Source organism: Amphiura filiformis, chromosome 2 (genome assembly GCF_039555335.1).
Source record: "Amphiura filiformis chromosome 2, Afil_fr2py, whole genome shotgun sequence".
Lineage (NCBI taxonomy): Eukaryota > Metazoa > Echinodermata > Ophiuroidea > Amphilepidida > Amphiuridae > Amphiura > Amphiura filiformis.
The window spans coordinates 89,719,310-89,791,398 of NC_092629.1; the positions used below are offsets into that span (position 1 = coordinate 89,719,310).

The 72,089-nt window shown below is 36.1% G+C and overlaps 1 protein-coding gene across 1 annotated transcript; it reads right to left on the reverse strand.

Moving 5' to 3' along the window:
• Positions 1-1,707: 1,707 nt before the first annotated feature.
• Positions 1,708-32,584, reverse strand: LOC140146810 (uncharacterized). Its single transcript, XM_072168690.1, has 6 exons — positions 32,054-32,584; positions 17,200-17,400; positions 12,842-13,437; positions 6,711-6,817; positions 5,259-6,030; positions 1,708-4,790 (listed from the first exon to the last, which is right to left on the reverse strand). Exons 2-6 carry the CDS (start codon positions 17,397-17,399, stop codon positions 4,531-4,533), a joined length of 1,935 nt encoding a protein of 644 aa, XP_072024791.1. The 5' UTR covers position 17,400; positions 32,054-32,584; the 3' UTR covers positions 1,708-4,530.
• Positions 32,585-72,089: the final 39,505 nt, after the last annotated feature.

Here is a 72,089-nt window from a genome sequence, read left to right on the forward strand (position 1 = left end):
GGATATTAAGGTTATGTCTTCCATAGGGTGTGTATGGTTTACAACTGGAATTACCCAATATCACTACCCTTGGATACATTTGAAGTTAAGAAAATATATATATACTTTGCTTCTTTCTGAATTACGAACTCGGAAAAAATTACATTTCGCTTATATGAAGCGTTAACATGGTTAGATAACACAAAAAATGCAACTTGTAAAACAAATAACGATCATTAGTTCCTATCTTATACAATGAGATAAATACTATATTATATTATATATGTATATTTGTACAAAAGACAAAAAGAAAAAAAGTAACACAAACATATTTTTGAAACTCTGGAGTGTTTCGCGGCAGTGATAAGAATACTTACTTACAAAATAACAAAACAATGTTAAATTATATACCATTAGATATATAATGATAACTCAGGGTAAATAACCCAAGCTTTGATGAATTGGGCAATACCAGTTGAAATCCACTCACTCCCAATGGAAGACAGTACCTTAATCTCACACACAGGACGTGCATATTTCAAATGGGGTCACCCATGAAAACAACACTCCCTGCGTAGAAGATTAATGTCATGTCTTCATAGGGGTGGGTGGATATCAACTAGAATAGCCCATTCCATGGTCGTTTGCAAATAAAACAAAATCAAGACTTTTTAGTCGCAGGCTAGCAAGCATAACATATCAGACAAAATAATGCAGTTAAACATTATACCGTAAAAATCCGTTAATAAGCGCATATTAACGAGTTGTTCGGACGAGAACGAATTTTTAGTGTAGCTTGTTAAGGGATCTAGAATGAGCGTTTATGGCGTTTCGACAGTATTTTTTGTGGGACATGAGAGCACCTCAGACGTATCGAATGATATATTCTTAAAGTGTATGTAACAACGAGGAAAAGCCGACGATCAATTGAAAATTTTGACCTTTTATATTGAAGATATGGATTTTTTTCTCAAAAAGACCCTATTATTTTTTTTTGGTGTTTTTTGTATAAAATTCCATATCTTCAATACGAAAGGTCAATATTTTCAATTGATCGTCGGCTTTTCATCCCACCTACATACACTTTAAGTATAAATCATCAGATTTATAAAGTTTAGTTCAAGTACTGTTAAATATCAAAAATATCAATTTTTAATGATTTACCATAAAATGTGTATTACATTGCGAATTTCAAAAAATCAAAATTATTTGATACCAGAAGGACATTCTTCGTATTCAGAATGCAATTCGATATGTCTGATGTGCTCTAATGTCCCACAATAAATACTGTCCAAACGTTCATACCCCACCCCTTAAAAGAACAAAATAATGATAAAGTTTTACAAGCTACCCTAAAACTACGTTCTTGTCCGAGCAATACATAAACCGTAAGAGCTAAGGCCGTGTAAAATTAATATTTTGGTTCTCGTCCCTCCCTCCTCAATTTCTGGGATTTGTCAGATTTTTTTTTTTTTTAGATTTTTCAATTTTTTAGACTTTGGAATGATTTATGAAATCTTCATACATATAAATAAGTTTATTAGAGAACAAGCATCACTTCCAAGTCTTTTGTGGTACTCTAGGGGTTTATCCTCAGAATCTCACATTTGAAAAAAAAAAAAAAAAAGGGCCTCATCGTTTCCTCGAGCACTGTTGTAGAAGACCAAAACTACTGACAATGCTAATTTTACATTGAAAAAAAAAAAAAAAAAAAAAAAAAACCTCCCTCCCTCATCAATTCATGAAAATCCTCTGGACGAGAACCAAAACATTAATTTTATACGGCCTAACATTGCAATAGGCTTATACCTAATGTTGCGAATACGAGTATTTTCGGATTTTCCTCCTCAGAACTTCGCCCCGAAAAAAAAAACATGTTGCCAACATGTAGCTACTGAGTTGTAAGTACAATTTTTGTGGCCTGCAGTCTGATGTGGACACAACAATTCCTGATATAATAAAGACAAGGATCAACAGTGTTGACCTTCATGAAGTTTATGTTTATATTCCAAAGAAAACAAGAAAATGCAAATAACCCAAAGAACGATCCAAAAGTTGAACGTTTTAAATGCCCATAAACAGTATGGGAATGTTAATAAAACATGTTAACCATTTTGGAAAAATTTTAGAGCAATAGAATCATACATTTCATAATTGTAAACTATTGAAAAAGATGGGTACATTATTTAAACTACTAAATTAATGGTAAGTCATGATTTGGTCAATTAATTTGAAGTCCTTGATTGCTGTTTTTAAGACAATGCAAATTCTATGTTAAATTGTCAACACGTAATATTTTGTACAGCTTTCGCTAGCTCAAATACACACATCGGAGCGCTTTCGCCACATCAACTATCATTTCAGTGGGTCTTGATACCATAAAACATAAACGGGCTAACAACCTTTCAGTCCCATTCCCGTATCAAGTTTCGCTGATACTGCTAGTCTTTCTGTCGAAAGCGCGTCATGAACATATTATTTTGAAGTAGCGAAAGATACATCAACATACTTCCACTATTTAAAGATACCCGCAAAGTTATATATAAATATAATTATTATAATCCATTTCCTGACCACATACACATGATAATTCCTTCAGAGAATTATGATGAATGGATTTTATGTCTTATAATCTTTTCAAAAACAAGGAAAAGGCGTGCGCAGATTTTTTGTGCAGATGGTAATCATGATAATGCTTTTCACGACACTGGCAGTTAAACGGCAGGTACTGAGAGACATCCAATATATCCGGGCAAAATCTTAAAAGAACTATACGTAAAACTTCGTGAACCAGTCGGTCCGGGCGGACACATACTTGGTTTCTGTTGGGATCATGTTCAAATATAATGCTAAAGCCAAGCTGAAAGGCATAAATCAAAGTCCACGTGTCCCGCATTAGTGTTCTGCTAACATCCGACTTTTCCATCTAAACATACAAAATATGTCAATTTAGCCAATAGCGTATTTGACTTTTTCATATTTTTTGTTTGCATGTATAATATCCCCCAAGATCTTATCAACAAATCTCCGGTTTAAATACTGTGATCATCATGATGAAGAACTTCAATTAGGCCAAGTTTATCTGGGCCCAATACACCATAGACCACAGTGGCCTCATCCCAATGGCATAGTCCAATAACATTAACTAAACAATCATAGTGCAAAATGAGTTGCAGAGTATGAGTTTTTTGTACCCAAATGTTCAAAGGTCATTCAATGAATGTACAAATGTATTGCAGTTAAAGAACTGTGCACTAATAGATGAGAAGGTTTCCTGGGAATATTGGCACAATATTGTTGATTTATATATTGGTACAATATTATAGCCATGGTCAATATAAAATTAAAACCCTTTTTTAAAATCCTCGTACACATTCTACATACAGTACATGCCGATTTAACAAACCACTTTAATATAAATTTACATACAATATAAAAATAAATGCTAAAAATAGTTTCATCTGCCTTTCTTTTTAGTCTTTTTTTTCAACTTTTTTGGTTGTAAAATGAAAACATCCTTATAGATGTAAATCAACAAAATGCCCATCTTTAAATTATCAATACTTTGAAACATGCCTTCAAAACCTGCTGTTTGTGAAAAAAAAAATTGGCCTGTTCTATTTAAAAACCGCGCCTCACTGTAGATTTTGGAATTCCCAACAAAATCAACAGTAACGTATTGGGGAATGTAATAGTGGTGTGGACCCTGAAAAGATTTTCACAGCCATTTTGGCCAGGGGGACCACCTTATTTTTAACACTGGTCAAATTCTTCTTCACAATGAGTTATTATGTAAAAAATCATACTTCAACAACAAACGACTGTAACAGTGAATGAATACAAGGAATACAAGTGCCTTAATAGCACCTTAAACCACTTCTATCTAGAAACGTCTCTACAACTTATTGAGCATTTTGTTCCAAGACGTGTATTACCCGCCCGCTTGCCTCTCCGACTACAGCGAGTCCTAAACGGGGTCCTGAAACGTCAGAAACTCGAACAGTCGCACAGTTCACTGTGACCAAACTGTAAGAATAATAGGCATTGTGCCCTTTATTTTAAGTGTAGGCAGTCCTACCGGCACAACTGTGTAGGCTTCCAACGGCTGGCAAATCATCGCTATATATATATCGCCGCCGCTTCTTCTTCTTGATCTTTGTAGCTAATAAAATTCCTAAAATGCGACTTATAACTGACGTATATCACCTCATCCATGTCAGTGTGATGTCCTATCAGCAAATGATGGTCCAGTTCTGATCCTACCATACTGCGTGGCCAAACAGACGCCATCTTGTCGGCCATCTTGTCGACGTACGCTACCAAAGTAACACCCAGGAGGTTATGAGCTCAGCTTTTTCATTATATAAATATGTTAAAGAATAATGTACATCTGCTAAAGTTGCTCAATGCCTCCGGGCTTCGTTATATCTTCTTCTCGTGTGTTCACTTTAGGCTGGACTGCTTGCTCAACGTGATCTTTTAAACCAATATTCCCGCCAAAAACGAAGAACACTGTCTTCATGAGTATCCAACGCAAACGCGTTACAAAATTTACAACGTGATTTGTCTACATAGTTTGGCTCTCCTGTGTTCTTTTGAGAGATATTTAAGCCCCTCTCTAATTTTGAATACATTAGTGTCCATACAGTGCCGCGTGTTTTTATGTACACAATGCCTGAAACGTACCAGACTTTCACAAGGGTCCTCATCTCCCTGAGCTAACGATGTGATAAAGGCCTGATTACACGGCCAGATCATGGACACTGAACAGTTCGATCTTGAGCGGTTTTTTGACTTCTGCACTTGAGTTTCTGAAACAGCAAAGAATACAAACATACGTAATGAGAAAAATTATCATTTGGATTCATATCAAAGCAACATTTTGACTTCATTATACATAAATTAATTGGTATTTATGGAGCACCAGAAACATAAAATATCGGGGATTACTCAAATCAGTGGGACTAATATAATATTTTGATCACTTTGACATCAATGCCTTCTTCTATAACAGCGCTCACATCCATCACTAACTGTAGGCTCTAGAGATAGTCCTGCAGTAAAACATGTAAAAAGGACTCAGTGAGGGAAGCTAGTTCACAATCCTTCCCTCTGACATGATACTTATACCCCTGGATCGAGCCGAAGAAACTCCAGAAAAAAATTCATTCCATACTAATGGTCCCGGTCTTTCAGGTCGTCAACCACAACTCTGGCGAAAGTACCTGATTGTTCAACAAACGTCAAAAAAAGTAACAATTTTATAACAATATACTTACTTTTTGTCGTCGTCGATCTAACTTGTCTTATGTGCAGCGATTGTAAGTGTTCTGAACTCTGGGTTCGTGAGGTGTGATGATGACGATGATGATGCTTCGGCGTCGTATTTCGCCATGACGACGTTACAGTTTGTGTATCTGATTTTGACTGTTCTCTTTCGTCATCATATTGTGGTAACTGTGACAACTCTTCTACCAAAGGGGTCGTGACCTCCGTATCATACAAATTAACATTGGGATCATGTGACCCAGTCCTATCTCTTGTTCTGGTACTGTCTCTATTTGCATTATGTACATTTGTCCTGTCATGATTTGATTTGACAACTTTAGAGTCTTGAACAAATGCACTAGGTGATGAGCTGCCTGTACCAGCTTCATCGTCCGCCAACATGAGATCACCGAACATCTCAAATTGTTGTCCATATCTGAAATCATCCATATTTATTTCTTCTTCCTTGTTACCACTACCATACATAGATAACAACGGTTCAGCAATGATATCAACAAATTGTGGTGGCGGCCTCTCCTCCTCCTCCTGCTGTCGATGATGACCTCTTCCAGGAACCTGCTGTTGCTGATGATTAGTGCCGCCATTGCTGTTCACATAAGAGTCTAATTTTGCCAACATCAGATCAGGATACCGTACAGATGACAGGTGTAGGTCTGGACATGCGCCTTCATCACGGAGTCCACTTGCAATGGATAAAATCTTCTCGGTGAAATCCTCTGCCTGACAAAGTTGACTCTCCCGGGCGAGACAATCAATATAGACCTGGATAAATGCAACAAAAACCATTTTATTATCACAAGACCACCTTGAAAGAAGTAGGGACTTGATTCAAACATCCAATGTACAAAATATAAATCACATGTGAGCTGCATGCATTTCTGTTATAAGAGCTGAGCCGGTCACATCTCCGATCATGACACAGACCTGAGAACAATTAATGATACTGTCACCCTACAGAAAAGAATCTACCCGAAAGAAAGACTTTCGCCTTAATGACAAATATTATTAGCCGTTCACGTTGCTTGAACACGGGTTTATAATGCACTTATCAATAACACTTACAGCTAACCGCGCTGAGAGCTTAGGCGAAAGCAATCATGTTCGGTAAATTATTTTCGGTTGCGCTGCAGTACGATTAGCTCAAACATGTTAAAGGCAATTTATGTGGAGGTTATAATGCGTAGCAGCCAAATACCAAGGCTAGCAGCAGACAAAAGTTTTATTTCACTGTAAGAGTTATCGCCTTTCTTTCTTCTTGTTCTTGCTATGTATTTTTCTTTCTTTAAATGAATTAAGGCCCAGCGTATTTTTCGTACGCTCTCCTATGCTCACATTTGCGTTCATGAGTCGGATGTGTGGATTTCCACGGACTCGACCGCGTATCCTTTAGTACCAACTGGGTAAACATATATATTTCAGATGAATATATTTTGGAATCGTACCTGAAAGCTATTGCATATATTTGACTGGGATGGGTCCTCTCTCGCTTCTTGTGTTGAATTTATGAACTGAGAATCGCATACCTCCATCAACTGTTGTGTACACTCTCCTATACGGATAAAAAAAAACGAAACAAAATTAGAACATCGAAAAACGTCGGCATTAAGGGCTAGTTCACCCACTTTTGCACAGTATTTTTGTGGGACCTGAGAGCACATCAGACTAGGATCTGCGATCAGACACACCAAAATGCATTCTGAATACGAGGAATGTTTTTAGCTGGGATGAAGAGCCGACCATCATATGAAATTTTGACCTTTCTTATTGAAGACCTTAAAATTTTAGGACTTTTGGGAAATACAACTGTATAATAATAACAGCAGCAAAGCCAATCCTTTACACTAACACTGTTCAGGAAAACATTAATAATAATTAATAAATGATACCATATCATAATGTATAGATATCGTGTACAATGTATTAGTATTACAATAAGAAGGTTGCTGTATTATATTAAATAATTTTGTTGACAATGTGACCCTGGCATGTACATAAACCAAAGTCTAAAATGGTCTATTTTTGAACAACATGATCCAGTGGCGTAACGTGAGTCATCCGATGGGAAGGGGGGGGGGCAAACGACCAGGAAAGGGGGCATAAGCATTTACAATTCTGAAATTTTGGAATTAAAAACAAATTGAAACTTGTCGTCTGCAGTCAACACCCGCGTACCAGCAACATGCCTTACAATTATTTAAATTCGCCAGTCGTTTAATATCGTCTTTTTTGCCAATGGACTATTCCAGCAGCTGAAATCCATACATCCCCTATATGAAAGACATGACACAGCTACAGGTAACCCCATTTGAAATTCACATCCCCTGTGTGGGAGATTAAGATCATATCTTCCACAGGGGATGTGTGGATTTCAACTGGAATAATTCAATATGGCCGAGCACTTGTACAATTCTGAATATTGTTGAAATGTGGCAATTTCGAGTCTTCGCGCTCAAAATCGACACCTTCCGACACAAAGCGGTTTGTAATAGGCATGTAGTATCACACAATTATACTGACAATGATGATGATTCAAAAAGGGTCAAAGACTACTAAGATAAAAACTTCCGAGGTATGATTCCGGTAGGAAGAAATCGATTGACTATCATGATAGTGACGTCATGGCTGTACTACTTCGCGCCAATATCACTTAAATGCAGACGGCAGTTTAAAAACTTCAAAAGTATGGAAATTTCAAAAGTTTGATTTTTTTTAATTTGATGTCCGTATTTGGCATTCAAATAAGTACAAACACGCCTAGTATTGGGCTAGTTTCTCGTGGAATTGTCGTACTAGCTTTACAAATTAGTAAGCCTTTATGTGCAGTATCGTGTTGAGTCGCGGCCAAATTATTCGTATTAGCCAACACAATTATTGCTAGTATAATAATGGATGGTATCATTCTAATAATCTGAAAGCAGGTGGCATGAAAATATCAAATTTATTTTTCAATTTATTATACCAGTGTTTTGTTTAATCGACGTGTGCATTTTGCAAAATGACGCTTATGCGCCGATATAGTGCAGTCTGCTTAGACAAAAAGTTCCTAAAAGTAAATAACATTCAAAACTTGTTTTTAATTAAGCAGATAGTTTGCAAATGAATGTAGTTCACCTAAACTGCTTAACCCTCTCCACGCTGGTGTCGACTGCAGACGACAAGTTTCAATTTTTTTAAATTCAAAAATATCAGAATTGTACATTTTCATGTCCATATTTGGAATCACCATGAAAATTGCATTAAAATGAGTACAAACAAGCCTAGTATTGGTTCAGTGGTTCTTGTGATAGCTCTTGATATTTTGGGAAAATATCTCAAAACTTGCATTTTTTTGTATTGACGCCTATGGCTAGCATGCAGAGCATTAAAACTGGTCAAACAGTATATATAAAAGCAGATTGTATTCAAAAGCTTGGATCTCTGCTCATTTAGGAAAGGAAATTGCAAATAAAGATATTCAGCCTATCCCGTAAAAAATTTAGAAAAGCAGGTTCAAAATCTTGCTCAAATTACCCCAAACAGATTATTTATCCACTCAAAACCTAGGATCTCTGCTCAAACTATGGAAAATTGCAAATGAAGATATTCAGCTTGCCCGTCTGCTTTAAGGTTAGCAACTATTTTAAACTGTTGCAATTTGGTATTTCACAGCATCTTGTGAATGGTAGTGAGCTTTGGCAAAAATTGCATTGATCATTTAATAGCAAGTGTGTAGAAGAATTCAAATATCACCGATATACTTTTGTAGGTCTGTGGTTCTTGAGTTATGTTGTAAAGAGGGCTGAAACAACAACACTTTTGTAAAACGTACATAACTAATTCACAACAATAAATCAAAGAAGTTTTCAAAGCAAATGATTTGTAGAATGAACTTTAGCAAAACATCAAATTGTTATTTTTCAATAATATATAGAGTTAGATAATGAAAATCGATTTTTGTTGTTGCTGCTTCGACCAACAATACCGCGTCTACCTTTAAATTAAAAGGTCAAAAGCAAAGAAATTCAAAAGATGGTAGCCAATTATATTTATCCACCTGCAACTGGGCTTTTCCCGTTGAAATCCCTACACCCCTGTCGAAGCCATGACCTTAATCTCCCATACAGGGAGTGTGAATTTCAAATGGGGTTACCTGAATGGGTGACTCCATTTGAAATTTACACCTCCTGTGTAGGAGATTAAGATTGGTGTCTTCCATATTGGGGGTGTATGGATATCAACTGGAACAGCCCAATATCAAACTTGTTAACCAGTTTACTTCCGAAACAACAAAAAATAACAAACAAAACTTGTATATAGTTGAAAAGTTGAACACGTTGTGTTACCATAGAATCGTTAACAAAAAACAGAAAGATAACAATGTTTCGAGCAATTTCTATACTAAAATATTATATCCGGACAACAACTTGTTTACAACTTTTCTGTTTGTCAATTTGGTGGAGCTGCTATTCATACGATCAACTGTGATTTATGAGCAGTTTATGAAAGTACGACGAAGATCATTAAGTTTAAATCACCTATAAGATGATAAAATAGACACCAATTCATCAAATCCTTTGAATCAGGATGTCAATGTGCGCAGAGCGTAACTTGGATTTTGGTGGCTTAACGAGAAACTCTTGTTATAAAGTACAATAATATAACCATAAAATCATATTTACAATTCACTGAAAACAAAAACTCGTATTATGTAAGCTGAACTAAGCTTTTGTTTAGTAGGACCACTAGTTTCCCCTGGTAAACTAGTTTTTAATGTCGGACTAAACGTCCATCTAGTATGCTAGGCTAGTACAGCATGCAGTGAGGGAAATTGTTAGTACGGACATGCCGAACTATGCCAAATTATGGTACTTTACTAATAAGTGAAAATTAGTTGCACCGCAAAAGTTGGTCCAACTAACTTTTCTGGCTTTACGAATTGGTAGAACGAATCATGGTTGTGGACCGTACCAAGGGTTGTACTAAAGTTGAATTTACCGCCCTTTTGATCACATGTCATGACTCTTATGACAAATTAAGCTAGTAGAGCTAGTCTCTACTAGCTTATAGACGACATTTCACACATGCAGCTGTAGACATAGCACATCTAGCGTCTTGAGATGGACATTTTAGCCCCGATTCTAGCCCGTTAGAAATGGTCGAAGAAATGGAAAGGTATGTTTTATTGACATTTTTCCCAAGCTTGTTTTTGAATAACTTACAAACCGTTAGAATTTGAAATGAGATTGTAAATCGGAACACAAATGTCATGATCATGGACCGTGGGTTTGTGCATGCATGGTTGAGGCTGCCATGGCTGCCGAATTCGTGGAAACCTTCATCATGCCATGTGTAGTAGAAAACAGGGCTCAAAAAACGGGGCCAAATCTGTTTTTCAAATTCTAACCATGCTAAAACGGTTTGTAAGTTATTAAAAAATACAAGGTTGGGAAAAAAGGTCAATACAACGTAAGTTTCCATATCTTCGACCACTTCTACCGGGCTAGAATTGGGCTAGTTCCACAGACTAGTTCAGTCAGCTGAACTAGTCGAACATTAGTACAGAATGCCCTATTAAAAAAAAAATAGTCGTACTTGACATCGTTTTTGATAGTAGAGCCCATTAGTAGAACACCCCAATATATTAGTAGAGTCCCTAGTAAGCATTAGTAGGTCTAGTTGAACTAATTTATTATATTAGTAGGTCAAGGTTGAACTAGTATTTTGATAGTTAAGTCCCTAGTGTATCCTGACCTACTAACATATAGTTTAGTCCAGTCCAACCGTATTAGTTACAGGTTAGTCGTACTTGACATTGTTTTAACTAACTTTTCCTTAGTTAGTCACCCCAAGTTTCGTTTTCAGTGAAGATATTCAAATGTACCTTTACGCACGCACCTCAAGAACTTTCTGTACAAAAGTTGTGTACTTCGATTTGTTCAGAACATGATCATGATGATATAGAAGTCTTATACTAGTATCTAAGAATGGCTGAATTAAGTTTGAGATCAATTTTGTACTTGGTGCTTTCCGAGAGTTACATTGCTCACAGCCACAAGCATATTGTTTTGCTAGAGCCCCCCCCATTGGATCCAAAGATGACCTTCATGATCTTCGATCATCACAAGCTTTGTTAGAGTCCCTAGTAATCCCTAGTATGATAGAATGGGTCCACCTTCATCAGTCTTATTCATCAGTTTCAACTCTAATGATTCAAGTAAATCAACCTTTCTGATGACTAAATTTTGTAGAACACCCTTTTGGCTTGTTTGTCATTTATGTGCTGAATTTAAAGGCTGATTGGATTTGGCCACGATAAGAGTTTCCTATAAAACATTCTAGAGTCATATAACAGACTTTGACACAACTTAGACCTTTTAGCCCTTTCAGTTCAGTACCAGAATTTGCTACAAACATCGATAATTATTGACCCTGGCTGATATTACACTGCAAGCCATAATGATCTAACTTCCAGTGACAAAGTTCATACAACTCTAGTTAAACAACCATTGCCGAAAATTTGACCTCAAGTTGATGAGAACAAGTTTGGTACCCAATATATTGAAATGTCTATTCTACGAATGTACACGCCTATTCCAGGGTCTATGTGTAATTAACCCCATGAGAACTACCTGCCGATTGGCTAAAAAGAAGTTTTCATTATCAATTGGACCAATCAGCAACATTGTTAGAATAATTTCACCACAAAAAATGTGGGTGAATTATTTGCAAAGCGCCATTCTAATTGGTTATTAAAATGAAGATATCATGTAATTGACCAATCAAAGGCAATGTTAGATCGGCAGGTAGTGCTCAGTGGGTTAAAGAGCTGTGTCGTAACAGATGGGATGTTTGAGCTGAAATCCTGGTGATATCCAGGTGTTCCGTGTTTACTCTTTAAGAAAAAACGTCCTTTTCGATATTTAGATTGATAAGGGTGCTATCAGCAAACAGTAATGTCAATACCGATCTTTACCACACGTGTGACGGATCCAAATCATCATGATAATTAATTTACACGTTTTTGAAATAATTAATAGTTATTACAAATAAACCACATTACAGAATTTTAATGTATACTAATTCAAAGAGATATACAATCAATACTTATCATTATGACAGTACATATTTTTTTCCACCACTGAAGTTACACCCACCGTAACACTTTCGCTAAATACACTAACGGTAGCAGCAGGCTTCATGCTGGGCTTGTAGCCTAATGCGATGTTGAGTAAGGCTGTAGTATTACGACTGGAGCATGAAAACTGCTGGTAATATTAGTACATTTGACGAACGTGTTACAGGCAGTGTAACTGAAGTATAGTGATCGCGCGTTAGTTGGAAATTTTTATCGCTGTGTGTACTCAACAATGCTCAAATAATGCAAGAAGTATTGTATGTCGAGAAGAGAAACGAATTATATTGTGAGAAAGCGAAAACCCGAAGAAAAGGTGTGCAGCAGGTTGGATCTTTACCACTTGCGCTATAACGTACCACAACAATCAACATGATCAATATGAATAAATGCCAGATTGTACAGGGAAGCAGGTAAAGATCCAAGGTATTGCACCTATGAACGTCCATAACTAATACTTACTGGTGTTCTTAGGCTCACGTCTCAGCTGTTCAAAAGGCATAGTCTCCGGTTGGTGGACATCCTGTTGTCTCATAATCTCAGCCATGGTAATAAATCCATCGTTATTGCGATCATATAATAGGAATACATGCTGAACACCAATATCGTCCATATCGGGAATTCCTGCTAATCGGAACTCTTCCTCGCTGACACTTCCATCACCATTCAGATCGATACGTTGAAACTGAATGGGTCGAAATGTTGGAAAAGCTGGCTCAGGTCCCAGCTGATCAAAAGGCATATTATCCGGCTGAAAGATACCCCGTTGTCTAAAAAACTCAGCCCTGGTAATAAATCCATCGTTATTGCGATCAAATGATAGGAACATATGTTGAACACCAACGTCGTCCATGTCGGGAATTGCTAATCGGTATTCCTCCTCTGTGACAATCCCATCACCATTATGATCTATATTTTGGAACTTCTGCTCTTCTTGCTCTTCCCGAGTGAGCACGGAATCAGGGGGTTCAGGTATGATGGCGTTTTCATCCACTGATGAAGAAAAATAATCTGACTCGAAGTCATTATCTGCGGAGCCTCCCTGGTTTCTTCGATTTCTGAAAAGAAGCAGAAACAATAGGTATATCGTAAACTTAGGTCACAGAAAGTTAAACAACACTGAAAACGAAACTTGGGGTGACTAACTAAGGAAAAGTTAGTTAAAACAATGTCAAGTACGACTAACCTGTAACTAATACGGCTGGACTGGACTAAACTATATGTTAGTAGGTCAGGATACACTAGGGACTTAACTATCAAAATACTAGTTCAACCTTGACCTACTAATATAATAAATTAGTTCAACTAGACCTACTAGAGCTTACTAGGGACTCTACTAATATATTGGGGTGTTCTACTAATGGGCTCTACTATCAAAAACGATGTCAAGTACGACTATTTTTTTTAATAGGGCATTCTGTACTAATGTTCGACTAGTTCAGCTGACTGAACTAGTCTGTGGAACTAGCCCAATTCTAGCCCGGTAGAAGTGGTCGAAGATATGGAAACTTACGTTTTATTGACCTTTTTTCCCAACCTTGTATTTTTTTAATAACTTACAAACCGTTTTAGCATGGTTAGAATTTGAAAAACAGATTTGGTCCTGTTTTTTGAGCCCTGTTTTTTACTACACACGGCATGATGAAGGTTTCCACGAATTCGGCAGCCATGGCAGCCTCAACCATGCATGCACAAACCCACGGTCCATGATCATGACATTTGTGTTCCGATTTACAATCTCATTTCAAATTCTAACGGTTTGTAAGTTATTCAAAAACAAGCTTGGGAAATATGTCAATAAAACATACCTTTCCATTTCTTCGACCATTTCTAACGGGCTAGAATCGGGGCTAAAATGTCCATCTCAAGATGCTAGATGTGCTATGTCTACAGCTGCATGTGTGAAATGTCGTCTATAAGCTAGTAGAGACTAGCTCTACTAGCTTAATTTGTCATAAGAGCCATGTCATGTGATCAAAAGGGCGGTAAATTCAACTTTAGTACAACCCTTGGTACGGTCCACAACCATGATTCGTTCTACCAATTCGTAAAGCCAGAAAAGTTAGTTGGACCAACTTTTGCGGTGCAACTAATTTTCACTTATTAGTAAAGTACCATAATTTGGCATAGTTCGGCATGTCCGTACTAACAATTTCCCTCACTGCATGCTGTACTAGCCAAGCATACTAGATGGACGTTTAGTCCGACATTAAAAACTAGTTTACCAGGGGAAACTAGTGGTCCTACTAAACAAAAGCTTAGTTCAGCTTACATAATACGAGTTTTTGTTTTCAGTGAACGGTTAGTCGGTAGTTATCGATAATGAGTTACTGATACATGTATATCGATAGTCAATGTTGCCGACATATCGATGGACTTTAATACGATACTCGCAGGAGTGCATTCTTTATATTGTATGCAACTGAGCTAGCTAAGCTTGATATGTGCGAAGATGTACAGCTGCCGATGGAGAAAGGAATACTACTGACTGTTAATGTTGGAATCATTTTAAGAGTCAGTGGCGACATAGAGGGAATTGGGGAATGAATTTAAGGGTGGGAGGCAAAAAGTGAAAATGTTCGTAATTTGGGGGGTTACTGGGGGAAACTGGGGTAAGAGTTCCGACTGGGAGGCTATTTTCCCCTGATTTGCCCGCATGACCCCGGTGGCGCCGCCATTGAGAAGAATTCCAATTAGATCAACGAGAAATGACAGCAGCAGGCCTAAGTCTTGTTTTTAGCCCAAACAAAATGTGATATTTCTATTTTGTAAGTTTTCTAAAATTTCTGAAGATGTGTCTATTTGCGAGACACTGTCACAAGCTTGCTAAGACGCCATTTTTAAACGATAGTGCAGCAATGCAGCGATGTTTTTGATTGACTTATTACTGACAATTGTCATTTTCAAGTTGTTTCATGCTCCCGCGAGTTCGATTATTGTCCGTGTAAACAAGCAAGAACTTCGTGGACAAACTTTTATTACGAGGTTAGAATGGTTTTATATACACTTTTAAAAATGGTCGCTTAAATTTTACCACAGCATTGTTTACAATGTAGGTCTATAATACTACCAACTGTTGTTTTAAACAAATTGCACGACTTTTTTTTTAATTTAAAAAATGTTGAGTAAATTTTACTCAAGTTTTGCAATTTTGAGTATTTTGTTCATAGTATTTTTGCTATGATCATGGTAAGTTTTTTTCTTCTCCACAAACTTTATATTGAAAACCTACTTCATATTTGCAATACTAAATTTTGTTGTGAGCATTGATACGTGTGCATAATTTTGTTGTTCTGCCAGGTCCTTCCGTTCCTGCAAATATAATTATTTTATCTTTAATTTGTACAGCTTGTAGCCCTACATGTCAATGCACTTTTCACTGCTTTGTTTAAATTGATTTTAGGAAACTGACACGAAGTAAAAGAACTGGAAAACTGTACAATTTTATAATCTGACCACGTCGCTGCATATGCTATGAACCTAGCAACTTTTCTTCTTTTTTCTTTTTTCATTTTTCTCTACAAAATGTTCACAAATATGATTTTCGATCATTTATAGCTTTCTGATTCAGCAAATCATCACAGTTATGCCCATATGTGCATTTCCTGGGGGCACTCAACACCAATGTATTATAAACCACCTTCTCAGCTGAGACCGGCTTTCCCTTTCAAGGGAATTTTCGTTAAAACAACCTAGCAGTGTCTCGTAAAGGAATTTGGTTTTTAATTCGGCCAACTTTTATCAAGTATGATCCATTATTAAACCCTACATTTGTTGTGCTGAAAGTCAGGAAATTATATTTTACTAGGAAAATGAAAATTGTGTTTATTTTGACTGTAGAATCGTGTATATCAATCGGTTATCAATGTAATACACACGTTTATTGATAATAATGCGTATATCTTTGGAGCTGATGGGCCATCTGCGTGGCTCACATCACAGTTCATTTAAAAGGCACATCACATTTTCGGCAAAATGATCCCGAATGGACTGAGAATACGTCAATTATTCACAGTCATATGCTGGATTCCAATTCAACCTGCACATATATATGGTGTGCGCATTGGCGGTGACGTATTCTCAGTTTCGTTTGTTGCAAAGTCTTTCGGGTAAGTTACCAAAAAGATGGATACGAGTGTGGATCGCTGTGGCAGCGAAAGTTCCAAAACGGAAGTATAGATGAGATAAAGTTTGTACTATGGTCAATAAAAGGAGTGATAACGAGGTTCGTATCTTGTCATTGATGTCATACAACGATATTAAAAGGTATAATATATCTACTATCCTCTGATTCATGACGATGCGTGAGATTTTACTCATTTTCCAGCTTTTTGCGTGAGCTTTACTACCTTGGCGTGAGATTATACTACCTTGGCGTGAGAAAGTGACCCAATGCGTGAGACTCACGGCCAATGCGTAAGTTGACAGCCCTGACCTGTATAATACATCATGACTTATTTTACTGTATATTTACACGGAACCTCAGCATTCTAGAGGTTAATGTCTACTCATGATCACTCGGTTTTGCCGTGTTCTTCCCTTCTTTCGTAATTCTCACTCTATCCATTTATTTGTTTTTGGTTTTTTTTCATTTCATTTCTTTTCATTCATTCGTTCATTCTTTCTGACCTTTTCTTTTTTCTTTCTTTTTCTTTCCTTCTTTCTTTCTTTTTTCTTTGTCTTTATCTTTCTTTCTTTCTTTCTTCATTTCTTTCTTTCGACCTTTCGTTCGACCTTCTTTCGATCTTTTTTTCGACCTTTCTTTCTTTTCAAATTTTCAAATAGAAATTGATTCATGTTATTATTCAACAAATTCTCACCTTACTCTTCTGCTATTCGAGAGGTCAGCAAGCTGGGATAACCTCTGACCTTGTGACCTCTTTCCCCAATAGCCGTCTTCATTTCTAACATCGCCAATCTTTTTCATCCAGTTCCCATTGGTCAGTTTGGTACAGCCTACCGTCAGCGCCACAAGGAGCGAGACCAGTAGCGAAGTTACTATCCACGAGATATGGGTCATTCTGAAAGAAAGAAAAAGGTCAAAGGTCAAAGGTAAGAAAGTTGTATTTAAAGGTGTGTGACCCGACTGACAGACCCGTCCACCATTTTTATCCTCATCAAAATATAGATTTTAGTGTCAAGTGAACGCTCACATTTTTCATAAACCCAATTGAAATTTTAGGCCTGGAATGTATTACATTTTACGTGATGGTATAGTTTTGTGGTTAGCGCCCCATATTGTTGGTCGAAGCCTGAGGTCGAAGCAACCAAAAAATCGATTTACATTATCTAAATCAATATATTAATAACACTTTGATGTTTTGCAAAAGTTCATATTCTACAAATCATATACTTTGAAAACTTGCTTGATTTATTGTTGTGAATGAGTTATGTACGTTTTACAAAAGTGTTGTTGTTTCAGCCCTCTTTACAATATAACTTAAGACCCACAGGACCTACAAAAGTATCTGTGATATTTGAATTCTTCTACACACTCTATGAAATGATCAATGCAATTTTTGCCAAAGCTCACTACCGGGTACCATTCGCAAGATGCTGTGAACTACTAAATCACAACAGTTTAAAATAGTTGCTAACCTTAAAGTTCTATATTATGCTAATGTTTTACATATCAAACATGTCAAAGGAGAATTTTGTGATTCAAGCATCCTCTTTATGACATTTTTCAGTAGATAGGATGTTGATTCCGATTTCGCGTTTGCGACGTGCAGTGCATGATTGTGTGCATTAGACTGAGCTCCTAAGCCAATGTGTTGTAATTTCGTTCTGTTAACCATGAACGTAATACAAGGTTGATGATATTTTTGCCAAGCGAATGAATCTGCAAGAATTTTTTTGCACATAAACATTATGTATAGCCAAAGCGTTTCTGTGGTATCTCAACTTTTTAAAAGAAAAGTGGGGGATGATGCTGTGGATCACGAAATGCCTCTTTAATTGCCTCAAAGTCACCCATGGTGGCGGCGTCATGGGAACATTTATAAGGAAACATAATTTCCTTAATTTTGGGGGTTTTGTTTTCAATATTTTGAGCAAAAAACTGTTAAACCATGGGCAATCCCACCCCACCCCAAAAAAAAATCACCACTAACCCATCATGAGCCCCCCCCCCCTCCTCCTCCCACACCCATGATGATTACATCCTCCCGCGGTATGGGACGTCGGACGGGTCGATATATTTAATATACCACCGGCTTGTCGAAGAATAATGTGTTGTTGTTGGTTTGTTTTATAATTATCATGATTATTCCCTTGTAAACGGTATAAACATAATTCCCCTATCTTAGGTAGATAGCAGCACACTGCTACTAACTACAAAAGACAACATTTTTAACATAATCAATACTGTAATTTAATAAGTTTGCACAATTTTCAAATAAGAAATGGTGCAGCATAGAATTTCATATATCTCTGGATGCAGTAAAAGATGACGCAATAACTTTATAATTATAGCCTACACTGGTGAATAATATAATTATGAATTATTGCTCAATTAATTTGTGGATGATTTACACCGATATTTAACCAGTGATAGGCCTAACTGACCACATTACACGTACATTACAATAAATGCGGTCTTCTAAAAGATAAGACTGAAAAATATTCCATACCAAGTTATACCGTACCACGTCATGCACGTCAATAGTTGACAATGAACACACTCACTCGCTGACATCTATACCTATGCATCTACTGAAGACAATGCAAAGGAATTTGATCCACTACACAAGACCACCTGTAGAATTAAGCTACGCGTGCCTATGTGTGTATTATGATGTAATATACTCGCATTGGCGCTCTTTTGAAATTGCACTATAGTACTAAAGTCTAAAGTTCCTTTGTAAAAGAGGTACTGCTTTACAAATCATACAAATACTACTACATGCATAGACCTATATTTTGGCCCACGTGCAAATCTGAAATAATAATACGAGTTCCATTTCTAATGCAAAATTGCATAAGACCTACCTGACGCGTAGCTTAAACATTCCCAAGCTTGAAACGTAAGTCCAATTTTATCTAAGTACTATCCCAAAGATAATTAGAGGTGATTTTCAGGTAAATTCTGCCGCTCATCTGTATAAATATCCTCCCAGTTTTCCGTAAAACTGAATAGTATAAAGACACTGTTACAGGTTTTGGCGCAGTTGTGTGCATGTACAACACCCCTGAGTTTAGTTAGGTTATAGTGTAGAGTCAGCTGTCAATCTTACGCATGTCAACAGGACAATCTCGATTAAAATACAAAGTTCACTTTTATGTTAACAGTTGGCAGTGGACCAAATTTTAAAATAATATTATCTTCGGTGATGAGAGTAATTAAGCTTTGTTTTGTTTTATATAATAAAGTCACCTAAGGTCAGTCATGCCACGCCCCTTAGAGTTTTGATTATATTTGGAATCAAAAACGTCACAATTTTTGATACAGACATAAGATAAAAGGGTTTTAGAGGTCGCATGATAATATTTTTGTTTTATCATGTTTATTGTTGCTTTTATGTGAGCATGGTATTTCGGAATGCAAAAGATAGTCAATGCTGATACAATAACAAACCCGGGAAACAAACAAAAACAAAAGGAAAAATTCGAATTATTTGATATCTTAAATAGTTAACATAGTTGAGCAAACAAAAACAGAGTGAAAAATTCAAATTATTTGATATCTTAACCAGTTGAAAGACTACTGAACCCTATAGATGCCCCTGGGACTTTTATTTTGTTTTTAGGCGGCAGAGAAATTATTTAAGTTCCAAATAAAAATTGCAAAACTATATGCCTCTAGGCCTACTCGTATAGGAGACTTAAATTCATGATGGGGATGTTAACCGTTTGATCATTAATTGGGCCTGTAAAAGCATGATTAAAATACTTGACCGGTGACTTAAAAACAAAAATTATAATTTCTAAAAGCCCAATCTATATAGGGGTGTTGACTGGCGTTGCATTGTCTGTATTATAATGGGCAGATTCTAAATGAAAATCACGGGTCTACGGTCTATAAGCACATTCTTATCAGTAGTAGAACTTGAAAAGACCCTTAATTTGAGGAAGGTCGACTGCACGCTGAAGTGTTCTCATCCTGCGAAGAATAACTAAAAGAATTGGATTCGGAAGTTTCCTCTCACGAATCCAGACAGATTCAAGAGTCTATCACAGCCAGCCCCTGTCAGATTTCTCTACCGCAAATCGCCCACACTCTATTCACCACAGTAGCCTAGCTGGATTTGTTTTGAAAATCATTATTGTTAAATTAAGACTTACTATAGAACATGATAAGAACTCTCAGACCCCTGGTGGAAAATGCGTTAGTTACCCTCCCACACACAGCAGTGATCCACGCTGTCCTTTCATGCGTATTGGTAACTGACAGCCGTCAACGGCATTGACATTACTTTATTTGTATTGTTTAAAATGTGTAGTTCAAATAAATTTAGAAAACAAAGTTTTAAATTTCTGGAATGCTCTTAAAACTGTGCTGACTACTGATATATTAGAAACTGCTGAATAAATGGTAGTCGTGTTTTGTAATTATTAATACATTTTCATGTACTTTTAAAAATAGAGTCATATTAATACTAATTATTTTACTTAATGTAACGCCGTTATTACAAAGTCAACGTAACCGCACACAGAGGATTAAAGAGACAATTTCTAGAAAAAAAGAAAAATAATATCGCTTAATTTTTTCACGTCTGTTCTACCACCCACAGAGCACATGCATAGCATGATTGATTCATCAAAACCAACGTTAAAGTTTCCTTTGTTTTTATTATTTTGAATTTATATAATTTCTATTGACTAAAAGTTTAAATAAAGGTCAGTAAACATATAAATAATAGTATATAGTTCCGTGTGTGCATGACTTGCGTTTTCACCATATTGCGAATATAAAATCTTCTGTATAAAAGTGTACTCCAAAATTCCAAGGAAATTGTATCATGTGATTATCGGTGTGTGCTATCTTCAGTAGACGAACATGCAGTCGCGCGCCATAGACTTGCTGTATAATCCTTGCAAGTTGAAAGTACTCCCCGACTTGCGACATGCGTCACATTATATAAGTATGCAGAGTTTGGTCATAGTTTTTTTTAATATAATATACTAAAGGCTATACTGTATTGTCTAGAATAAATGCGAAATTATATAATACCTCAAATAGAATATCATCAACATTTTAAAATGTTCCAAAATTTGAACTTAATTCGTGTACACAAAAAATGATCATCATGTACAAATTGTTAATTCATTGAAATAGATTTTTCCATGAAATTACTAAATCATCTGTGTACTCTATGCGTATTTGTATTTACATTTAATTATCACCATACCACGGACATGATGGATTTCAACTTAACCATTTTCAATTGCTATATTGAACAAATCAGCATCGAATGTGTTCAGCTCATAACAATATTTCTATTAACACGCATGCATGTATGTGGGCGAGTGTCAACTTGGCATGATTAGGATGGTTTAAACAAGAATATCAATCAAATAAAAACTTGATTTTATCATTTAATAAGAAGATCATTAAATAATCAAACAAGGCAAAAACGAAAGAGACATTTCGAAACGTGGCTCTCGCGTGCGAGTCGCGTTCAGTTCGCTCGCAAAGTTTCAAAGTTCACATCGAATCTCGTGATTCCAATATTTTCCCCTGTCTATACCGTATTCTTGATTGGTGTACTTGTGTACGATTATAAAATGAACCGCTTTCTGGTTATCAAAAAAGCGTGGGCAGCCATTGCACACTTTGTATATTAATTAACCCCTTCCACGCGAGTGTCCACTGCAGACAACAAGCTTCAACTTTTTTAATTAAAAATTTCAGAATTGTACATTTTCAGGACCATTTGGAATCAGCATGAAAAATGCATTAAAATGAGTACAAACAAGTCTAGTATTGGTTTAGTGGTTCTTAAGATAGCTCTTGATATTTTGAGAAAATAGGCCTACATCAAAACTTGGACTTCATTATGGAAACCCAGAGCATTAAAACAATTAACACACGCTATCATTTTGTCCATCTGTTTAATCAAATTTAACAGTGATTGCAGTGATTGATAAAATATATATTTAAGGGCACGCTCATAACATGTCATAGATATCTCTATTTTTGATCGAGTGGGCTGCAGCTTTAATTGTCCAATGTCCACCAATATATGAATGATGAGTTCCCGCCTTTTTTACTAATGGAAAATAAATAAGTGTTAGTTTTATGACAACTTGATTGCAAATACTTATATTAATGACGCAATAGTTAGCTATAATCAACAATATGACGTGATTACATTTTCTATGACGTAATAGCTATAATCATTTTGTTTTAAAAATGGAAAGTTAATTTCTTTTCCAATGCCTTTTAGGCTCCTCAGTCCTCATCATCAAATGGGTCAATCAATCATTCATCTGAAGCTGTTTCTCGGTGAAATGACGTTTCGTTTATTTTATTTCATTGCTTAATTGTGAAAACCTTTCAACTGTTTCATCCATTCACAACTTTACACAACAGATGATGTAAATAGGATGAATCCAAGAGACCATTAACCCGAATGTCTTTAACGAGTGGGGCCCATTATGTATCATCAAAAAAACTACGTCACCAGGGTTTCAAATGCAAAGGCTCTCGGGATGTATCGAAATGGTCTAGCAGAATGGTCGACTGCAGATCCGTCGAATAATGCTTTTTCAATGGGAAATGAACTTTGCTGCTTGGATGATGTCACGATGAGGTTAGCATTTATTCCGTATTGAAAAGCGTGTTCCGACAGATCTGCACTCGACCGGCCTCCTAGCTCTTATTGAGTAAAAACGAGAAGAGACATCATGGACGAGGGTGGATATTAAGGAATTAAGAAAGAATTAATGTGAAAAAGAGAACAAAATTAAGACAAAGGAATTTTTTTGGAATTTTAAGAAAAGAAAGTTCGATCAAGTGTCACAATTATGTTAATTGATTATTCATCTCGTATCTTGATATTTTCCGAACGGTTTTTTTTCCGATATAACCATAATCAATCAATCTCCCGTGAGCATAAGCACTCTCAATTACGCCCAAAAATTTCGAGTGGACCAAGTGAAGTGTGTGTTCCAGGATCTGTGGTGACTTAACTTCCGACTTGTCATGTCGTCTAAAAGTTGTGTGCACACCCCTAAACCAGTAGTCATGTGTGATAAAAAAAATATTTTTTAATTTTCATAATTCTTAATTTCAAGCTAATATTTTACAACTTTAACCATGTTAACAGAACTTTGTCTTGCGCAAGATTAAGATAGATTTGAAACATACTGGGGCTTTATATATTAATTATGTAAGTCTTATGTAGAATTGTATATAGATCATACCCTAAGGTCATATACTTTTTGAGTGGTATAATTCTGATATCTTGTGGCCTGTTGAGTGGAATAAGTGGTCATGGGCTGATATAATTTAGAGGAGGGGTAACCACAACACAGGGGCGTTTAGCTAGCCATCGGCGTGATCGGTATACCGTGGGCATGGTCATGTTGGTGGGCGTGGGATAATGATGAAGTTTCTCCTTTCCACCGCTCTTTCTTTCCTCCACTGATCACTTTCCACGCATATAGGCCTACCATCTTGTCTGTCTAGTCTGTATATATATTTTTTTTCTTCAAAATTACGCCTTTCCCTCTTTAAGCCTGTGCACTAAATTATCATTTTCCTTCACAATTTCAAGCCCAAAAACGCGACAAATCTTCGAGGGAAAAAAAAGTTGCTAAAAGGGTATCTTATTTTGCTTGCGCGAGTGAAGGCGCGCGAAGTCTTTACCGAAGCCTTTGGCAAGCCAAGACTTTGAGCAGAATAGGCACGGTTTATCCATCTTATGGGTGGTCTCTGTTTGGGTCTCCTTTCTAGGTTGTTTCAGCCGACTCGAACCGACTCTTTCCTTTGAAATCGACTTTATCCATACTTTATCCATTTTCCATAACCCGGCGTCCTTTTTGTGGACTCAATCTTTTATGCAACGATGTTTGTTGGATTTTAATTATGGAGTTGCATTAAAGTTTTTGCTCGATAAAAAGAGCAAGAAACAACTACAAAAATAATTGGGCAAATCTCTACTTTTGAAATAACACGCTCAAAACTTCTCTGCACAGCTGTATATATACCGTGATGATTTCGAATCGTCTATATAGCGCATTTTTAAAATAAAATCATGCACTGATATGTAATGAAATTTCTCCATCCCAATTTCTTAGAATTTGAGTGAAAGTAAAGCAAAACTGTGCAAAATTCGTCTGTCCGGCGCGGCGTCAGCTTAAAATCAACAAAATAACAAAATAATCTGAGATTTAATATCGCTGCCGTGTCTTGGTAAGGAGTGGTTCGTTCTAATCCATGTACTCGATACATTTGTGTGGTTTACGCCAAGTGTTGAAATCTGACAGTGTGGTCCAAATTTCCAAAATCATGGTTAAAATTCGCAGAAAGGGCACTCGAGGTTTTATATTTTTTGTCCAAATTGTTGGCTATGATGTTGATTCTGTTCCGTCCCAGCCAAATCAACAATGATGCATTATCGTTTGGGCTTCATTTTGCGAATTTTGATTTTAAATGTTAATGAGTTGAAAATCACGATTGGAAATTTGTAGCAAAGTTTGTGACCGGATTGTTTGCGATGAAATATTATGAGTCAAATTCAATTGTCCGAATTATAGGCATATACAAAGCTTATAAACGTGCTATATAAGAATAAGACATAAAAATCTCTGATCGGTCAATTGTCATTTTTATACGTCCTGCCACTTGCACTTGCCAGTTCGTGACAGTTTGTGTGTGTGTGTGTTTACACCGCCCATGTAGTACTCCAGTAATGACTTTGTTTAATGCGATGAAATATATAGAGTGCAAATGCATAAACATAATTTTATACTAAAAATCCTATGTAGATGTGATCAAACTTAAAAGTTGCAGGCCCTATAAGTATTTGACCATGCTGCATGTAAAAGGGTGTTTACTTCAGAAAGTGCAAAAGACTTGTTAAAAATAAGAAAGAAAATGGACAGAAAAAAATAGGATTTTTTCAGTGTCATTGCTGACAATACTAATAAACTCTGTCATGTAAAGTAATTCTTTATTCTTGATGTGTGTACTATAGTTCTTCAGTCCATTGGAACAAGGCATTGTATGGAAGAATAACGCTAACTCTATGTACATGAAGGTCAAGTTCAAGCGTCAAATTTGTCTTTTTTACAAAATAAATTTTAAACTCTTTAATTGGTATGATAATATTTGAAATCTAAGTAACAAATACATTCAACTACGTACACACATGGTCAGTGGTTCTTGTGACTGACCTCACTTTTTTTTTTTAAAGTTTCACAAAAAAAGTTACGGACTTGAATAAAGCCAAGCATGAAACGTGTACGTGTAAAGCGATCTCACTGACTTGGCGTGGAAACTGGATATAAGCAGCGTGCGAGACTATTTTAAAACTCTTTATACCTAACACACGCGTATTGTTTATTATTACTAAACAACGTCAATGCTAAAGGATGTGTATGAAATTCTAAACTAAAAAGCCACTGAACTGTGAAGCTTACAGTGAATGAAATCGGAAATAAACAGAGAAAAGGAGAAGAATATTCACACGATACGATAGGTCACCGTATATAATATAAATCATCATGCGGTCGACTTTTTTTCAAAACTTACTATACCTAAATATAACTGAATACGCATGTTCGTATTCGTGCATTTGTCACATAAATGTCAAATTATTTTAATCATGCAACTACAAAATTTAAACAATTCTTAATTTTAAACATTTTTGGAACTTTTACGATGCGTGCGTCGTCTGCAATTCAACGTTCTATCATAAAAGGTTAACTGAATAGAATAGAACACAGCAGACGACAGTCAATAAGCGCGGGATTTGATTTCCAACAATAGCAAGATCACTTTTCTTTCCGGTTTCAAATTGGTTGACGACACAAATGCCCGCCTACCCAATTGTTAATGAGCCCGCCCAACCAATTAGGGATTGTTAATCAGAAGTCAGCCTTTCATATCTACCAAAATGGTTAGTAAATAGGTATCTTAATGTCGCCGTAAGACTGGATAAATCGGGGGACCTGAATTAAAGTTTATACTCGCTAATCAATTAGAGATTCTAATTATTAAATATGGGGTTATTACGGGGCTTTCTACACAATATAGGCTACCGTACCTTGTATAATGATATATCGATATTTTGCGCCCGGGATTTCGCGCAACCGCGTTACAAAGTATAGGCTATGCCTAACCAGTTTTAAGCTAAATTTATACTCCGTCCATGAAACGATGCAGCGATTTGGTTATAGCCAATGGTGTATAGCACTTTTTGATGCGTCAGAATGTCTTGTTGGTCAAATACAAATCGCTTGTCGCTCAGTGATGGAGTATAAACTCAGCTTTAAGAATAATTTTTATTAATGGAGATCCGTAATATGGTAAAACGACACTAGCAACAAACAACCGTGGGCATAAGGACATTATAAAGCAGCATGCACATTGAACTTAGGAGCCATTGGCCAACATGCACAGTGGTGAATGCACATTTAACATGATTATCTATTCCAACCTAGGGTGGGCATGGTGGGTGTAAGGTTATACAGATAGCATAAAACCGTCTCTCTCAGAGAACCCAAGATTCTGCCTGATGTTTTTGATTATCCCACTCAGTTTTAAGGCGTGGTAAACAGTTCCCATCCCCACCCACCAATCCTACTCAAAGGCATACAAACTTTGCAAGACTGATTGGGCTATACCAGTTGAAATCTATACACCCCCTATGGAAGATATAGCCTTAAATTATCTCCCACACAGGGGAGTAGATTTCAAATGAAGTCACCTATTCAGGCTTCATCATCGACGAAACCGTGGTTATTTTATTGTGTGGAAAAACAGAATCTATTTTTAGGTCGTAACATGCTGGTACAAATCGACATCAACTCAAGCATGCACGAATTTGAACTTCCTTCTTTAACAAGATTTTACCACTTTATCGATAATCTAGTAATAGATTTTTAGGCCTCGTATCAATTTGAGGCGTGGCGGTTTGCCAATGTTTAGGCAAATCCATATAGGCCTAGAAGCCCACAAACCTGTAACTTTATTAGGTGTCATATGTGATGCTAGAAACGGAAATGAATTTGTCGATTTTTTGTTATTTTATTTGAGAAGATAATCGCAATAAAATGTCAATGCATTATCATGCAACCAACTTGTAATGGGCACTACTGCCTATCTTACAGTGCCCCTGATTGGTTAATGACATGATATAATCATCTGAGTAACCATGGTAACCAAAATGGTATCAAAATAGAGCTTTTAGAGATCTTGGTATTTTTAAGCTTTATCCCCTTCAGCCCTAGCCCTACTGACAATTCTTACCACATCTCTGATTGGCTCATAGACATGATAGAGGCCAATAATTCGGCAAATAGTGCACATGGGGTTAATATAAATGCTCTGCGTGTATGGAGTCTGTGGCTAGCCATAAGCTTCAACATAAAAAGTCCAAGTTTTGAGATATTTTCTCAAAATATCAAGAGTTATCTTAAGAACCACTGAACCAACACTAGGCTTGTTTGTATTCATTTTAATGCATTTTTCATGCTGAGTACAAATATGGTCGTGGCAATGTTCAACTCTGATATTTTTGATTTTTTTTAAAACAAAATTTTGATAATAAAAAAAGTCTGTAGTCGACACCCAAGTGAAGAGTGATATTAATAACTTAACATCTATATTTTGACATAAAAATTAATAATCGTAAAATCTGAATGGCGAGATCAGAATAAAACTTACTCGGCGGAAATTACTTTGTCGATTTTGGCTTTTATCATTGAAGGGGAAAAAATAAAGTTTAGTGGTCAAAATATTTCCCCTTAAAATCAATAAGAATTTTGTGTTAATAATGTGTCTGTACTATGCTCAGAGTTCACGACCCACTATAGTGAAAGAAACGGAAGCCAAATAAGGTATTGTCTTTACAAACCAACGGAGTTTTTAACTATAGTTTCAGAACGCGGCTATGACAACTGTGAGTTTAGCTCTTTTTAAATATAGTAAATGAGATTTCGATGATTACATGGTTGACTTAAACATTATTGTATACATTTTGATATATATACATGTATAAGATTTCCTTTATGTTTCACATAATTATTACCATCATAGCTAAAAATAGAATTCCGATGCTTTGCCTTAAGGGCCCACCTTATGTGGTTTTAATGATAGTCAGTTGAGGTGTTTGGTTGGGGTTTTTTATGCCAAAATATGAAACTTGCAGCAGCATTTTGTCAGAGCGTGCTTATTTATTTTTTTACTTAATTGCTTGTTGATGTTGTTGTTTTTGGGTTTTTTTGTGGTTTTTAACTAGTATGTGAATATTTTAAGAACCTCACTTCGTAAATATCACTTCGTATTATTTTGTATCTTATATTTTTCCATATTTAAGATTTGTTGAAAGATGTTTTGGCTGTTTGACCTTTTTGACCTAAAAATTAAAATTTTCTAAAACAATTAGAATTTTTAAGATTGTAATTTGAACACCTTCAGTTTTCTATCATTAATGATCGATGATTTATAACTGCTGTTTAAAATTTAATATTTGCTTGAAAAAATCTGTTTTTCTGCGCGATTTTATGAACACACGCGGGTGACCACAGACATACGTAATTTTTATTGGCCTAATTTACTAATCACATACCGTACATCATTAATGTGAGTAGCGATTGGTACCGGTAAGTGTTACTCACGCGCAATAATGCTAAAGATAATCTCCGTTTATTTAAGTTATCTGAATCTTTGATTTCTATTAGACCATCTCCATCATATACTTTATCGCAAATGTATTTATTCAGATCAAAATCAAATAATATTATCTCTTCTGTTTCCTCTATTTCGGAAATGATACTCGAGAGAAGCAAATTATACTCTTGATATCGATGAAGAATTATTCTACGGCTGACTAATCAATGGTAAAGGTTGTAATAAAGTTTTATGTATAGAAGATATCAGAAGAGGAACTGCTTGAAATTTGCCGCCAGCTTTAGGACTATGAAACACTCAACGAAGATTATACTGGCTACTGATGGCGATGGAAAGATCTTCCCAAATTGTCTCAAAATCTAAAATGTTGCAATAAATATAAATATCACACCACATCTGAAGTGTTTCTTCTTTTCGTTTATTGTATGTAGTTTCTTCACATTGTACTAATTCCCTCTCTAAACTTTCATTCCATATCGGTCCACGAAGATTCAACCATTCTAATCATTCCAATCGGTTCCACAGGACCCTCTCTCCATTTTACATTATTTCTAAGTTCCAATTTACAAGCTCGTACCAATTCGATTGCTAGCGACCTCTACGACTTCGAACCATGATTCTAGTTTATAGCATGATGGTTAGCTACCCCGTACTCCAAATCACTTTTACAAAAGATTAGTGCATGCTTACGTATAGATTTCTGTAAACAATTTCAAAATTATGAAGTACAGTAGAATCTTGCTTGTATGGTAAACTTCAACCACAGGCAACATGAATACCATAACACTGTTATAGTATCACCCATAGAGGATCAACAGGTACATAAAACGCACACATAACGACCCTGTAACGGTGAAAGTATGAGAGTGCTGTGGTACAAGTTAAACATACGATTGCAGTTAGCCATACTCGTCGAAGTTTATTATACTTGTTTGATGTCAACTGATCTTCGGTTACTCTATATCAATTGTGTCTTTTGACCAATTTCATTAGAAAAGAGAAACTGTACTAAATGGCTTCCTTTTTTCTCCTTTTTGATATGTTTGAGGAAGCGATAATTACAACAAAAACATTCATGTTCTAATTTTGTGTATAGGTCAACTTATTTCCTGGTCTATAAAAAAAATTGTTTTCTCTGTTGGGAAATGTCAGTATCAACCCTTCGATTAACAAAAACTTTAGATCCGGATTTAAAAACTTCCAATCTGTTCAAATATCGTGGCATTTATTCCAATGACTTTTAAACCATAATCATGACAGTGTCTATTGGATATCCGCAAAGCAGGATAACCGTTTTAAATGTCTATGCGAAACGAAGATGTGGGGATGCAAAATGCAATAATGAGTACAAACATTGGTTGGTTTAGTGGCTTTTGAAAAAGATACTATTTTGAGCGTTTGGTAGATTTTTGCACGTCAAAGCCTATTTAAGAGTCCTCCAAATCACATCCAATATCACCGATTATTACTGAGGAGTATACTGAACAAGACAACCGGCTTGTGTCCTGGTCTTGTTTGTTTGTTTTTGGGTGTGTGTTTTTTTTGGGGGGTATTATTATTTTTTTTTTTTTTTCATTTTTTAGCTTATAATCATTACCGAATCCGGTTTGTTCTTTATATTCTTTGAATTTCTTTATATTCTTGGTATCTATGGCATATCTGATCTCCAAGTTTTTATATGCATGGTAAACCACCACAAGCAATCCTTTTTATATGCCCAACCATATGCACGTCATCTATGCCGCAAAATGGGAAAATATGGAGCATATTTTGCTTTCGGCATTTTGCTATATAATCATGACAATGCGCAGAATCAGTGTTGGTCACTGCACTGACTACACTGACTGCCACAAAACTCAGAGTATATTATGAGTATGACGCTGCACTATTATCTTTTAAAACAATATTTTCACAATTAACAGTAAATTATAATAATCGTCCAACAATGAAGTTGTCTGATTAGTCATTTAAGTGATTAGCGTAATATTAAAAAAAGAAATAAGAAAATGTATGATATTGAGTCATTTTTATTCAACTTTATGACATGGAAATATAGTAAACATGGCTTACACTTCTTCGAACTTTTCAACTTTTTGTATAAAGTTGAAAGATACGTTTGATGTTTAGAAACTTACAAGTTTTGTTTTGGGAATTGGGAGTTGTTTTAGCATTTCTATGTTAGCTTATGGTTTACAGGGCAAATATTATTGAATGACAAAATCACGTTATAAACTAAAGTTAACGACCTCTTAGAAGTTTCTACCTCTCCCAGGTAGAGTACAATTTCATATCTAAAAAGTTTCATCTGAACCCATTAATATTCATTGAAGCTGATACCGATGATCTTCATCTTTCTTGACCAGTGTAAATGATATAATATCGTGTTGAACTCCTATTCTTCCACCAACTTAAATTCTCTTACATTCTTCCTAAACATGTATAATTAGTTTGATTTAAAAGGCATGTACGGTATTGAGGTAGATTTGTTTCAAAAACGAACACTTTGAAAGAAAGAAAGAAAGAAAGAATTCTTCCACCAACTTAAATTCTTCCTAAACATGTATATTAGTTTGATTTAAAAGGCATACGATATTATGAGGTAGATTTGTTTCAAAAACGAACACTTTGAAAGAAAGAAAGAAAGAAAGAAAGAAAGAAAGAAAGAAAGAAAGAAAGAAAGAAAGAAAGAAAGAAAGAAAGAAAGAAAGAAAGAAAGAAAGAAAGAAAGAAAGAAAGAAAGAAAGAAAGAAAGAAAGAAAGAAAGAAAGAAAGAAAGAAAGAAAGAAAGAAAGAAAGAAAGAAAGAAAGAAAGAAAGAAAGAAAGAAAGAAAGAAAGAAAGAAAGAAAGAAAGAAAAAAATAACGATATCTCACCTGGAAGTATGTCTTCAGTTAAACTTCTGCAAAATTGGTCAACCCAATTATTATGTATGGTTAATTAATATCCAAATGCGAAACTGCAAACAGTTAATATATAGAAGTGTCGTGCAATTAATACAATTCCATGCAATCGATATATCTCAATTAACAGAAATGATATTCTCTCAGTTGGTATATAGCTATAGGTCTATAATTACATCCATGATCCACTTGGATGAAAGTTTATCTCGGTGAAGACCAGTAATAATTAATATCCACCGTGTGTGTTAGTTCCACCGTATAAATCCAAAATGAATTGCGACTAGCAAAAATTTCTCCTTAAGTAGTACTAGTATAGTAAAAACGATGTCACTGATAAGTAAAAATCACCTCACTTTGAAGAGTTAGAAAAAAAAAATTCCACAATCACAAGTTATATATATCCAGGATTTAGGTCCTTCTCACAATAAAGTACATGTTGAACTCTCTCTCGCTGGTTGGTCGTAAGTTAGATGACTAAGATGAAAAACATGACCGTTCGCTATGCGTAGTGAAATAGTTCTGGGAAAATAGCCAGTCACCGATTACTACAGTGACGAGCAAATCGTAGAAACGAAACGCCCCGCCTACTCGAAGCAAGCAAGGTGAGTTTGCCAAACAGCGCAGAGCACTGGTCCTGAAATATTACATGCTATCTACCTACGATGACAGTTGACTCAGTGGTTTTACCATGGGTGTATATTAAACTCTGCGCTCTCATGTATTCATATGGATTCATTGATTGATACCTGTTGGTGGTTTTTTACTACACTATATACGACAATTTTAGTTCCATCAATATTTTTTCTACGCTGGGCTGTTTTCATTCATCAATAATAATCATAAACTTACATTGTAAGCTATGTTTGTGTTGTACTATTTTATTGCTGTAGCTATACACGCCTATGTGGGTAGATATATCATTTCAAATGCGCTCCAATTATTTTATTAAATGCCAATGTCATCATGGTAAACTTTTCAAGTAGAATATGCAGTTTTAGACATTTGTTCTCACCCCGGCAAAAAGAGGAAAAAACGCTACAACAATATTTTTAAAATGTTGTGAAAATGTCATTGTGTTTGATGGGAACTGTGTCATAAATCACAGATGGATACACAGGTAAAGAAAATATAAAACAATTTATTATGAAAAGATCTATTTAACTTCACATCAAGAGCAACAAAATATTGAATCACTGTATACATGCAGTGCGAATTTAGTTCATGTTTATACAAAATTTCCTTTCAAGTGAAAACTTCGACGTTTTTCCCCTGTTAAATATAGCCATGTTGGGTATTACAGTTCCGTTTTCATTATCATTTTACTGTCATCTTTATAAAACTCTGTACCGTACAACATCATTTCTCAACTAACCCTTTCGGAGCCAACATAATTCAGTTGCCACAATATGTGCACCAGACACATTACATCGGAAGTATTAAAGTTAAGGGGGAACACTCTCATCACCGGGACTTTAAATCACCCTGAAAAGTCAATGAAGCCGAGAGCCCGTTATTTAAACATACGAAAAGTTGATCGATATATTTAACACCCAGAGTCGCCTTGTGTACTTGAAAACTCGAATTATAGATGAGTGGCCAAATCAGGAACATAATCTGAATATGTCCAATGACAAACCGTGATTGGGCTATCTATTTGAAATCCATTCACCCCTATGGAAGACATGACCTTAACCATCCACACAGGGAGTGTGATTTTCAAATGGGGTTACCTGAATGGGTGAAATCCACACCTGTGTTGGAGATTAAGGTCATGGGGGTGTATGAATTTCAAGTGGAGTAGCCCGTGTGGTGCATAATAATGTGAAACAACCATGAGCATACGTGAATGTGTGACTCCATTTGAAATTCACACTCCCTGAGTGGGATATTAAGGTCATGTCTTCCATAGAGTGTAGGCCCTATAGATTTCAACTGGAATATAGGTTATTTGAAGTGCTTTCACTGCAATTTCTCTCTCTCAAAATAATAATGATAATAATAATAATAATATTATAACACGTTCATAATTGGCAGTGTTACAGTTTTGTAACGCCAATATGCATTTATGGAATGACATTTGCATTTGTAACAACTTATATAATGTTTGTACTCATTTTAACATGTTTAATGCATTTTCCATGCTGATTTCAAATATGTTTGTTTTCGTTTTGTTTTTGTGTTTTTATTATTGAGGAATCACTGAAAATTCCTTTCAAGTCCTGCCACCATTTTTATATACTTTTTGACATCAAGTGGGTTGCAATTTAAGCGCGACTCTGACTTCCCGTTTTTATTCAAATTACCGCCAATTAATTTCAGTGCTTCAATGAATATGACCGTGATTTGTTGTCTCATTGTATAGTACTATCTGTGTGATCTTGATTTGCTGCCAAATTCGTATAATAATAGTCATTTATTTATTGTGTAAAAATTGTATAAAAAAGAAGAGCGAAGGTTTTTGTGTATGGGTGGTATTTTAGCAATGATATATATACCTTTTTAAGGGTATACGATGTATTGTTGGTCGAAGCAGCAAAAAAAAGTAGTTCACAGCATCTTGCGAATGGTAGTGAGCTTTAGCAAAAAATGCATTGCTCAATTAATAGCGAGCGTTTTGAAAAATTCAAATATCACATATATACTTTGTAGGTCCTGTGGTTCTTGAGTTATGTTGTAAAGAGGGCTGACACAACAACACTTTTGTAAAACGTACATAACTCATTAACAACAATAAATTAAATCAAAGTATATGATTTGTAGAATGAACTTTTGCAAAACACCAAAGTGTTATTTTTCAATAATATATTGATTCAGATAATGAAAATCGATTTCTTCGGCTGCTTCGACCAACAATACCTCGTATAACCTTAATAATAATTCAAATGGTATCAATATGATCATTGTATTTTAGTTTCTAGTTATATTTTGGTCAAATTAGGCTATTCCGTTTAAAGTCCAGTCCACACTACCCCTGTGGAAGTTTAGAAATATCTTCCACAGGGGGAAGTACGACTTTCAAATGGATGGTAAACATTTGAATCTCCTACACCCTGTGAGAATGATTCATACATTTTGTAGGAGGGTGAGTTTCAAAAAGATTTGGTTAATGTGCTAATTCCATTTGAAATTCATACTCCCCCTGTGGAAGATATTTCCAAAATCTTCCACAGGGGGAGTGTGGATTCTAAATGGAATAACCCATATTTGTATATGAACTAGTGGCAGCTTTTTATATTTTTATTTTGCCACAGAAAATAAATTTCTGTAGATTTATAGAATTTATATAGAATTGAACCTGTAAAATGAAAACTGCAAAACGCTGACTAAAACAGTCCCAGACCATGTCACCCAATGATCCCCTACTCTTTTTCATCACCAATAATCTCTCAATTTTTTTCATTTTGAATAGATTCTTATTAAGTATCCCCTGTAATAGATTTTATTTTTAATATTTAGTTTTGACTCGAGAGAGTAATATACATGTTGATATCTAAAAGCTAATTTCCACTGTTCCGGTAAATATCAAGATTTTTTTATTCCAAGACCTGCACTGCAAAAAAAAGTGTTCTGAATTAGAACACTAAAAATTGTAACACTTATTGAACATATAAAAGTGTACTGATTGTGAACACCAAGTGTTCCAGACTTTAACACAACAGTATAATTTAGAACACGTGTGTTCACCTTTTGAACACTTGATGTTAACATATTGTCGTCATTTTGTGAACATGGTGTGTTCATGTTTTGAACACCTAATGTTAAAACTTTGAACACAAAGTGTTCCAAATCCTAACACATTTACATGTTCAATGCCATGTAACACTTTAAGAACACATTTACATGTTCAAAATCAAATGTGTTCAGCTTTAGAACACTTGTGTTCTAATCATTTAGAACACTTGTGTTCTAATCTTTGAACACTGAGTTGTGTTCACAAATGTCATACACTTAGTGTTCAAGTCTGGAACATATGACACTTAGGCCTACATATGTTCAATAAGTGTTACAAAAAGGGATGCAATACGCCTACACAAAGCAAAGTACAATGGGTCAATGTATAAATGTACACCTTTATCCGAAATTTAATTGTAACAACAGACTCAGTAGTAAATTACAGCAAACCTAGGGCTAGGCCTATGCATGTTTGACTAGTGCAACATCGCAATTACATCTATTCCATCAGGCATGCCATGGCATGAAATCGACCCGCATACTGACCAGTTGTAAGACACACTCGTCAGAGGTTTAGGCCTACAGTATAATTCACATTAGGCCTATATCAAATTGCAGATTTGCACACTGTCTGACCATGTGACTATTGCATGGTCATGATTGATAAGCTTACTGCGCATTCATTAAAATGCACTAAAACCACGCAATACAAAAACGATGAATTTACATTTTTAGTCTCGTTGTTCTATGATATGTGGAGAACACGTTCGATATATTTGTTTTTAAATAAAATGGTATTTTGTGGGTAAAATCTCACCTCCAAATCCCCGTCCAAATCGCGGTTTCTCACCCGATGACATCGTCTGTTCTATTATACGGTGCAACGACGCATGCGTGGCCCAGCACGTGGTAAATATAGCCTACATACATACAGTGTTCAAAACGAACACATTACATGTTCATTCAGTGTAAAAGTTGTGAACACCTTTATGGGCGTGCACCCAGAGTTATTTGGAGTGTACGGTATAGGCCTAAATTTCAATATTCGACGTAAGCCTACCCCTATAATAGGCCTATTTTCAGGTATTTTCTATAAACCGCAAAATGTTCAATGTTCTTTCATTCCGTGCAAGCTGCAGGCCTGTGTAAAATAAGATGAGAACAACTGATGATCTCCATAAATAATAGAACCAATTATAAAATGGTTTTACAATCAGGCGAGCATTTTATGCTATGCCTATTAATAGTGTTGTGAAAATTGTAGATTAAACATACAGTGTTCATTTTATGAACATTTAGTGAATGATCAAACACTATGTGTTTAAAAGTTTCCTCTGACGTTATGTTACGAACACTAAGCATTACAAAATTGAATGCAGTATGTCAAATAGGCCTATATGTCGAATTTGAACAGGTGGTGTTCTAATGCTGAACATTTCAAACACTATGTGTTAAAAGTTTCCTCTGACATTATGTTACGAACACTAAGCATTCTGAAATTGAATACAGTATGTCAACATTTGAACAGGTGGTGTTCTAATGCTGAACACTTCAAACACTATGTGTTTAAAAGTTTCCTCTGACGTTATGTTACGAACACTAAGCATTATGGTTACGAACACCAAGCATTATGAAATTGAATACAGTGTGTCAAATTTTGCACAGGTGGTGTTCTAATGTTGAACACTTTTTTGAAGTGTGTTCTTTGTTTTTAAAAAAAAAAAAAAAAGACCTTAAACGCTTTGATGCCTTAAGTATATGAATGAAGTGGATCTTCAATTTATGTTTATCGTGTTTCTAAGGCCGCCATATTATACTTCATTAAGGTTAAACGATGTCCTTCATAAGAAAAATTGAAATAATTACAAAACGAAATATAACACTTTTAGTTACATGCATAATATTAATAGTAAGTATAAAAGCGTCGGCGGGGGCATTGTGTTAAGTAAAAACGTCCTTACATAAACCCTTTAATTTGATAGAATAGACTAGACGCAGTAGTTCCTGGGTGTAACTACTTCCACATTAGACATATCATTGCAGTGTAAATGACTAAGGTCTTCCTTGCTAACGGCAATTTGCTGATATAGCCTAAACCATCCAGTATGTTCAGCGACAGGATCATGCGCTAAAAGTAGGACTTTAGGTCATTGAAAGTTAAAATGTTATATTTTGCTCAAAATGTGCGATATATGGATTTCCTGAATTACACGGTGTGCTGTGTACGTGCACTCTTGCCATACTTGCATGCACCGGCAGCATACCGTATTCAGCTAGGTACACATATACGAGTCTAAGCTCATACTCATTACCCCCACCCTATGCGCCGCACCCCAGCACAACCAAACCCCCGCCCCCACCCCACACCCACACCCATTACCCACCCACCCTATACATTTGTATTGAATGACATTTCTGACTGAATAAAACACCCACACCCCCACACCCCCCTTCCCTTAAATACACACATCCTCATAGGTATACCCCCACTCCTACTCCAGTCCACACCCTTTTGACAGTCCAGAGGTCAGAGGTTTTATGTAATAATAGACTGAAGAAAGTGTTTCTGGATTTTAAGAAATTATGATCGGTATTCTTTTGTACAGTAAAAAGAGGTTCTCCCAAGTGGTTGACGCCTTAACATGTTTTTAATACAACTTTTTATAAACAAATGCAACATATTTGACAGATTTCTAAGCTACCTGAAATGTCCTGAGATGAGAGTATTTCTGTAATGATAACATTTCAAAACGTTATAATGAGCTAATGTAACTGGTCATTCTCTCTCAATATTTCTACCACTATTGCTTTCGGCTGAGATCTTGGTAATCCACATTGGATTACTGGATTCATAGGATTTGTTTTCTTCTCAGCGGGTAAGGTAATTGCAGATACATTTTCATTGTACAAATCTACCAGAACTTGACCTAGACATTTCTGAGATTATATTAGAAATGTCCTTCTCTGTGTCATGTTTAAAACTGGAAATATTAAAAGCAGAACTTTTTGTCTCAGACTACGAACTTCGCAGACACCTCGGAAAAGTGCTGTTACCTTCGCTTCAAATTTGACTTTGTCATTGTGCAGGTTTAGTGTCCAAGACTAATTCGAACCGTCAGCAGGCATTTTTCACTACATTAAATAGGAAATTGACTTCAGCTTTACACGTAACAAGTACTTCTCCCGCCCGAAGGGAAAGGGTGCGTCTTTCTGCGAGTTCGCCCACACCTATCACCCTTATTCAAATCTCGCGAGAATTTATAGCCTTTAGCAAATGGATGACAACTACACGCAGACGACACGGGTTTCAAATTTTTACCAAAAATGGTGAAAAGTCACCACAATTGGTACTTTCCTCTGAAATTCGTAGAAATGATATAGAAAATGTGAACATAATATTGGCATTTGAAAGCAATAGTCTGTGGGATAATTTGTACGTCAGCGCAAATGCCTTATATCCGTATGCACTTTTTAAAGTGGTGCAAAAAATGGCAAAATAAATCATATAAAAAATATATACATGCAGATCCGCCGTGATGAGTTTGTACATATACCTGTCTTTTCTGCAGGTTGCCGACACCAACTTCGCCTCGGTTCGCAGAAGCCAGAAGCCCGGCCAGAAGCCAGTGCAGTTTACATGGAGGAGGATTCTGCCTCGTCCGCTCAAAACTCATGACTATATGGTGTTGTTTGATTGCACAAAGATTCTAGTATGTAAAACATTATAATGACAAATCAAATAAGAGTATTAGGGCCTATTTTAAAACCCATATGCATATCGCCTGCTTTACAAAGTTAAACGAAAATATTATGGCGCGCAAATTTGGCGCGAGAAAGTAATCATAGTAATGAAGATGCTATTATTAAAGATAGCTTTTATAGGTTAAAATGCAATCCAAACCCTTTTTACATTGTTATTTCATATTTTCTAAAATCCCTAACATGAACACCCGCGTAAAAAGGGTTAATATCTGCAAAGTTTTGCCCCGCAGAAGTATCAGGTCTTAAATATGTAACGCAAGCACGTGGATATGTTGGCCGATAATCGGTACAACCCTACGGTGGTTTAAATGAGGTAGAACAAAATGCAATCCCAGAACTCATTAGGTGAGGTTAACATGAAGTCTATGTTTTTAAACCATGTTTAAACACTATTTGGAAGTTTAAGTTCTTATTGTTTTGAATCCGGATACTTGATACCATTATTTCGATCTGTATTTTACGCGTATAAAATAGTGTTTAGCATTTAAACACTTTTCTAAACACATTCTTGCCTTCACAATTACAATGTGTTTAAATACTAAACATGTTTATAGAGTATTGATGGATAATGTTTCGCCATTATTCATGCGTTGATGTTTAGGAGTTTGATACCTAAATGTCTAGCTTCTAAATAAGTGAAGGCAATAATGTATTCACTGGCTAAACACAGTTGGGAGTATGCAGTTCGTTACATTAACCCGAATCCAACAGGGAAGTGCCACTTCCCTGCCTGAATTTATAGAGCGAATTGCCAAAAGTTGTGTTCAGTGCATTTCTGTCATTGTCACAATATTCGCAATCATTTCGCAGTTTTTTACTCATGTAGTGCGTCTGCGCAAACACAGAATACAGATTACTGATTGGCTGATCAAAAGGTCATCAATATCGATAAACTGGTTTCGCACCGCGGGTTTCGCACTGGCAAGAAGTTTATAAACGCATTGTCTTACCCCCGGGGTCTTACCCATCCATGTAATATTTCAACAGCAAAGTATTGTGGGTAAACATTAGAGTGGCACTGGTCATTTACCCTTACAATGCACTTTTTGAGGCCAAATAGTGATTGAAAGATTTTGATCATTTCACTTTAGAAACTGTATCATAATTTCAATCCCTTATTAATTACAAGAATACCTATCTAATACCCCAAAATACCTGTATTGTTTACCGCCGTGATTTTGGCCCAGAACGGAAACGCGCATAACCATGATAGGCTAACCATAATCCTCAATCAAGTGTCTATAACTTGGCTTTGGATCTCCGCTTTGGAAGTTGATACATTTAAGTACAGGGTGTCCCTGAAAGAACTACTAAGTATACCGGCGGTAATTTTCATATTACGATAATTTAATACCCGAACCAAACACGACCAAATAATATCTGCGCGAGAAGAACCGCGCATCAATACATATAGCAGATTTTGACCAGGTTAACAAGAAATTAGATTGGAAACATGCACAGGTAAATAAGTCAGAGAATAAAACTCACATTTCTGCCTGTGCAGGGACTTGAACTCAACACCACCTTCGGACAATGCGTCCGAGAGTATCGGATGCACTATCCGATGGTCTGGGGCTTAAGTCCAGGCAGGTATGTTCCAAGTTTTTTCTTTGGCTTAAGGGATCCAAAATGAAGCGTTTATTGCGTTTCGACAGTATTTTTGTAGGACATGAGAGCACCTCAGACCTATCGAATTGCATTCTGAATACGAAGCATGTCTTTCTGATATCAAATAATTTTCATTTTTTAAAATCACAATATAATACAAATTTTATGACAAATTATAAAATTTGATATTTTTCAAATTTTTGATATATAACAGTCCTCGAAGTAAATTATATAAATCTAATGATATATTTTAAAGTGTATGTAGCAGGGAGGAAAAAGCCGACGGTCAATTGAAAATTTTGACCTTTCATATTGAAGATATGGATTTTTTCCCAAAAAGACCTAATTTTTTTGGTGTTTTGGGAAAAAAATCCATATCTTCAATACGAAAGGTCAACATTTTCAATTGATCGTCGGCTTTTCATCCCACCTACATACACTTTAAGTATAAATCATCAGATTTATAAAGTTTACTTCAAGTACTGTTAAATATCAAAAATATCAATTTTTAATGATTTGCCATAAAATGTGTATTAAATTGCGAATTTCAAAAAATCAAAATTATTTGATATCAGAATGACATTCTTCATATTCAGAATGCAATTCAATATGTCTGATGTGCTCTAATGTCCCAAAATAAATACTGTCCAAACGTTCATACCCCAGCCCTTAATTTGATGTAGTTTGTATTATTTGAGAGTTTCTAGCGTACAGTATAAGTATCTTCCCGTGTATACAATCATGTTAATATGTTATTCAATTGTATAAGTTTTTATATACTTTTGAGTTTTGAAAATTGATCGTTTCGTTCTTGAAACATAAGAATTTTACGAAAATACATATTGATCAATCTGTTCCATCACGGATTCAAAAATAATCACGGATCATAAGGCATGTTGTCCAATATAGAGTAAGAAATGGTATAATTTCTGCTTGACTCATTGAAATTGATTAAAACATTAAGCATTTTTCAACTTAATTATTATAATTCAAAATTCAAAGAGTATAATAGCTGTTTTATTTTTCAACAACATTTCCGTGTTCATTTATTTAATTGTATTTCCAAGCCTTTTCAAGTAACATTGGCATATGAATTCCGTTCGTTTTCAGAAAGCAAACTTGGAAATCCAGATATTTTCTTATTAAAAAGTTATCCTCTATTTAATAGTAGGGTGGTGTGCTCTTTTCTAGGATAGCCCATTAAACTCTATACTCAAAAATGAAAGTTTCCGCCGCGGTATAAGTCTTACCGGGACGCCTTGTATTCGTTTCACCACGATCATCTGCATCAAAAGCCTATCAAAGGTCAGTGCTTCGATATTTCATGGAAAGTTAATCATTGATATCTTTTAAGTGTTCTAGTTGTTGTGGTTAATCGGGGAAATTAACGGGTGTATAAAAGAATGCAAATTATTACATATTAAAAGTCACTTGTTTTGTAAAACAACCTGTATTGTTTTTGTGTGTAAGTTATTAAATTTTGTAATGAATTTAATTTGAATTTGATTCGGTACGGTGAACTTAATGAAATAAGTGTCCAGTATGTGACATGTCAAAAGTTTAACTACGGCCATATGTATTTTGATTGAAATTGGTGTAACTTAGCTATTATTGTCATCATGTCATGAAAAGTATCATAATTAATATAAAATCTTAATTGTTGTGGTTAAGAAGAGTTGAAACGTACAACAAATATGTCACAATGATATTGGCTTCTCGCGATAAGATTCACATCAAATTCTATAATTAAAGACCGAATTAAAAAGACTAGTTTGCGTCTGACGTCATGGCAAAGGCGCCGCGCCGTGATTGGTTTCTGACCTGCGCAGTATGGCATTTTTGGTCTGGTTGACAGGACGTCATACGCAAACTAGTCTTTTTTAATTCGGTCTTCAATTATAATGTTGTTATTCTTTATACTCAAAATGATGAAATAATATTATTAAGAAGGAAAGGTTTCTGTCCATTTTAAGCCAAAATAACAAGGTAAAATGAAAGAAACGCCGGGGATTAATGGATACGATATTCTATCAGAATTGTTCTGTTGACATGACAAACATTACAAACATGTCAAAAAATCAAGTTCGAAAAACAAAACAAAAATAAAACCACCAATTTCATATTATAAGATCGTACATTTAATATGGCTTTCACACTAGAATTACGAAGGGGGTTATGGTTGTACCACCCCTCCCCCCAAGATTTTTTATCTATCACAAAAAACGCACACGTTTACGCCCAAACGACCTAAACTAATCGTAGATCCATCGATCCTTTATGCTCATAAAAGTTTTACCCCAGGACCTTACCCGGGGGTAGGACCGGCAGTCAAAGATGACCATGGGTGGGGGGGGGGGGTGAAGCCCACCATTGGTTTTTACAGTTAAATCAATGATTTTCTTTTCCTCCTGTGAAATTATTCCAAAAGCTATACTTTTTACTTTTAGATTGAGGGAAAAAATCGGTGAAAATCGCATTTTTGTAGAATTTTTAGCCGAAAATCATAGCCAGAATTTCCCAAATTTGCATGGGCGCCATCACATTATGACGTCATAGAGGTATTATGCGGGGCATGTTTGTACTTATTTTGGAATCACTGGATAGAGCGTTCAAAGGTCCAGGGAAAATGACATGATTAATTAGGTGTCGCTGGAGCCGAAATGGAATACCAACTTCTATTTTACAGGGCGGGGGCTTCTGCGTCCAAGTTCGAATCCCGGCGGGCCTCCGGGTTCTCTCTGTTTGATGGTATACGGCACGTGCCACGGTTTGAGATGCATTTTCGGGAAATTTGGTATAGGGATGCTCTTTATGTCCACGCTCCCAAATTTAAATTGGGTGTATTTGGACAACGTCTCTCTCTAAAACGCCAACTTTTGACAAATTGGGTGTTTGTTTTTGTCCAGCTATAAATATATATTAAGATAGGAATGGGTCATGCATAATACTTGGGTAGGCATATAAAGAGAATCAAAATTCCCGAGTCCGCGTGTACATCCCCGTACAAAACTTTTGAAGAACCCTATACAATAATAAGCCTATCCCGGTTCTAATTTTGTCAACGATGCACACAACCAATAAATATGCAAGTACCTTTCTAAATACGGAAATGAAACGATATTGACAGTAAGATTTAAAACTTAATATTTTCATTATGATGATCATGATATTCTGCATGTATAGTGTTTGCATAAATTTTCTTCAATATTAATTTCTCGGTTGTTCTTATGACTCTTATCGCCTAAAGATATCATAAGATGAGTGGTCATTATTATTCAAGTCAGATTAGGGATCTTCCCATAATGCAATGCTGCAGAAGTGTTATACGCATGTGCAACAGTATTGATAAGTACTCTCTAAATTCCTAAGATTTAAAAATAAGTCTAAGAGACTTGTTAGAATGACAAAACCTTTCAGAGACTTAAAATTCAAATCTTTATTAGAGTAAAATTTAAATCCATTAGATTTGAATTTTAAGTCTTTTCAAGGTTTTGTCCTTCTAATAAGTCCCTGGAATTTAGAGAGTAGGAAGCGTTATGTTCAACACATAATTCCTCACGAGATGTTAAATAAAATTATTGTAAATAACCCGAATAAAAAAGTTCATGACACTTGGTTGTTTTTAACACCAAATGGGTAAACTCTTAATATTGTTTTCAGAATACGATCGTACAAAAATTATAAAAACTTTAAAAAAAGTAAATATAGTCAAAATACAATTCTTGATAGAGCAAAATTGAAAGCGTTGAAGTTTAAAGAAGTGCGATGCGATGCACGCCGCTGATGTCACCTCTATCTTTCTTGGGAAGAGGAACGATGTGGAGACGCAATTAAGGTTACACAAAGAAACGTATAAAAGACGTATAAAGTTGTTCTCTAAAACAGAGTTTTCTCTGCCCCCCCCCCCCACCCGGCAACCCCATATCATGGTTGCCCCCTCCCTATCCCTGCAACATAGGATGATTCACGGTGCCACGGTTTCATAGGTTCGTGGTCATTGTCCATGTAGATTGATACTAATGATAGGCCTACACCAAGTACGCTTGAGTTCATTTTTTTCTGCATGGCTGTTTCTATTATTAACTTACTCCCCTCTGGAATCAAGCCTTGAAAAATCCATTGTATAACCTTCAGCATGGTGCAAGTTTTCATCTAACGGTGTCATCATAAAAACTGAGAAACTTCGTAAAGACCCGACGTATAAAAGAGACACCTTTTATTTTAAAGTGCCTTTTTATTTTTTTAATATCTGCATTCATTTTGCAAAGCATTGTTGGATTAAAGCGACTAGTTTTATCCCCTTATTTACATTGTCAATAAAAATCCAAGATGGCGTCCGATAAGGCACCTGCAGATCGGAAATGATGCGCGTGTAATGCAGCATCCAAACAAACAACATGATTTCAAGGGTCACCGTAAGGTCACAGGTTTCAAAACTTCAACCAAGCTTACAAAATTGGCGTAAAATTACATCATTTATAGCGGTGGTTTCTCATTTGCGAAATGTGGCACAGTAAGGACCATGAATGAAAAATGTAGAACATATTTCCTATTTTTAGTTGCTCGCAAACAACCATCAAAGAAATAATGTTCAGATCGTTGATCACAGGTTCAAAACGTAATCCAAGCCTACAAAAGTGGCGTAAAATAACATAACAATGGGGTGCGGTTTTTAATTTGCGAAATGTGGCATGTAGGCCTAAATAGTAAAAAAATAACATAATTATTTCCTAGTTTTACACGTTTGCAACTATAACCGCCGAAAAATATGCTCATATCGCTGGTCACACGCTCAAAACCGGGTTACAAATCTTAACCCCCCCCCCTCAGCACTACCTGCCGATCTAACATTGCCTCTGATTGGTTAATTACATGATATTTTCACTTTAATCACCAATCAGAATGGAGCTTTGCAAATAATTCACCCCAATTTTTTCTGATGAAATTATTCTAACAATGTTGCTGATTGGGCCAATTGATTATGAAAACTTCATTTTGGCCAATCGGCAGGTAGTTCTCATGGGGTTAATTCAAGCTTTTTGGATGGACGTAAAATGACAAATATAGCAAAGCGGTGGTTTCTCGTTTGCGAAATGTGGCTTTGTGTGGCCTATGAATTAAAATGTAGAACATTTCATATTTTTTACACTTTTGCAAAATATGATGCACCATTACTGCTAAAGAAATATGCTCAAATCGCTGATTACAGGTTCGAAACGCCATTCAATCAAAAATTGATGCAAAATGACATAAAATGTATAACATTAACAAGAGATGGTTTCTCATTCAGTGGCGTAGCGCCATAGGGGGCCGTGGGCACGTGGCACTAGATCTGAATTTTTAGAAAATCACATACTGAAAATTGCCGAAAAATGGCTTGTGCCCCCGCCTCCCGTCAGACCCGATGTGTTCCCCCCATCATGGTCGGTGCCTTCCCCATGTGCGTATATTGAGGGGGCTTTGGGGCGCCAGCCCCCGGCAGGCGGCATAGGACACGCAACACGGACGTACGAGGCTGGCGAAGATACAGGGCTGACAGCCCCATTCACAATACACGGTTAGCGATTAAAATGGACAATTAACATACTTGCAGTGGGGTACTTTGCAGAACCCCAACGGTTTTAGAGTAAGATAATTTTGCTTTGACACCACATAACAAATTTAGAATTGTTTGTGAAGATTTCATGATTATGTGTTAATCCAATGGCGACGTCAAAAATAGCGATATCGCATCCACCATCATCTGGCCCCCGGTAAAAGTATTATAGGGCAGCAAAAACGGAAGGGCGACAGAAGAAGAAAGAGCGGCAAAAAGGATTATTAAAGAAAAAGGGCGGAAAATTGTTTTTAAAAAATGTTATTATTTTTTGCACTTCACGTTTTCAAACCATCGAAAAATATATCGGGCCAACCTTTTCAGCCCCAGGTATATGAGCAGCCTGAGCACTGCTCCCCCCACCCCCAATCCACAATTCTCATTCGCGGAAATATGTGGCATGTAATTATATTGCTTTAATAGTAAGTAAAACATATTTCCTATAGTTTTATTCGTTCTCGCAAATACGACACATAAAACTAAAATTATGCTCACCTCGGCCAAGTCCACTACCAACCAAGCTTCTTACAAAAGTAGCGGAGCAGGACAAAAGTAACCGATAAATTTTGACAAAATAGTAAAGCATTCCATTATATTTGTGCAAATTAAAATCATAATCAGGTATCATAAACATGATAAATATTATGTTCAGGTCATGGGGTCCAATCTTTTCATCTTTACGGAAGCTTACAAAATTGCCGTGAAGTCACTGGTTCTTCGTTATGCTTAATATAACAAATATTCTGTCGCGAAAACAAGAAATGAAACATATTTATTTATTTTTGATTTGCATTGTATACCATATAACTATCTGATTATAACATCTCGGTCATGATCACGGTGACTGTCAATCAAGCATTCAAGCTCACATAGTTAGCATACTTAGCCACAACCTGAACAAATAAGCACATGAGATTTCGGATGTGAACCCCAGCAAACATAAAACGTTTTGAAAATGTTTTAAGCAGGTTATATTTTGGGTTTTAATTTTAGTAAAAATATGTGCCAAAAATCTGAATTTCGATGATTTTTAGGTCGATCCTTCATGTAATTATTTCGTGTAATCTAATCCTAACCCTAAGCCTAAGCCTAATCGTAATCCTACCCCTAATCCTAACCCTAATCCTAACCCTAATCCTAACCCTAAACTAACCCTAACCTTAACCCTAACCCTAATTTCGTGTACAATTACATGAAGGAATAATCGATGGGCAAATCACAGAATACCTAACATGTCTACGCCTTGGAGAAACGCCTCACCCATTTTTGAGCAACAGCCATGACCATGATAAAGACACAAAAATTAACATATACTTCTGATATAAAATACAGCTTTAGCAAACAGGTACGCCGCAGAATCAAATTTATTCACCGCTCGGTTCTTATTTACCGCTCAAATTTTACACTCCGTGATCAATAACAGAGTCACAAATTTCGGACAATTTCATTTCAAAAGCCCCAATTTCAAGCTCTCATTCATACGCAGCGGAAATGGTCGCAATTATCACCGACTATACAACAGAGCGCAATTCTTTTAATAAAATGTGGGACCTTTAGAAATTATTTTAAGCAAAAAGTTATCGCTTTACTATTAAAGATCGGGATCTGTGGTGTGGTGGATTAAATTGTTAAATAGTGGTTGACTTACATGAAAACAATATGCTATTAAATCACAATCTTTTATTCTTAAATGAATTTGGTGTAATCAAAGTGTCCATCCACCGAATTTGGCCGGCATTATCAAGGGCTTTGGCCGTTCGATAACATGGATAAGGTAAAAGTCTAAAATTCCATGCCTGTATTCAGGCACAGGCCAGAGTGACCATGCGCTAAGAGCCACAACATGCTCATCTATAAAGGCACAGTTCGCTAACCCCAATACAAAATTATACATTCGTATGATTCGTTGCATGACCTTTAAAAATATGAGTACAAAAACTCATGCTCTGCAGCTTGAGGTCAAATTTTGCACTATGATTGTTTAATTGAAGTTATTGTACTATGGCATTGGGATGAGGAGAAGAGGAAATAAGATGCTACTAGAAAGTTTGTATTATAACAAGAACTGTCTTTAAAAAGACAACACCACATAAAATAGTATTATGTCTTCATCCGTCAAGTACATACCGTCTATAAAGAACTGTTGGGAAACTGCTGACAATCTCTGAAAAACTCACGATCAGAAGGTTTGCAGGTCACTGTGCAAGGAGCAAAGAGGAAGGGGTATCAATGGTGCCCATGCGGCACACACCGACATCGCCTGGCTAATAATTATTTGGTGCAGCAGAGACATTAAAATGAATACACGGGATCGATACACGTGAATTGCTATGCACGATTTTGATATCAGACGAAAATCTTCGGATACTGGGTCAGAAAATGATGAATAGGCCTATCTCCCGTAAATGAATTTTTTTCTCAAGAAACCAGATGTGGTCTCATACACTTGAAAATACGTGTTGAACAGATATTATAGTCGTTAGCGTGCGCTTTGAAAATTGGCCGTGCGCTTTGAACTCAAAATTTGACCAAAACTCTCAATTTTATATTGCGTTGGTCCTGTATGGACTACAGCGCGCAGCAGGCTATAGCGGCACTCACTCAAGTGGAGAGAGTATACCCATTGAATGTCGCGTATACAAGCTTGCTCACACAGCGAGAAATCAATTACCCCGTCTATTTTAGTAGCCTTAGTCAGTTCACTTCGCTAATAATATGCATCTCATAAGGTCCGAATAAAATGGCCATGGGTGGCTGTGGATTCAACCTACCATGGCGATTTCTACTATGAAGATATCGGGGCGATGTCACTGTGCGGCATCCCAAACACAGGAAACGAGCAAGATGCCCATAAGGATTGCGCCAATATGAGCTAATATGTTGGAAGACGATACAAGACTAACAGGGCATGACATCAAAAATTGAACGCTGGATAAAGCAGTTTGGACATGTTGGCATGGTTGAAGAGCCATAAGGTATATTGCTGATAGCGATCGATAGGCAAACGTGATGCATGCTGGGATGGAAAAGGGCTCAAAATCGCGATCTCGGATGACGAATTTGATAGCTTTTGAACCCTTTTCATTCCCAGCATGCATCACGTTTGCCCATCGATCTCGATCGGCAGTACCCCTTATTACGGGAGTCTGATTAAAAGATTCGACATTTAAGCAATAAGGCTAGCTTCAGACTCCGTATTGTACGTACAATATTGTATGTACAATACTTTTCGTGACGTCAAAAAGTATTACACGTGCAATAAATATACGTGCCACGACGAGTTGAATCAGATTAAATAACGCGCTATAACCCTGACGGTTCATTGTTTGCTAAATCCAAGCATGAGAAATTTCTACTGCTGCTGATGAAAAATCCTAGAGTGCGTTTGGAGGTTCTTTCTGCACTTCACCAGTAGCCTAATAAATTCATAAAACAATACAAATCAAATAAAGATTTAGGGCAAATGTTTTTACTCACTGCTCATCTGATCCACTTTCCCAGGAAACTAAATACCGATACTCCTTAGTTTTTCCCTGACTTTCCAGACATAATTATGAGTAAACATCAAATTTAATGTTTACAAAACAATCAAATATATATACATTCTTTTGCATTTTGTACATAAATATTGATATCAATAATGTAGGCCTACAAAATTAAAAAAAGGGGGCCTAAGAGTATGTCTATTTTTAATCATATACTAATTCCGCCATGCCCAAACATATCTTATTATGAAATCGTGTAATGGAAGTGGAACCCAAATTCCAATCAAAAATAAAAACAAATTTGTTATCAAATACACTAGGCCTATACATTGTATTATAGGAATTTAATAGATTCATTTTAATTAATAAATAGATTAACACGGGTAATGGACAAGGAATATTTGGCAATACCGGATTTACCAGAGAGCCGGTGGATAAAGAAATTAATTAAAATTAAAACAAATTAAATGAGAAAATGAAAGCAAGGACATTTGGCGAAGTATTGTTTTAGAATTCGAAGGAGTCCTAAATGTTATCCTGGCCCCAGGACACTGATTAATGTAAATTCGACCCATAGTTATTTTATCTACTTTTGCCAGCATTCAACCTGTTCAATGTGATTTATGCCTATTTTAATAAAATTCCGAAATCTGACGTATCAACGTTGTATCGTGCACAAATTATGATTCGAGACTATTTCATTTGACACGGTTGTATGGATTTCAGAAGATCGGTCCTATAATAGATATCGATTAGAGAATTACAGCAAGAGGCTTTGAGGATGCCGTAATCCTCTTGACCATCAACCAATCAGAGAGACATATTTCAGAATTATGTTCGTATATTTGAAACTCTTTCAACTCTGAAATATATATTTCAAGTAATCTCGTTTCACATTAACACGTTTATGGATGTATTGGGATGATCATAAGTAGGTCTATAACATACACCCATACACCATCATAACATGCCTCAACGATATCAACATGTAAAAAGCTGTTGCAAATTCATAACACAACGTGTTATAATGTATAATGTTATATGCCAAAACTTTAAAAACAATGAAAATATCAGTATCAATCAAATCAAAACCAGAATAAATACATAGGCCTACAAATAATACTTAAGAAACTGACTAAATCAATATATGACTAAATGTCAGTATAAATAATGAATCGCTAAATCAATTAATCAATCAGTAATCAATCAATCAATCAATAAATAAATAAATAAACAAATAAATAAATAAACAAATAGGCCTAAATAAATAAATCTATAAATAAATACATAAATAAGAACTGAATGTGCCATTTATATTATTATTACAATTTTAATATTATTAATATCGTTAGTATTAATAGGCCTTTTAATATTAAGTACAGTTGAATACAAAAAGACATGAAAAGATGTTCATCATTCCGTGCACGAACACTCACTAAATTTACCACTCTTAGAAATTTGGCAACTACGTATCAATTAAGCAACCAATGATTGTAGCACAATATATATTTTCCCGGTACATACTATTTATTGCACGTGTAATACTTTTTGACGTCACGAAAAGTATTGTACATACAATATTGTACGTACAATATGGAGTCTGAAGCGCGCTTAAGGGAGGAACTAATGAACCTAAAGTCTTAATCTCATGGGAGAAGATTAACGGAAATAAGTTTAGAGAATCGCTTCGCTATGGATTCAAGTCACTCATATTTTGCGTGAAGAGAATAGCATGATCGGAATGAGAAGAAGAAAATACCACTATTAATTTTTATAGTACATGGCGCTGTGTGTTTGGGGTGTTAATTTGCTGTACATTTTAATTGAACCAATGTTTTTGGCATCCTTACACTTCAAATAATAAAACTAGAATTATGATTGGGAAGCATATAGGGCATAGAAGAAAATGGAACCAATTCTAGTTTTATCATGTGAGGTGTAAGGATGCCAAAAAAAATTTGGTTCCGCTGATGTAGCAAGATAAAATGCTATTCCATATATCACTACACAGTACAATACACTATTATCAGTTTAAGGGAGGTGGAGGTCCCTTATACCTACGGTTTAAGTTAAGGGAATCCATCACAAAAGGATTCACTCATATCCTATAAATGTATATTAAACCACACGCAGTATGACGAAACGTACATAGCGACATCGTGATCATTCATATACAGGTGTATAATCTGTCTATCATATTTTGTTGCCCGGGGTGAATAGTTCACTTGGTCACATCGCGTTTTCCATCCTATTCTTTGGCGTTAATGAATCGGAACTCCGTGTTTGGATTCAGCGGTTTTACGGCACGCTACATGCCTGCTTTTGTTTCTCGTGTATCCATATTTCCCATACTACACGGTGTACACCACCTTACGCCATACATAAATTCGCCTAGCCCCGTTTCCCTAAATGAAATTTAAATAAAGTACTCTGTCTTCTAAATCAGGTCACTTGTACCGCAATTCGCCAGCGAAGTTGGTACATAATTCCTTGGTAACTGGGTCACGTACATGCCATATACTTTGTGTTGCGATCATTTCGATCGTGGTGCAGAACTCAAAACCGTGATCCAGTTGACATAGTGATAATCGGATTATACACGTAACACTTCGCTGGCGAATTGTGTGCAGATCCGTCGGAACACGCTCCCTAACCCTAACCCTAGCGCTAACTAACCTCATCGTGACAAAGTTCATTTCCCATTGAAAAAGCGTTATCCGACGGATCTGCAGTCGACCATTCTGATACATTAAATATTCATATTGGTTCAGTTTTACACAAAAATATGTCATTGAAAACCCTCCCACTCGGGATGTTTCAAAAAGGTGATCGAGCTTCCTTAGCCTGTGCAGTAAATTAGCATTAAATAAATTTGATTCTAAAAACACTTTTAGAAACATTTCATTATGGCGTATACTGCTGTGTTCCCATCCTTGCCCCGCTGCAATATTGTAAAGAAGTTGAGTATACATTATTAGTAGTGTTCTACCTGTGTAAACTTGACCATGCAAGTAAACTTTTGTTTCATTTTTGTGATTTTTAAAAGAACAAATAAAAGTCAAATACATGCTCATTGTTGTCTTTTGTTTTCTATGTATCAGAATTTCCCATGCATGCATTTCATTTATATGCCGAAGAACTTGGCTTAAAATCAAGTATTTCAGTCTCAATATGATGTCATATGTGATTCTTATGGAGGTGAGTCCAGTAATTCAAATAATACATGCACATGCAGAGATATTTTTTCTTGTCAAAAATCTCACAAAATTGTCTATAAATGGACCCTTTTGAGGGTTAAAGCTATTCTTTTCATCAAGCTCCAAGCCTGCAGTACTGGTTATCACGAAGACGTATATTTTCGATGAATGTCAGAAGAAATTTGGTTGTTTAATATTTGCAGTTAACATGATAAAAGCTATAAGAAAATTCTCTCTACCGTCTATGATATAATACTCCTCTCCATTGCTGCAAGTGAGCTCGCATCAATTCCAAACAGGTTGGCGGAGACACACGCCCATGACGGCGGGTGAAATTGCGCTGACAGAGGCACGGACAAGTGGGAATAGTAGGTCTTGAACCTAAAGTGGAACCTAAAAGTGACCTCATGAAAAAGTACTGAATACCTCTAAGTGTACTTTTGTTCGTTTGTTTATCTGTTTGTTTCTCACCTGATTATTTGTAATGCGTTGGAGCCAAGTTATCATGGTTTATATAGCAAAGACAGGGACCTATCGAAAACTTTAATCAAAAACTATAGTCATAGTTGTTATCCAATTTAATTAAAGCACTTAACACAAATGACCATATGGGTATGCTCCCCGGAAAGACCCCCTTTTTTGGATTTCGAACCTCCGAAAGACCCCCTATATTTGACCAAAAATAGAGCTTCGAAAGACCCTTGATTTTGATAATTTCAGCTCTAAAGGACCCCCAAATTGCTCATTCCTCATATTTCTGGTTTTGTCAGGCGATTTTCAACCAAAAAGCCAAGAAAGACCCTTGATTTTGACTATTCGCAGCTCCAAAATTCCCTAGTTTACTTGTTCACAGCCCGGTTCGCAGCTCCAAAAGACCCCCTTTTACCGGTACGCCGTCAGCTCCCAAAAACCCACCACCTCAAAATTCCGGGGGAACATACCCACCAAGAATTTTTGATGTGCCCCCCCCCCGGGGTCAGACTAGTCCACACTTATCCTGTGTTACCATTTCGCCTCGATCGCTCCGGTCCTTGGGTCCTGATTATGGGGACCAGGCTCAAACAAAATGATCAAGTCAAGTTAAAGAGCCTTTTATAAGAATGCTGGCTTACATGTTATATGGACAAAAATAAGAAACCGATTTGAAGAAAAGGAACAAGGAAAAGAAAGTCACTCCCAACAATTATACCGTCAGTTTTTGGGTCGAGAGAAAAGAAATGCTTAATCCAAATCAACTGCCACCGAGGCTTGCTATATATAATAGACCTTTGGGCAATGATCGTGTATATTTGGGGTGATGTATGCCACAATTTTGCCGGCTCATTTATAAATGATATTAATTACCCATATGGAACCAACTTTCTTAGAAACACAAGTTAATGAAAACAGTACCTGGCAATGACTCTGTAATATTTTTGCATCAAGTTTCAAAGTTACGCCTATCTTCTTAAAATCTTGACCAAGATGACATAGCACAATACAATATTGGACAGTGTCGGTATCAGTCAAATGCTGCAGGCACATTTGAAGTCACTTTAAGGACACATGGTTAACGTAAGCTCTATGCACTTTTCTTCGTTTTGCTTTGCAAATCAAACAGTGTTTCTCAGAATTTTAATTTAATATAATTATCGTAAAATAGGAAACGTTGAACTGGAAACTCGGAAAAATTTACTCAAATATCTCCCTCATGGTTTATGAATAACTATACATTAGGAAATGAATTTGGAGAAAATCTTTTGACAATAAGATACTATGCTGAGCCATCAGCCTAGGTGGCTCACGCTCCAGTAATTTCAGATGATTGAGCTCAGTAATACATCAAAGAATGTCTTCCAATTCATGAAAACAAATAGATAATCAGCTTATCGGATTAAAAGCTTAGAGGAACGGTCTTGCTGCTCAGCGAGTGTTTGTAATTATCAGAAGGTTTTCTCCAAATTCATTCTCTAATGATGTCACAATGTGACAATTCAGTAAGTGATACATTGACACCAAAAATTGAGTTAGCTTGAAATTCTCCGGCCCGGACAAGGAACTTACTGCTAATTGTCTAAACTTGTGCGAAACTCGGGGAGCTGATCCTGGCTGCGAAGGATAATTGTGGAATGTCTACAGTGTGCGCTTCTTAGCAGCGGGCTTAGCACAAAGTCCCTGTGTTGATGACGTGTGCCGTAGTGCCGGGCCGTAGTGGTTAGACTATGCCATAGTCGATTTTTGATAAATAAAAATGTTATTAATCATGATGAACGCATTCAATTGAACTCGAAATTATACTGATATTTATTACATCAAAATACTAGTATAAAATGGTTATGAAAAAGTTTATATAATTATATTTGTGACAGTAAAAGTAAAGTATACGTAGGCTTATATTATTGAATGCAACATATCATAATGGCATAAATGGCACTTCAATACTGAACAATTCTGATTTTAGAATCTGCCAGTTTATTAATCGCGAAATTCCAGGTTGGGAAGCTAACAAACAGATGGAGTAGGGTGACTGAAAAGAACAGATGTCATGGATGTGAAAATCTATCAATTGTGCACACATTAATTAAATCAGAGCTTAAATACAATATCCAGAGTATGCACAATGGGCAAGTGGACTACGGGGTAGTCTATATTAGGAAATGAATTTGGATAAAATCTTTTGACAATAAGATACTATGCTGAGCCATCAGCCTAGGTGGCTCACGCTCCAGTAATTTCAGATGATTGAGCTCAGTAATACATCAAAGAATGTCTTCCAATTCATGAAAACAAATAGATAATCAGCTTATCGGATTAAAAGCTTAGAGGGAAGGTCTTGCTGCTCAGCGAGTGTTTGTAATTATCAGAAGGTTTTCTCCAAATTCATTCTCTAATGATGTGACAATGTGACAATTCAGTAAGTGATACATTGACACCAAAAATTGAGTTCCCGGCCCGGACAAGGAACTTACTGCTAATTGTTTAAACGTGTGCGAAACTCGGGGAGCTGATCCTGGCTGCGAAATATAATTGTGGACTGTCTAGGATGTGCGCTTCTTAGGAGCAAGTCCATGTGTTGATTAATGGAATGATGTGGGCCGTACGCGACAACCAGTAAAGTGTGCTGAGGATTGTGGATCAACGTCTAGGCGTTGTGCCTGTGCGTATATATAGCGCACTATAAACCACCATATGGAAAGGTTTCTATACAAAAACGATTCCCTTTATAAACCATCATGCGCACAGTTTGCACCTCGATACACATGAGCACACATTTCCGTCCAAGAGCTCTCAAGCAAGCGGTGAATTGTCTCCGAACAGTCTTTGATTACACTACACTGTTGAGTGCATAAGAGCTATGGAGCATCTAGCTGAAAATGGACCTCTTTTATTGTTTTTTGTCGAAACCTCAAGTGTTCCCTTCGTCCAATCAGATTATTTTTTATATCAAACGAAAGCTAACACTTCCCCAAACACTTTTCGTCACTAGGTCAACAGATAACGCAATTCAATTAGCAAGGCGAATGTGGAAATCTGTTGAAAACTACCTATATCCAAGGTATCCAAATTGACCAAAATGTAGGTTTTAAAAGTCAAAACTTCAAGTGATCCTTATAATATTTTTCAAATTTAATATCATTAAATTCATAGCACACTTATATTGTCCATATACTATCGTCACTAGAATGAGCAATGGCAAATTCTCTTTAAATTGCAAATCTTGTGCAAAAAGTTACTATTTTCGCCTGTTCTGTCATACGGTTGGAAATTCAATGAACTATAACTTTGCTAAAGAGCGCTTACAAATTGATATGTGCGATTTTTTCTTTTCTTTTCAATGAACCAATTTCCACATCATCTTCTTATACGAATTGTGACTTGTACCCCACCAACCACTTAACAATTGAGACTAAATTGTTTGTCCAAACTTACAATAAAGTAAATGGTAAAAAATAGTAAACATCCGTCTATTTCTCCCGGCGTTCACCGCACCCTTAACAACAAGTAACCGCACCTTCAAATGGATACAGTATCTGCCATTTTTCAACAAGTTTCCAATCCGCGGTTTATCTCGATCTCATCAGCTTTGGGGTTTGATCGTTTACATGTATAAGCCTCATGAAAAGTACATCTAGAGGTACCCAGTACTTTTTCATGAGGTCAGTTTTAGGTTCCGCTCAAGTTCAAGACCTGCTATTCCCCCTTGTCCATGTGTCTGTCGGCACAACTTAACCTGCCGTCATGGGCGTGTGTCTTCGTCAACCTGGAGGCTGTATGGGATCAAATGCAGATGAGGATTCGTCCAGCTATTCCAGTTGACATTCATCCACCCCCTACCCTACGAAAGACACTAGTCTTATTCTTAATCTTCAGGGGTATTCAATTTTGTGGAGTCACCCGTTCAGGTATACCCCATTTGTAATTCACATTCCCTGCGTGGAAGATTAAGATAACGACTTCCATAGGGGTTATGTATTTCAACTGGAAAAGCTCAGGATCTTCGACATGCTCATCTGTCAGGACACAGTTCTTTAACCCCCACATATTTGTACATTCACAGAATGAACTTTGAATATGTTGGGTACAAAAACTCATCCTCTAATCATTTGAGGTAATTTTGAGTTACATAATTGTTGAATGGAGGGAGGGAGGGAGCACGTTGTGCAATTGGTAATGAGCTCATAGTTGATCTTGAGAGTATTCTCTGCGAAGTGAGTGAGGTTGCATTTTTATGATTTGTAAGGTTCTTCTCCCAAAATATTCTCAGCACTACATACAGACTCGTCTTGAAAGGTTTCTCATACGGTTATACTCTGAACAAGAAATGTCTTTTAAAAAGACAATGCAGTGATAAAAGTAAAATTGTTGCACTTTCATTTTACATACTGGCAAGGACTTCGTAAAATGAAAGAGCTGTTTTATAATAGAAGTGACACGTAAATAGAAGAATGTAAGCCGATTCAAGTTTGTATTATAATCGTTTCTTTATTTTGTTCTTAAAAACCCACAAGGGTTGTACACATAATTATGTTGAGATCCCAAAGTGCTTATTTCCTTTACAGAACCATACAAGTCTAAAATGGTTCTTTCTGTCATTTACAGAACCTTTAGTTCGTTGTAGAACTATTTAGGTTTCTCCATACAGGACGGCTTAAGAACCATTTTTAGGTTCAACCTGGAACCTTTGCATAAGGGGCTGTGCAATAATTATGTGTACCCCCGGGGTGGTGAATTTTCAAAATGGTCTGCCAAAAATCGCTTGCCCCCCTTTGACCGTGCCAAAAATATTTGCCCATCCCCCCTCTTGACGTGTCAAAAACCCTTTCCCCCCCCCCCCCCCTTACACATGCAAGATTTTGGGGAACCCGAATTTAAAATCTTAAATTGTCTTATCATATAATGCGAGCGCAGCGAGAAGGACATTTTGCATAATTTGAATGTGTTCCTAACGTTTTCCTACACCTTTTTAGAGCGTATGGTGCCCAAAATATCAGGCTGTGCCAAAAATCGCTTGCCCCCCCCTTTCGACCTGCCAAAAATCACTTGACCCCCTTTCGACCTGCCAAAAATGCTCCCCCCAGGCTCCTTTTGGCTAGACTGGGGTAGGCCTACAGGCTACACATAATTATTGCACCACCCCTAAGCGAGGTTTTATTTTATTCTATAATAGTATAACTGTCAAATGAGAACGAGATTCAACCATAGCATGATAAGATGGATACCAGTTAAGTACCAACAACAGTAATACCAACCAACTAAATCAAGAAATTCACAGCACTGTGACTGACATGACTGACTACTTTTAAGCAAATTGGTATATAAAAGACACTGCATGCCCACTATTTTGGAAACATTGATAATTGAATTTATTTTAATTGAATGATTATACAAAATATCACTTGAAATTTACGTGTATTAAATGTGTAATACTTAGTATCCAACAAGTCAAATTGCTTCAACGTTTTAATGACTACCCATACATGCCGTATCAACCTCTCTGATATCATCTATCCACAATTACCACTTTTTAACCTTGATTAAGAAAACCATGACCAAAAAAATAGCAATTAAAAATACACAAAAAATACGATTCATTATGAACACACAAAGCGTGAAGAGGAAATAATAAAAGTCAACCGTTTTCCCCCAAGTTCAAAAAGAAATAAAAGAGAAAAGATTGACCTTTCAAACTCTGGCTGAAGACCAAAATTGTGGTCACGAGCCGTTTAGGCATTGCGGGCACTGTACTTTTTGCATATAGATCTATACCGTTACCGCTCTGTCAAACTTCCATTTTCACTCATATCCTCACCTCATCTTTTCAAAGTTTCTCATTTGCTTGGCTCAAGAACCACTGAACCAATACTAGGCCTGTTTGTACTCATTTCAATGCATTTTCATATAAATTTCAAAACTGGTATTGAAAATGGGAAATTCTTAAAGTATATCATGGTATTAGGTGTTAATTTTGTCGGGAATTTTGTTCTCAAAGTTGCTGGCTCACGCACGTATACGCCCGCGTCCGCTACATTATATGATTCAATGTCAGCATCAGGAAGGTTAATTTCTCCCATATACTAGTATCTGCTGCCACTGGACCGCAACAAGTGAATAATTCTAATTCCTAAAATAAAACGGATTTTTTTTCAGAAAATGAACTAACGCATTTACCATCATTTTGCACTTTTGTTTACGGGCACATCAGAGTTTTTGTTTTGTCACCGCTTAACCATGCATGTTAACCACAGCATGCAAAAGGATGGCTTTATAAATTCAAGATTTTGTTTGAAACATTTTCAAAATGCCCCCTTTCCGGAATTGCAGGAAACCACAGTGGTGTATAGCGTCATAGGGCATGTTGAACGGTACCCAGCAAGCAAAACGTTTTTGACATCATTCGCAAAATGTTATAAAAGGTTGTCAGGTTTAAATGTCGGGTTATATAAAGGGTATATTAATAGTATAAAACGTTTTCATAACCTTAAAAAACATTTTTTGATAATCTACTGCTCAACAAACAAAAATGTTTTACACAAAAGTTTTAAATGTCGGGTTATATAAAGGGTATAAAAACGTTTTAATAACATTCCAAAAACATTCTTGAAAACTTGATACAAAACATTCTAAACAGAATGTTATTTTGGGGTTGAAACAAATATTTTACGAAAAATATTTGCCCAAAATATTTTCAAAAACGTTTTAAAAACGTTTTCATGACCTTTATATAACCCGACATTTAAATGTTATTAAAAGGTTTTGAAAAAAACAACATTTTAAGAACATTTCTGTGTTTGCTGGGTTCAAACATTTTAACATAATGTTATTTAAGTGTTGACACAATATTTGGCAAAAATGTTTATAAAAACAGTTTACAATAACATTTTTTGAAAACCGTAAAGAATTGTTGTAGTGTGTTTTCATACAAAACGTTTTAAAACGTTATCATGACCTTTAGGCCTATATAACCCGACATTTTATTGTTATTAAAACGTTTTTACCTAAACCAAAAGCCAAAATATAACTTATTTAAAACGTTTTTGTGTTTGCTTAGGATGAACGCTACGTCACTGTATGAAAAAAACATCATTTTTATCGTCACATTCAGCCAAGTTTGTTTGAATTGAAGACTGTAGTGGTTTGAATCGTGTTGATAAAACTCGCTGAATTCATCTATATCCAAGAAACGATAACATGGCAGAATATTAGCAAATGAAAAATAACCCGAAAGTTAAATTTTCGTTGCGATTGGTTCTGGTGACCGGTGCTTATACCATGTTTACTCAGATAGGAACTTTAGCATGTGAAATTTAGAGCATTCATTGTTAGCAAGCGCAGCAGCAAAAACACGTTTAAATACACATGAGAAAATTCACTTTATGTGAAAAATATATCATTCTCAACTACAGGTTGTGAATGGCTTCTCGTACTATACATGATTTATTTGACATAAAAATACTATATTATAGTTATGAATGAAACCTCCTCACAAGAAGCGATGTGTTAATAATACCACACAATAATATTTTGAAGGAAAATTAGCAAAATAAACCCAATTATATTTTACGCTTTATGACTTCGATCTTGAACTTCAGCCAAAAAGCAAACGGTATCTTAAATCCGCTACAAATCGCGTCCGAAGTTGCCAAAATGTTTTCAGCGCAAAAGTGCGGCATCGTGGCAATGATAAGGCGCCCAATGTTTTACCTAAATCATTGCTTCAATGTGTTGAACAACTCTATAATAAAAGACACATTGCCTTTCGATGACAAAACGCCCAAGATTAGTCCATTGAGTTCTTCAAGCTCCACGCAGACAAATGCCAATAACATTCAATTATAGAAATTAGCCCATTCGGCGGCTAAACCACGACAATGGCAATACCTCCTCTCTCCAACCTTGATTAGATTTGACCGTGACGTTAAACTTTACCAACGTAAATTACACACATTATGAGCACATACAATTAAGGTTCAAAAGGCAATTTAATTTTACAAATTGTTCCCAAGTCTGTATAATACCCGGATCATTTGTTTTGTCCATTTTCTTGTAAAATTGAATAATGAATTTGTACTTTGCTGTTTACCGTTTATACGCACCGACGTTCGTTTTAATTTCATATGGGCCTTTTGCATGCTCAACATAAATTGAAGGTTATTCCAGAAAAAACACGACTTTTCAGTCAAAAGAACTTGGTTTTGGTCAAAACGTTTCAATAACATTTAAAAGGGCATTTCGTGATCCACAGCATGCATCATCCTCTACTTTTCTCCAAAAAGTTGAGATTTTTATACCACTGGAAACCTCTGGCTACATAATGTTTATGTACAAAAATGTCCTTCAGATTGATTCGTTTAGCAAAAATATCGTTAAATTTGAATTACGTTCTGGTACACCAGAACGAAATTACAAAATGGTCTTTTGACCAGTGTAATACACATAATCATGCGTAACCCACAAAACAATAAGCTTGTTTCATGGATATCTATTGAAAATGGCATAGAAGAGGATGCTAGGATCACGAAATACTCCTTTAAATGGCGAGTTATATAAAGGTCATGAAAACATTTTTAAAACGTTTTGTATGGAAAACACTAAAACAACTTTTAAAAATGATGGAAATGTTATTGCAAAATATTTTTTACAGACATTTTCGCAAAATAGTTGGTCACCTCTTAAGGTTACGTAGGGCGAAAATTCCACTCAATTTGTCTTTTGTTTTTTAATTTTTATTTATGAAGTATGTGTATATATTAAACATCTCAGAGATGTAGATTGAAAAAATTGTATCAACAAAGTATTTTTTTAAATTATTTTTGTGTATCAATATTTGCTCTAGATATCCCACAGCAATATTTTTTTTAAAGACAGTTCTTGTTTTAAGGGGACATTACACTATACATGGGGCCGTGGGTTAGGTTTTAAAAGGTATGCCAACATTTCCCGTCTCCCTCCCCTGCTCTCGGCCAGCCTAAATTTGCCAATATGCAAACTTTAAATGGCCTAGATATTATGATGCAGATTTGAATGTTTCTGTAGTGTTTCCTAAGCCTTAAAAAGATGCACTGTAAATGTTTGGTAAAAACTGCTTCCCCCTCCCACATTCTACCCTCCCCCAGGACTCATAATTATTATTCTGTCGGTCTGTGCCACGTCACTTCCGGTTGATGATGCGACTCACGGTCGAGTGAAAATAAGTCCCTGGTTCGATTTTTGTTGATGATTTCTGTCATTGGTGTTATGTAAATTTCGATCGCAAATAGTCAGTGGAATCAAACAACCGTTTCTAAGTCTTCTGAGAGGAAGAAACTTACTTGATTTACCGTTTATATACTGACAGACTTAAAATCAAATTCAATGGTCGAGTGTCGTTTTTTCCGAAATTGAATGTCACTCCAACAACATCGCTATGTAGCCTCCTTCACAGCCGGTTTCTGTTGTTCATAACAAACCGTGAGCCACATGCAGTTTGGGCCCGAGACTAGAGATAGCCCGGATGTTGGACCGAGTCAATACACCTGGTTACTTTCTTGTATTTTCACATGTATTTCAATGGGACATTAATTTAGTGATGTGCCCCCTTATAGTGATTATTTTTTCATGTGTTGCCAGTGCATGAACTGGCAACCCTATCAATTTCATTTGATTGCTAAAATCACTGAAGCATAAGCACAGTGGAGCATGAGTATTCAACCAGCACTATACTAGACAAAATCTATCAAATAAGTACTATCACCTTGGCCCTGGCAACACTAACTAGCATTGTAAACAACTTTGCACATGGTTTGAACATGATATCGATAGTGTGGAAGTTTTGGCAGAAATTTGTCAATTTCTGCAAGTTTTGTGAAAATCAATTGATACTTCCCATGCAGTAAGGATTATCAGTAGTGATACAGGAGCACTGCACCTAGAATATTATGGGATTGTGAATTGATACTGTGAAATAGCAGAAAATGTGAGTACTTGAAACTAAATTATTTTGTGCATATCTCAAAACTCCATTTTGGACCATTAACCGATATGCTGAGGTAAAATAAATAATTTTTAATGTTTCCCATAGCTGATTCATAAAATTTTGATATGCATGTGTTAGCTGATACTTCAAAGAAATAATGTAGGGAATAATTGTGTCGATATAGTGGCACACTAAATTAATATCGTCGTTGCAAAAAAGACGGCATTTACCCTATCATTTTCATTGACATTCTGTGAACATAAGCTTAATATACTGTTTCAAATCAGGACGACCTATCGAAAGAATAAATAGGTACATTTCATTGGTTTGTTTGTAACACATATCCGAAATCGCAATGAAATCGGACCCTCTCCCCATATTTTTCTGGCCTCTTTCCCAAAAAACCTCATGCTCAAGATATTGAACACAAATTGAAACACTTACAAAGTACATTTGTGTATGAGCTATGATGTTAAAAGTATTACAATAATAATCATTAGAGTGTCAACTTTAAGATGAAGTATGCTTTTTAGGCCTGTCATGATTATTTTTTGAAAAACAAAATATTTTAAGTGGCTACGTGCAGCCAATTTGCCAACACAAAATTTCAAAATCCTGCGTAACCTTAAGGGATCTGGAATGAGCGTTTTGAGCGTTTCGACAGTATTTTTTGTGTGACATGACAGCACATCAGACATATCGAATTGCATTCTGAATACGCAGAATCTCTTTCTGATACCAAATAATTTTCATTTTTTGAAATTCATGATATAATACAAATTTTATGACAAATTATTAAAATTTGATATTTTTCACATTTTTGATATATAACAGTCCTCGAAGTGAATTTTATAAATCTAATGATATATTCTTAAAGTGTATGTAGCTGGGAGGGAAAGCCGACGATCAATTGAAAATTTTGACATTTCATATTGAAGATATGGATTTTTTTTTTCAAAAGACCAAAAAAAATAGGTATTTTTGGGAAAAAATCCATATCTTCAATACGAAAGGTCAAAATTTACAATTGATCGTCGGCTTTTCATCCCATCTACATACACTTTTAAGTATAAATCATCAAATTTATAAAGTTTACTTCGAGTACTGTTAAATTTCAAAAATATAAATTTTCAATGATTTGCCATAAAATGTGTATAACATTGCGAATTTCAAAAAATCAAAATTATTTGATATCATCAGGACATTCTTCGTATTCAGAATGCAATTCGATATGTCTGATGTGCTCTAGTGTCCCACAATAACTACTGTCCAAACGTTCATACCCCACACCTTAATAGCAGAATGTTATACGTTTTCACTGATATTTTCTGAATGTTATTCAAATGTTAATATTTATACCCTTTATTTACCTGTCTTTTATTCCTTTTTCTGCTACCTGGAACCTTTTTCTAAGAGTTTAATCATGCATCAGTGTCGTAGCTAGGGCTTATTCGGTGGAGGGGGGGGTCAAGGCAACTTTCAAGGGGTGATTTGATGAAAATTGTCAAAATGAGCTAAAAAGTACAAACAAGAGGCATCAAAATCGACTAACCAGCATTCCGTAAGGGGGAAATAGGGGTCAAGTCTTCTCACAAGGGAGAAGCACCCCCCCCCCCACACACACACACACCCCCACCCCGACTACGCTGTTACGTGAACATGATGAAGGGTCGAAGGTATGGACGTGATAATGTCACAAAATACAATTTCACAAGTTGTGGTCAGCTTTTGAGAGGTTCGCATAGATTTGGCTAATTTGTAAAATACAGGTGTGTAAGTTGTCTCAGGTGTGCGTGTGATCACAGAAGATTTGTTACCCTTCCCATAATGCATTTCCACTTCAATTTTCTGTACTGATTTGCCAGCCTATTTTCTATCTAGTACAACATCGGTCGATAGTGACGAAAAGTACCTCAATGAACAGAGCACATCCAGATCTTGCAAAAAAAATCTTGACTATTCCCAACATAAAAACAAAGGGAACCTGTACGAAGTAATGGGAGTTGATGTATCATGTTGCAAAGGATTCTGGGAAGGGTAAGATATCATTACTAGCCTGTGATGATTAAGCGAGTAATTAAATTCAACAACAAACCTATATTAAACAGAGAACCAGCTTTGTTGCCACACCTTATTGCCACGAACGGTGATTTTTCTTACCCGAAATTTGCAAAATATGTTTATTTCTTTGATTTGACTCATGAGGGCAAACAAGTCAGTTGATGAGTTGCTTCCTAATGTCGGCTTTTCCAGTTTAAATCCATACACCCCCTATGAAAGACATGACCTTAATCTCCCACACAGGGGGTGTGGATTTCAAACATGTCAAATGGTGTTACATATTCAGGTAACCCCATTTAAAATTCACACTGCGTGCCGGAGATTAAGGTCCGAGTACGGGGTGTATGGGATTTCAACTGGAATTGAGCAATTATGGTTTTGTAACCCCTGAGAACTACGGCCTTTCTTACAGGGTTTTTCATCGGTTAATTACGTGATATATTCATATTAGCCAGGCATACAGCTTCTAAATATTTAAAGAGGAAGTCCCGCCAGAACAGTTCGTCTGGGGTGTAGTGAACCAAACCTGCCTGGTTATCAAATTAATCAGTTGCAACGTTATCTCTGAATTGACAGGGGCTAATTGATGTTTCAATGTTATTGCGTCAATTAGCACCTGTCAAATTCAGAGATAATCTTGTCACTGATTAATTTGATAACCAGGCAAGTTTGGTTCACCCCAGAATAACTGCTCTTGCGGTGCTTCCTCTTTAAGGTCAATCATCTTCAGCTGCACAACTGGTTGGTTCAATAAATCATACATATCCAATTCTGCAGCCAATCAGCATAGTATCCATGCCGCGTTAGCTTTGGCAAGTTAATCATTATAGCGAGTGTGTAGAAGAATTCGAATATCACAGATATGCTTTTGTAGGTCTTGTGGCCCTTGAGTTATGTTGTAAAGAAGACTGAAACAACAACACTTTTGTATAAACGTATACATAACTCCTTCACAACAATAAATCAAGCAAGTTTTCAAAGTAGGCCTATATGATTTGTAGAATGAACTTTTGCAAAACATCAAAGTATTGTTTATCAATAATATATTGATTTAGATAATGAAAATCGATTTTTTTTTTTTTTGGCTGCTTCGACCAACAATACCTAGTCTATAAGCCTACTCAAGCTCATGAAGGCCTATCAAGAAGCCTACACATCTCGTATTTTCACCATCATCATGCAAATACCAAAGAAAGTTTATTAACAGTTCAAATTAGTTTCGTTTAGATATTCCGTTACAATCCTTTCAGTAATTTAACTCTTTTAACCAACCTTGTTTTTCTTGTTGATAGTTGTAGGGTTACCGTAACGAAATAATCTCCGTGGGGTCGAGATATAATTATGCGCAATTCATCTTTGGCTATATTTAGTTAGTAAACATGGTAAAGAACTTTATACGGTGGTGGCTGATTATATAAATTAAATGCAAGAAATAGTTCAATATTGTTAATGAGCATGTAAACAGCAGGAAAACTGATATAACACAATTTACTATTTTGAAACCCGTATTCAGAAATATTTACAGAAATAAATAATAAGCAAAAGTAGAGCGCCCCAATCAGATTAATAATAAAAGGACATGTGGCCGATACACTTTTTATTGGGCAATATCAAAGACCTTAATATGCAATGTGCACACGATCAAACATACGTACATGAGTGACGTTAAGGGCCTAAATTCACGACCAAAACGACGTTATGGGCTTTTCTTGCAAGGATATATCCCCCCTTAAGTGTACCTATAGGAGTAGGTCTAAAAAAACACCCTCTACTAAACGAACGAAAAAAATTGTATTAAGGTTACTCAAGATTTTGAAAGAAGAATATTTATTCCGTGGTGTTAAATTACATTAAGGTTACGCAAGGTTTTGTCCCGGTGGAAAATTCAATTCTTCACGTAGATCCTGTCTATTGTAGACGCACCCATGTTGCCATGGTAGATGGGGGAGGGGAGGGGAATGGGCGAAGAAACATCAAACATAAAAGTCCATCAACAATTTTTTTAAAAGTTCATCTGCTTGACGAAAAATAAATATATATACGCCGACCAAAGCGCCAAAAATATATGTCTAAAATAGGCGACGACAATGCTAACGCTTTCATAATCTCCTCGCGCGAGTGGTGCAGGGCAAAGCACAACCTCCTGCATGGTTGCACCCTCAATACTTGTCAGAACAGTATACCGCTGGGTGGTGTTGCCAGTGCTCCTGGGAAAGTGCAGTCTAGTGCTTCGAAGGGCGCACACCACTAAATAAACTCCCATTGAAATACGTGTAAATATACATGAAAGTAAGTTAGTTTTTCTACCCCATGTAAAACCATTTTTCATATTTTGGTAGCACCAATGTCTTAAATAAAGATTAAAATTTAAATTAAAATGGATTTTTTGACACAAGTTGAGACTAACTTTTAAGCTACGGTGACTTGAACAGCGCCACCCTTATTTTCAGCTTGCATGAATGCCTCCTTACCATGTCCGTACGCGGATTAGTTTTGGGAACCAAACTTTTGACCAGATCAAGATGCACCATTTTGTGATATTCTGAACATTTACCAATTGCATATCTTTTACTTTAATTATAATAAACAATCATGGCTACTCATCTTGCTCCCAAGGGACACCCACTTGTTTGCACTACCGACCTATGTTTACCGGGACTATCAAAGGTTACACCAAATGCGGAAGGATTTAGTGGTGTGCTGCCTTCTAAGAACAAAATATTTTTGTTTTTCTTTATTTTTGGAATCAGTGTTAAACATCTTAAAAAGTGTCATTTCTTTTTATTGCTAGTCGCTCCAAAGTTATAAAACAGCGCTTCAAACAAGTTCGCACCTAGTGAAAAATGTACTACTTTTTGCCCTTTTTAGAATTCTAGGGCCAGAGCAACATAGTAGGCCATGTTAAACTGTATTTATATTCCCATTGATATCAGAAAAGTGATTGATTTCTTTCAAAAATATTCACAATCATAAATATGACATGGTGGACAAACAGTATGTGAGCATTGCCCCCCCCCCCGCTCTTTATAATGCAGTATATACGGATATGCCAAAGGCCTATGTTCTAAAGTTTGGGGGTATGGGTAGATGGAACGTCATTTTGGCACTTTAAAATGTTCATTTTCCAAGTTGTGTGTATTATTGTGGCAAGATCTAAAATTAAGAAAACCCATCATTCAAATTGTTTGATATATTTCTCTCTTGGGAATTGAATATTTGACAAAATCTTTAAAATACCGGCATTTTGGGCCGTGTATTACGAAAAAAGCATGCATTGACTTTCAAAGTCTATTGCGACCCAATTAAATGGTCAGTGATTATTTTAAAAACGTTAACCTACGAGTTTTATTCTTATAATTACATTTTGCATCAAAATAATTTCAAAGATGTTTCACTTTTTCTGCGCCGGGATAATCAAAAGTGACCACTCCTATGATGTTAAGGCCAAAATAGCTCATTTCTATAGCACGGTCTTAAATTGTCAATTCGATGGGAACCTTTGTTTTGAAGACAATTTCGTGTGCGTTTAAGAATGAAATCGCGTATTTGTAGACGGTAACAGAAAACAGATCATTTTTTCTTTGCAAATAGAAAAGTTTCAGGCAAAAATCTCAACTTTTTGGCACTTAAAATAAGGTATCAATCATGCCCATAGCCTAAAAAAAATGAGTCTTCGAAGGGCGCACACCACTAAATAAACTCCCATTGAAATACGTGTAAATATACATGAAAGTAAGTTAGTTTTTCTACCCCATGTAAAACCATTTTTCATATTTTGGTAGCACCAATGTCTTAAATAAAGATTAAAATTTAAATTAAAATGGATTTTTTGACACAAGTTGAGACTAACTTTTAAGCTACGGTGACTTGAACAGCGCCACCCTTATTTTCAGCTTGCATGAATGCCTCCTTACCATGTCCGTACGCGGATTAGTTTTGGGAACCAAACTTTTTGACCAGATCAAGATGCACCATTTTGTGATATTCTGAACATTTACCAATTGCATATCTTTTACTTTAATTATAATAAACAATCATGGCTACTCATCTTGCTCCCAAGGGACACCCACTTGTTTGCACTACCGACCTATGTTTACCGGGACTATCAAAGGTTACACCAAATGCGGAAGGATTTAGTGGTGTGCTGCCTAGTGCAAAAAGAAAATTCAAGTTCCGTTAGTGACAGTCCGTCACCCTTTCTTTCTTGCCCTGCGGAACTCCATCAGTAAAGAACCACATTATGCGAGTTTCCGGCCTCAGCCCTGCCGGGATTGCGGCCTTGATGTTTTTTGTTGATACCGACCCTGCAGCTCAAATTTGTTTCTTTTGAAATGCTCTTCAATTCAGTATAACTTGGGGAAATAAAGTCGCATCGTGCCCAATGAGGTGTCAAAATACGCAGAACAAATTTTCCGGGGTTCGGATACTTCTTGTGCGCAGTATGCTTCCATCACGTTTTTGCGAGACAAATCAGTCAATTTCTTGATGGGTTATAAGTAAAGGCGGGATACAGTGGCGTACCGTGGCTGAAGAAAATTCAATTTTGCCGCCCTTCCTCAACAGCCGCCCCCCCCCCCAAAGTACACGCATGGGATAGAAGCAATTATTAATGACATCATCGTCGACTGGACGTCACATTTCTTAATATTAATAATAAGCATGGGTAAAAAGCAGAAAAGACAAAAAAAAAACCCAGAACAATTTGGAGTATTAATGAGTTGATAGGAGATTAGGAGTTAATGTTTTCTGCTGTTTCAGTGTACATGTTCTCATCGTTGATGGTTTGGTGGACTGTCATGTAACATGGATGTAAGCGTGATCCTAAAAATGTCTTTCACATTTACCAAAACTAATTACAAGACCTCTTCTACATTGAGGCTGGCTTTCCCTTTTAAAGGGAATTTTTATTAGGCCTTAATGTATTATATTTATCACAGAACAGGGATCCACATTTTAGTGATCCTCTCTGAGCATGTTGAGTGAACCTTGACTTTCATTGTTTTAAAAGTTGATAGGTGTCGTATGAATTAAGGTTATTACATTTTAAAGCACCAAACCACTATGTAATGTTGAGAAAGATATTGTGATACGATTAGCCGTGCAGTAAAATGAACATTTCGCCGTGGAAAAATACCCCATCCATAATTTGGAAATCGTCTGGACTATTAGATAGTGAAGACGACCTACACATTTTGCTTATTGTACCGGTATATTGTACACCTGTGCAACTTGCACTTTACCTCACTTGCCTATCTCAAACCGTGGGTGAAATGGGGAGCTGTTATGAATATCGTCCATTGAGCGCCGCACACATGCTTTGGGCATTGTATGGCGATTATTCTAACGAAAGCGGATCGGATTAATAATAATTATTGTAAAGCGCCTTTGATACACGTGAAAGGCGCTGTATAAATGCCAACATTTATTTATTTATTTTATTTCCAAATCCCAAACGTCAGTCAAATTTCTGATCAATTTCGTTATCGAGTGCGAAAAGTGCTTGATGAATAACGCAATTACAGCCCTGCTGTGCAGAAATAACCCACACAATGCCCCGTTTGCAAACATGTCAAGCTCCATATCGGATCCCCTATTGTATTCTATTGTTAGCATTTCCTCCCTCATCTTAGCTCCCGTTGTGTGTGATCTTTTAATCAGTTAAGACTCTATTATCCAATGATATGGATACCTGCGGTCTTTCCTGTTTGGGTATTGATTAGTATCGATTATCGATATTATAAGATGGCCATCATGTACCAAGGAACCGCAAATTTCACTCAGCTGTGTAAATGCAGTGACGTTGTGGGAAACAGATTCGGGGTTTGCGTTTTAGTGGTGGATGACTATGGGCGGCCATCAGGGTCAAAATGGTCTACAAATTGTGACTGTCATGTTGCAATTCCCGTTTTTAAAACAAATTGTTCAAAAATGTGAAAATAATATTATTTGCACGGGAAATCCTTATACCCAAGGATAAAAAAAAGTCTCTTTTGATATGATAATTTTAATCGTAGTGTTTGGCTTATTTATTGTAGGGTTTAGTTGCTATATTATGTAATAAATATTCTCAAAAATAATATTAATAATAACATGTGTGTGGAATCAGAGTGTAGTTTGGGGGTAAGTGACGGATTTCTGTCCTTAAAGTCTCAAGAGTTGAAAAGTACTATGATCAGTACTTCAATATTATAATAAT

Excerpts from the sequence above, each read along its gene's own strand:
- LOC140146810 (XM_072168690.1), bottom strand. The coding sequence starts at position 17,399 with ATGACCCATATCTCGTGGATAGTAACTTCGCTACTGGTCTCGCTCCTT. Across the intron at positions 6,818-12,841 it reads ACGTGAGCCTAAGAACACCA|GAGAGTGTACACAACAGTTG; the intron begins GTAAGTATTAGT and ends TTATCCGTATAG. Across the intron at positions 4,791-5,258 it reads TAGATCGACGACGACAAAAA|AAACTCAAGTGCAGAAGTCA; the intron begins GTAAGTATATTG and ends TTGCTGTTTCAG.